The sequence below is a fragment of the Polyodon spathula genome, chromosome 28 (genome assembly GCF_017654505.1).
Source record: "Polyodon spathula isolate WHYD16114869_AA chromosome 28, ASM1765450v1, whole genome shotgun sequence".
In the NCBI taxonomy this organism is placed as follows: Eukaryota; Metazoa; Chordata; class Actinopteri; order Acipenseriformes; family Polyodontidae; genus Polyodon; species Polyodon spathula.
In genome coordinates this window covers 6,255,266-6,322,152 of record NC_054561.1, presented here as the reverse complement: position 1 = coordinate 6,322,152, position 66,887 = coordinate 6,255,266, and the positions used below count along the sequence as shown (strand labels likewise).

Below are 66,887 nucleotides of genomic sequence, written 5' to 3'. Positions count from 1 at the left end.
GCATCCAGGAGGAGAGAGCAGACAGACAGGTAAAGATACAGGAGGGGATGATGGGGTCAGAGGGGTGAAAGAGAGGAAGCTCTGAGCATCGTCAGCATAGAAATGGTATGAGAAACAATAGGATGCAATGAGGGGGCCCAGGGAGCGGGTGTAAAGAGAAAGCAGGAGAGGACCCAAGACTGATCGTTGAGGGACTCCTGTTGAGAGAGGGTGAGGAGGTTGACCCATGCCAGGTTATCTGGTAAGTGCAGTGGGAGAGGTAAGAGGAGAACCAGGCCAGAGCAGTGCCAGAGATGCCCAGGTCAGCGAGAAAGGATAGGAGAGTAAAGTGATCAACAGTGTCAAAGGCAGCAGAGAGATCGAGGACAGAGAAGAGAGACAGACAGCCAGCACGGGCAGAGTTTAGCGAGGTAGTGACAGACAGGAGAGCAGTTTCAGCACATGTACAACAAAATGTCCTCTGCCATGCCCAACCATTCATTATATAGAGTTCAATGTGCAGTGGTGAAAAAAATACAGTTATTGTCATTTTAAAACATGATATCTGGTACTATACTACGTTAAATACATCTCTGTTTGCATGCCATGATTTTAGACTTGCACTTCTCAGGTCATTTCACCTGGAGGGTGTAAAAACAGCACATTTGAAATCTACCATATGTAGCTAATGGAAGTGTAAAATGGGTACGATTTAGGGAATTATTATGTTAGCTACAGTTACTTTAAATTATAACTGAAAATCTGTCACTAACATAGGATTTATTTTTGAAGGCAATGTCTGTCTTTATTTCATCAATCACAAATGTGTGTGTGGGATAGATTTTTTCCAGTAGTAATCTTCTCATGTGTGGGGGTGGGGAGAGTGAGTCACAGCTTTGCCAGCTTTGATCTTCTCTAATCTTAGAAAAAGTTTAGTCCTCTCAGTCCCTCTGGATTGCAACCTTTCCTCTGCCCGTAACTTCAGACTCTCAAGCATGCATTTTGAAGTGAAACTATAAAGCTAGAGACAAATCCTTCAACGGAAATCTTTCATTTTCAAATTAAATAGTTTCGATCTCTAGCTTAGAAAGAAGGTCAGTTTCCAAAAGTCCTTTGCTTGTGCAAGTTTAATTCTCCATTCAAAACCTGGCAATAGCCCCTTGGCCCAGTCAGTTTGAGGTTAGATTTACTGTAACATGCACAGATAAGGACGTTAGTTATGAACAAGAGGAAACCATTTGGCCCATTGATTCTTGACCACTTACTTATTGAACATTAGACTGTGATGCCAGATAACTGACCACAATGAGGAGTCCCAAGCCAAAGGCTCTGAAAGTGTTTGAAACAAAGTAATTACATTAATCATACCTGTTATGAACTTCCATACAATGTATAGGTCTCAAATGTGCAGTTTTGAGAGCAAAGCATGTTATAGTAATTATTTTTATTTTATTTTAAAACATTATATATGGTACTACACTTGGTTGAAGAAATCTCTGTTTGCAAGCCATGCTTTCAGTTAGTGTTGCACATAGGCTTCTTTCCTGCTCTGTTCCAACCAGCTGCTTCCTCTATCGACTGGAACACTGTTATCTGCTCTTGAACTGCCCCGCTTTCAAATCATACTGTGTTTTGTATTTGCTTTTATTAGGACTGAAGTCATTGTATTTTGTATCTTGCTCTTAACTCTACTGTAATTCTTGATATGCATTGCCAGTATACAACTGGAAGTCGCCCTGGGTAAGGGTGCCTGCTAGGAAATAAATAAATAATAACAGACAACCAGAAAATACAGCATAGAAACTGAGAACACATTACTTTAACCTACAGTAATAGCATATCATATTTTAAACAAAAGATACTATTATATCATGTTTCTTTAAAATCTTTGAGACTAATGTGGATAATGGAAGTTCAAAACAGCTAAGATTTCAGCAATTATTTTTTTAAATGTGCTTATATTTGCTGGATTTACCTCTGTGGGATTTTAAGAGGATACTTTGTTAATTCTAATACAGATGTTTGGGCTTCATCCTATTCAATTGATATGATACATTATATCAAATCCCCCATCTTTATCCTTACAACAGTATTGTCTTCTCATTACTTTCAGTTGGGAACTGAGTAAACCGAATAGTGACAATGACCTCCAGCACTGTTTTTAAAGAGCTTATTTCAAGTGAAAATATCAACACAAATACATCTGGGTACACTTGAAAGGGTTAGGTAATGGAATTTCTGAACACTTGAAAAAAAAAAATAGGATGAGATATTCAAAACAGACGCAAGCTTTGCCAGGGTAGTTGCATATGGCAGGCTGTTTTTAACATCCTCAATTTCTGATATCCGCAATTCTATTACTGATATCAGTAATGTTTTTGTTGATAGCAGTAAAACATGTTGATATCAACAATTCTCAATATAGAGTATAGAACAATTGAAATATTCAATAGATTACCCCATATGCCATATACGACATCTAAAATCTATTGCTTCTGACAGATCTCTGGCGTATTAAAATTGTAAACAGCTATAATGTTATTCCTTCCTTTATAAATTCTGCCATCTCTGAGTTTTCCACTCTGTACAATGTTCTGTGGGTTATCAGACTATTCCTGAACTGCATTATTTACACAGCACCTGAAGCCGACTGAACAGTACGTGTGTAATAGTGCTCTTCTGTCACAGAGGACTCGATTTTAGGGATTTTAATGAGGGATATTTAGATAATTAGATCCTCTGTTTAAAGTTTAAATCTGAAAAAAATAAAAGGAGTTTCTGAGCACACAATCTGTGTTATTTTATGCTTCTATATTTCGGTATTGTGCAAATGAATATTTCCTATTTGAAAAGGGATTGCCATTCTCATTTTAAATATAGCTTTTTCAAACATTGACTGTGAATTAATTTCATTCCTAAAGGTTACGCTTCAAACTAAGAAGAGACTATAACAAATAATGGTTTTGACAGAAACTGCTGCAGAAATAAAAGAAATGTTATGAAAATGGGCATGATATTGAGTACACCAAAGTTAAAAATAATAATTTGCACTATACAAAAATAAGAAAATCTATAACTGAGAGGAGGTCATTTGGCCCATCTATGTTAACTTGTTTCTTAGTAGCTGATTGACTTCTGTATCCTATACTTGGTTTCTGCACTGCGCTTAACTTATTGGTTCTAGGATAAATAGATTCAGTATTTGAAGCTCTGCAGATTTGATTTGCATAGCTCATTCTTAAAAGCCCTGTAATTAATCTGGTTCCTCTTCATTGGGCTCCAGGGCTACAGAGTCCTTCAGCACACATCTATTTACAGTAGACTTTGTAGAATTCCTGGCAGCAGATGGTCTGGTTCCTATACTAGTTAATGATATGTGGTGAGATATGAGACAAAATGTAGCACATTGGTCATTCACACAGTTACACAGAGTGAAAGACACTCAATGTAGAGTTTAAAACTGACAGTGATGATTCATTGTACTGAAGAGTTTAACAACCCCAGATAGTAACAGCACAGCACAAGATGTCAATTAGTCTGTAATGAGTTACCGAAACCATTAATCTAATCCCTGTGATTGAAAAACACAGCACCATCGAATACTGACAAGGGCCATGATACAATCAATAGACATAGCACTTAAAAAGCAAGTCTTCTTTTTTTAAACTCTCCTCCAATCATTGTTTGATGATTGCTCTCATTCTGATTGGTTCTTGTGTTTTTAAGATGCTTTGGCCAGTCAGGAGCTGCTCTTCCATTCTAGTTGCATGCTATAGACCTTTTAATGTAGGCTTTATAGAAGAAAGAATCAGCAACATCTACTGATCTGCAACTTTGGACCAGGTTTCTTTTATTATTATTATTATTATTATTATTTATTATTATTATTATTATTATTATTATTATTATTATTATTTGTTGTGCAGCTACTGAACATTTATTGCAATAGAAAACAACTCCCAATGATTGCACAAATCAATGTCTGACCATGCTAGATCCTGGTTGAACACTGTTTAATCAACTGGTACAGCGCGCCAACCCCAGAACGCGAACTTGACATTTTAGATCAGTCAGCCATGAAGAACTGGAAGAGCACAGATGGGCCAAATGACCTCTTGAGTGTAAATGCTCGTTTGCTCTTATGACGTTAGTCTGTATTTGTGAAATAGTCTAGTTTAGAAGTGATCAAATCTGCAGAATCTGCAGCATGATGTCTTCAAGAAGAAAACTTAAGCCATTTTTAGAGAAAATAATTTTTATTTGTATTTCAGTTTTTGGTTGGGAAATATTGTCATGTAAATATCCTTGTACTGTATTGTATTTTAAAACAGCATTACCAACACACGCCATACCATTTACCTCATGGAATTTATTATCATTGTCGTAGAGATTTGAAAGTTTCTATGTTAGCACAGTTTCTTCTAAAAATACATGTAAATACGTAATTGCCAATTTAAAAAAAAAAGCTAACTGTTTTGTAAAATTTCACAAGTTTGAATCTCCCATGGTAACTCAGTAATCTGGTGCTATGGCAACTGTTTCCAAGGCAAGAATACCTACTAACAAATAATTAGTACCTCCTTTGTCTTCGCAGAGCATAGCTGCTGTCACTCCTGGAGCACAGTGGCTATTTTAGTCTGCAGCACCTTTGATGCAGGAGATACAGGTATAGAGCTTAGAAGAATGTGCAGGATACAAGAAAATCAAGACTTTTCCCACTTATTGTTTTTGGCTTTTAGAAATCAAGAGTCAAAGCTGCATGATTCAGCCTTGCAGTGTAGTCTCTGCCAGTCTGCCAGTTTAACAAAATGTTCAAATAGACCAGCGTACATGTACATCCAAAATAAGAGGCTTAAAAACTAATATACAAAATTAATTGACCAATAATCTGGTAGATATCATTTAATTTTGAACCATATCTAAAATGAACAGGAGGTCAAATTCTAGCACTGTGCCAACTGTGGTGCTTGTAATCCAGAAAGCACAATGCCGGCAGATCCAGCCTACGCTTCATATTTCTATGACAAGAAACTAGAAGTGAAGAGCAGCTCATGAACTATTTGTCAAAGTGATAAGTGATATTTAGGACCTAAATTGCATTAATTACATAAGCAAATGTAATTGTTATCGTGGTAAAGCGTATATACTAGTTTACAGTATGTGAAATAACTTTGTGTTCTCATACAGACGGGTGTACACACAGAGAGACAGCTCCTTATAGTCCCATAATCTGATACCTATGCTACATAATGTTAACAACAAGTGGTGTTCCAGCTATATGGACAAATATAAAGTGGGACATATGTATGTATATAAAAGCAAGTACGAACACCTCCACAATATTCTCAGAGTAATAATAAGAGGACAAAAAAAAAAAGCACAGAAAAAGTAATTTGAAAGCTAGCACATGAGACGGCATGCAGTTGTACTGATACAACCCAAACTCTAGGTGGGTTGTGAGGCATCTGATCTACTTTGTGCTAAGCAAGGGTTACAGTATTAGGTACAGTATAGTAAAATAACTCATAATTCACACCATTATAGGAATGCATCAGTATTTTTTTTTTTAAAATACAATTTTCACCTTAGTTAATCTTGGTTTGATATTTAATTGATACAAATACCACAAGTACTTGGTTTATTACTGATGCTATTATTATTATTATTATTATTATTATTATTATTATTATTATTATTATTATTATTATTATTATTATTATTATTTTAAAGTTCTTCTTATTACCTATAAGGCCTTATATGGTTTTGGACCTTCTTATCCTCAAGATCTGCTGACCCTTTATGTCCCTGGTCGTTCCTGGAGATCAGAAAATGCTAGTCTTCTGACAGTCCTTAATTAGTTTGAACTCTGTTGGAGCCAGGGCACTTAGTTTTTGTTTGGGTCTGTTTATTTGCAGCTAACCCTTATATAGACACAGGCCTTTTTCTATTTCTTTTGTAAAGTGCCCTGGAATGCTTGCATGAAGAGTGTTATATAAGTGAAATTTGTATTGTATTGCCATTGTATTATTATTATTATTATTATTATTATTATTATTATTATTATTATTATTATCCAAAAAACAACTTGGCATATAAAAAACTGTTGTCCTACTTCTCAATTAATGTTGATGCCTCTTCTTTATAGTTGTATACTTATTTACTAGTAAATTGTATTAAATTGTTTGAACCAACTGCTAAATCACAATGGAGTCAGTTTATTACTCACCTTAATGCATTTCAAATTATATTTTCTTATCAGTTTCCTTTACTGATGTTTTTCATTGCCGTTTAAAAAAAAATCTTTTATATATATATATATATATATATATATATATATATATATATATATATATATATATATATATAGATATAGATATAGATATAGATATAGACTTAGCTTCATTCATTAAAGTGTATCCTGTCGAAAATGATGGTTTTCATTTGTGTTGTTGACAGAAAGAAGTGTATTTTTAGAAGTGAAAACCTGTTTACCATGCAGGTAATACTTTAGATTAGATGTAACCTACGTTTGTGATACTGAAACTCAATTTGACAGCAGATATGTCAGAAAGATGTTTATTTTTTTTCTTCACTTTTAGTACTTTGCTCCCTAATGCAGTTATATGATTAAGTTCCTATGAAAATGCCGACTGCATTCACTGTGCTGCATGCGCTCAAGTATATTGAAATGGTGTCGCAGGGAATGAATTATGGTATGCTAGACGGTCAAAACAGAGGAGTGCCATTAACATGCTTTACAAAAATGTATCTCCAAAGAAATGAACTGCCTAATTGACAGCCCTAAAACTAGTGGAATGTTTTAATTTACAAATCTGTAAGTTAAGCATGTTGCCCACACATTATTATTCATAAATCTGATACAAAACTAGCTCAATTTCCTTACAGTAAAGTCCCTGGAGTTCTTTGTTTTTCATTAATTGTTTCTTTTTTTTAATTTTTTTTATTTAAATGGATAAACATACAGCATATGACAGCAACCTGTGCTGAACCTTTATATAACTATTCTGTATAACAAATCAGCATTTATATGCAGCTATTCACAGCACCCAGCTCCATGTAACAGCACTGATTCATGGTCACAGGGCATCTTCTCAACTCTAGCTGTGCAATATGTGGGTTTCTTTTCATAGCCTGCCTTCAGTAGCATCGTAATATTCTGTAGAAACAAAAACAAATGTTATTAAATTGATTCAAACTGCAATTATGATGAATGTTATACTGGCAAATAATCCATTGGTGTCTATTTACTGTAAGCATTCTGTGCACGTGGTATTATCTGAAAACGAACTTTGTTCACTAGTTTGCTTACATTTTCCAAAGGTAGCTTTGGCCCAACCTAACTACGAAACTGAGTTATAAAATCTACTTCATCACACTGGCATGTAATGAAAAGGTAAATAAAGAGTACTTTTTCAAATATTATTATTAACATTTTATAAGTCGCAGTGGGGCTGATGTAAGGATAGGCTACAAAATGCAAATTGCCTAGAGGCCAGGCAATTATTTTGCACTGCGACCTATGCAAGCTTAAGAGCAATGCACATTATTCAACACACACATATAATGAGCTGCAATCATGATAATGAGGGTTGCATCGAGTGCCGTCTGTGCATCAGGCTATTAAGTGGTCGCATTTTCAGCCCAGAGATGATGTGAGTTAGGAGTGCAGAGAGCAGTAGGCGCTGTGTGAGATTTGTGGAGCACGAAATCAAACCAAAAAAAAAAATATGTCAGAAGAAGGGCAGCAAAGTCCTCTTGGTGCACAGAAAAGAAAACTTTTCTGAGGAGAAGCTGAGTCCTTACAGCTGAGGTCACTCACCATGAAATTGAGTTATTTGGAAAAGCCTCAGCCAACATCAGTTATGCTACCATAGGCCATATGCTGTCTGTGCTACCAGGAGCACAGTCAACCAGGTGATGAAAAGTTGAAATTCAGCTATTAGTTCTAGGATGACCTGCGCAGTGAGACGATGACGCCTTACCACCGCATCCTCCAGCACCCCAAAAAAAGTGACCCTGGGTTTGAATATGCAGGGTCTTCTCCATCCCACTTTACGGCCGCTAAACATGGTTTGAGAATGCAAAAAGCAGATTTTGACTGTAATATGGGTGTTTTGCGGCCGCAAATCACTTTGCACGTATCCTTAAACCAGCCTCACTATATGCTTAATTAAAAATGAACAATTATTTATTTTATTTTTTTTTGCAAAAGTGCACATTTGAGACCTATGAAGCTAATGGAAGTGCTAAACAGGTGAGATTTCTGCAAAGAGTTTGTTAGCTGCAATTACTTTAAGCGCGGCAGGGGGGGGGTGGGGTGTAAGCTAGAACAGTACCTGCAGCTGGGGGGATATCAGCTCCCACTGTTCTTGTTGCACTTGGAGGGGGTGGAGGAGGAACAGCTCTCCTGTGCAAAACACCATCACACCAAATTAGCATTATAATAATATATCAAGAACAAAAACAACTGTATGTATGTACATATGTCTATCGCATCGCTACCAGGGGTTAATAATTACTTATAATTAGTGTACATTACCTGTGCATTACATACACTCCACTATACAACTCGGTGCTTTGACATGGTCCTTTTAAAATGCGAAACTTTTGAGTTAACGGGAATGAAAAACTGGGGCACAGATAAGAAGCTGGTCAGGAATTTAAAAGTCAACATTAGCTTGTAAATGCCTGGTCAATAATTCAAGGTTTGTTTAGCCTCTGGCTATTCAACTTCTGTTTTCAAGATGATATTGTTTGAGGAGCATGATACAGGCTTCAGGCATCTTCCATGTCCACCACAATCCAATTGAGCACATTTGGGATGACCTTGAATAAGTCATTTGTCATTGCAATCCTCTGCATAACTCTCTGCACCAATTGCAAGATATATTAATAACTGAATAGACTGACATCCCTTCAGACACGTCATGTCAAGGCTGAAGTCAAATGGTATCCCAACCCTATACTGAGTAATGTGCACAGGTAGTGTATTTATAACCTAAAGTATATCCTGTATGTGAGTGTTGCCTCAACTGTCATCCCAGCTGTTGAGAACATGTATAGGGACCAATCTATGACAGACGTGCACAGATTTTGCATTCTGAAAGCACTATGTTCTCTGAAATGGCACTTAAGATGCCATGATAAATACCCACCCCCACTGCAGTGCACTTGTTTCAGCGCATGACTTTGTCAGCTCTGACTCCATTGTGATAAATCCACAATAAAAATAGAAACTAATGGGAACTGTACAAGATTCACTCAGAACACTGACAGCAGGATTTTTTTTTTTAAAGTTGTTTCCAATTATTTTGATTATTTTCTCCCAGTTTAATATGTCCAATTATGTTTTTAGACTCAGCTCACCGCTGCCATCCCTGCGCTGACTCGGGAGCAGTGAAGACTGCCGTGTCAGCCTACCACATTTTTTCACACTGCGGACTCACCGTGCAGCCACCCAGGAGCTAAAGCGTCGGACGACAACGCAGCTCTGGGCAGCTTACAAGCAAGCCCACAGGCACCCGGTCAGACTAAAGGGGTCGCTGGTCGGCAGTGAGCCGAGGACACCCTGGGCTGACCTTAAAATTTTCCAGCATTAGTGCAAGAAACAGGAGTTAAGTGCTTTTACTGATTTTTCCCTGATTCTGGGTCATCAGAAGAAAAGATTCTTGCTCTTTTTGAAGGCTTCAACCAAACATATGTTTTTCCGTTTTTTTGCTCATTAGTAAGACTAAATAAAAAGTACAATCAGCGGTCCAGACAAGCTTGTTTCTGTGCTTATCTTCAAAGTCATATTGTCTGTGGTCGATAAATGCCTACCCCATTACCATTAAAGATTGTACAGTATTTATCGAGATTACTCATGGCTTCAAGGTAATGTGGCATTTTATCTCATGAAAATACGTTTTTCTCTCTCTGTTAAAATTAGAGGGTAAGTTACTCCCAGACCCAAAGCCTTATCTGGAGCTCTACATACAACCCTATAAGCTTAAAATGTCTGTTTCACTTCAAATAATCGCACAAGATTATATGCGAGTCCAAACACCCATGAAGCTGGAATTATGCAAACCAATGGTATGCACAGTGCGTGACGTGCGTACGGCTGTGTTTGCCAGCGGGTGAGTGTATAGAGTAGGTTGTCTAGTTACGCTGCTGATGCAGAATCTTTGGGATCCTTGATGACCTTAGGACTTTAATTTAAAAATCAATCAGCTACTAGGAACCAGACTAGCATTGATGGTCTGAATGGTCTCCTTTCGTTCGTATATATTTTTTGTTCTTATACTTTAGAAAATATGTTTTCAACACATACTGCAGTATTCAATCAAATGTGCATTTTCCACGGTTTCACACACTAAATCACAAGTAAACAGAAAAAAAGTTGATTGTGACCTAAACATATGAAAATATGGCACAATGAATAGAACCACTACACCACATACTATTCCTAAGGAGGTAGGACTAGTGACTGATTTCCAGTGACTCACAAGTCTCTGTCCACAGAGGCACGGTGAACGTGGTTCACGTGCCGGACCACAGCTTCTTGGTTCTGTCTCACTGGCATCTGAGGCTGCTGAAGCCACGCCGGGTAGGTGGGAAAGGGCAGGGGCTCGTAGTGATGATGATACACAGGCTCGGGCTCCTCCTCCTCCACTATTATGGGAACCCTCGAAGGCTGAACACATCACAAGAAACAGTAACAGGAGAGAGAAAAAGCTCAATAAGTGGAATTCACTCTTGTAGGAAAATGTGTCTGGGATTTCTAGGCTGATTAGTTAGAGCAGTTGGTCATTTACAGCAGTTTCGGTGACTTTAAATACAGGTTTTAATTAGTTGCCCAGGTGTAATTTGATTAGTTTTTTCTTCACAGTCTGGAGTTGCTTTGTGTCCAATTGTGCGGCACACAGTCCACTGATAACAGATTACTTGCACGGGAATTCTGCTACAATGTTAATCAGTGTTACAAACATTATAATTGTCATCATTTACAGCACGTCAGTCCAAAACCACAGCCAGGACCTGGTGTTGGCCCTTAGCTGTTCTACATTTGGAGTTCCACTTCATCTTCCACTTCATCTTCCAGTGCCGGGAGGGAGTTGTTCTGAAGGAACTAGGCTCTCAAAGGTCATCCACATTTTGTTAGTTTGTAGCCTTCCACAGTGGTAACATGGGGTTAGGGGGGCAGTTAAGGCAAAGCTCTTTGGACTTCAGTCTCTTAGGTCAGAGGATGTGTCCATGCAATGGGTGTCCTGGATCATGCACTAGTTGGCGAGACGGTTGCTCTGACCAACTAAGACCACAGTAAAAGTTTATAACAGCATACCATATATCTTAATTACACCAGGATTAGATTTGTTTAGCACAGAGTTTTAATCAAACAGGGGCTGGTTTTACACCCCCGATTAGCACTAATCTTAGGCTAACTCACCAAAGATAACATTACATAGTTTAAGATTATTTTACTGAATTTTTGGGGGGCTGACTATTAGTACACTTCATATTTTAAGGTATTTATAATCAAGCATTCACATATTGTAATGGGTTAAAAGAAAAGAAGATTGTTGTTTTACAGTAGGTCTGGAACAATAGTGCATAACCTCTTTGCTCAATAAAAGCTTGTTGCTATCACTCTCCAATCAGTTGCTGCAATGCTGTTACTGCCGTTTCTGGTTATCATTAAAGCTAGATAATTTTCTCATTTGTTAAACATTTGATAACATGGTCTTATTTGCAACTGGTAACTGTGATTTATTAGCTTGTCCACAGATAACATATACATTACATGTATGAAATGATGCTAGAGTAAAACCTGTTTATTGCTGTAACGCTTGGGACTGGAAAATTGTGCCAGATTATATAGTGTGCTGGTTTATTATGGACGTCCTGCAAAATCTACAAAAAAAAACAAAAAAAACCAAGGGATCATTTTTTAACATGCACTGCCTACAGCTATGGCCAAAAGTTTTGCATCACTAAAATTTTAGGATTGAGACATAATTAAAAAAATTAAAAAAACAACCTGAACATAACTCAGATATTTTATGTAACATCATGTAAATTAAAGAAACTATAAACATATATCGCAAAAGTCTACCAGAAGCAATAATAGTAGTGCAGTATTTCATTTTGGATTTCGAAATGTCACATTTTTCAATTTTTCTTAGTTTTTCGTTAAGTATATTGAATACTACAGAGCGGTATGTGATTCAATATGTTAACGTGACATTATTCAGCAGGCTTCATTCGACTTTTTTAAGCAAACTTTGTTAATTCTATAGGGTGATGCAAAATGTTTGGCCATAGCTGTACATGTCACAGAGTTTTATAATGACTCAGCTCTTTGAGACGTCCACCTACCTCTGCACTGGGCTGTGGTGTTGGCTGTGAGTATCCGAAAGCACTCATAGCAGACATGGTCATGTTGTTCATTATCACCTGGTTCATCTGGGCATTCTGAATCATCATCAGTTCCACTAAATCTGTCAGGAGAAAGCGACGGGTAGATCTCAACTGATTTCTCACTTTCACTGCATATCCAAATGCTCTGCACCCAGGAGTCATTACCAAGGATTTTGAATAAGTGTAGCGAAAGAGCCGGCTCTTTTGTACAGCGGTATCTGCGCTATGCTTTAGTGCGAGAGGTCCCAGGTTAGCGCCCGCCCTCCGCCTGTGTGTGGATTGCCTCGCCCTGTGTGATGCGTCTGCCTGCGGGAACCGAGATCGCTATATAAGCACAAGCTACCTTATCACTGGTTCCTGTACTGAAGATATTCAGGTTTTATATTAGTGCTTAGGACATGCTATTTGTAGCTGTTAGTATCTGCTCTGACTCATGGTGTTGCCATTAAAATAATCTCTACAAACTTATTTTCAATTTAAATTGTCTTCTAAAGCTGTCTTTGTGGCGACCAACAGCATAGTCAAGGTTACTAAAATTCTGATTCTGATTGTGATTACAGAGACCACCTCTTCAAGTGGTCTCAGTTCAGCTAATTTACCAAGTGAACTTTAGTTTAGTTTAGTTGATTCACTTTGTGCCCGTAGGGCCAGCACAGGTACATCTCAACAGTAGTGCAGCACTAATACAAAGAGAGACCTAAGTAAACCATTCTCAATAAACTATCAATACAACAATAAAATAATTCCAAACAATTACTATACATCCAGAACCATACTGACTTTGGAAACAACCCGGCATACTAACTCAGCATGAACACATGGCTGACCGGACTTCCCTCCAGTTTCACAAGTGGACTCTGATATTTCACCAACTGTTTAATTGCGAGTATGCTTTTAAACAGGGTACTGAAACTTGCAGAGCTGCACGGGGCTCTAAAAGAGTTTCATTTAGTTTAGCACCCCTCTCTGGAATTCAGCCGCTGGGGCAGTCCCTACTGGGGGGCGTACCGCAAAAGCATTATTCAGTAGGATTCTGAGAGGAAGAAGCAAGTGGCTGTTATTCACAGCAGTCAACCAGGACTCATCAGGGCTATGTTCACAGAAACTACAGAACAGGATACATTTGTTCTGAATTGCTGATATGTAGTTTAATTAAAAAGATTGACTACATGTTGCTTGGGAAGAATGTTCAGGTCCTGGACAGATGCTTTCAGCCTTATCTTAAAGGCAGCACAATGCTTCATGCCTGTAATAGAAAATTGAAATGGAAACTGTCCTGAATAGTTTCTAATAGTGCATGGTCTTTCAGCCCATGTCTTTCAGTCAGAGTTTCAGACGCTCCTACCTTCTTTAATATGTCCTGGTCTGAAAGGGAGAGCGGCCGAAGGCATCGCGGATGGAAGCTGCTGTATAATCATCGTTGGTTGCTGTGGTATCTATGGGACAGCAGAAGAGTTAACCCCTTTACCACTGGAATCCAATACCTTGAGCGTTAGGAGTCATCGGTATATACTTTATAATGTATACTAGGCGAGATACAGGGACGACATTTTAATGCTACGTGTGTACTGACAAACATAACTTCACAACACCCAAACAGTGACAGCACTAACTCCGACCAAGGTGAAGGAAAACCTGAGTGACTACCTATGCCTTTACAGGACCAAACTTTATGGGAAATCTAGGGTATTGCCACATCTATCCCAGTTGTTTCAGCGCCAATCAAATATTGTTTTCTGTACAGCTCTAAACACTCTCACATCACATACAAAATAATATTTCAGTCAGTCAAAAAGAGAAACATATTCTTCTTCTCCTTGTTGGAATTAATAGTTAATTGTAGAGACTGAGATGAACTAGGGAATGCAATTTGTTTGAAACCTGTAGCACTTGCATTTTTTTTTGTAGTTCAAATTTAAACTACCTCCTATGACCACTAGGGGTTGTCAAGCAACATGATTCAAATCTGTGGCTAGTAGTATAATCCTATAGATTAAAATTAAAGCATTTCTGGAAGTAATTAAGTACCAGGAAGTTTAAACTGTATACACATGGGGTAAAATATCCTGAATGAATGCATTTTTTAAATATTGGTTATCAATCCAAGTGCCTACTGTAAATTTTGTAGACTGAAAATGTGTCTTTACCAACACAAGATAGAATCTGACTCCAAATCACTCTGAGGAACTGATTCTGTAGCACTAGTCAGCATATCTATATATATATATAATATATATATATAATATCTCTATAATAATATATATATATAACTGTATATACTATAACATACGATACTTAATGCCCCTATGTAATCAGTATGGGTCAGGACGTTTCAAGGATTTCTATTAATTAATTAATGTATGTGTAGTTGTTTTATGTTATTAGGGCTAACAACAAATAAACAAACAAAGATTGTAAAAGATTCTCAAGAAAAGCGCTATAAAACAACACTGTTTATTGTCTCAGCTAAAACATGCTTTCTTTATCAAACGAATGGAGAAAATGTAAATAGAGTATTGCATGTTCTCGGGGCATAAGTGTAACTTCCTGGCAACACCTGAATTCAGTGGGGATCAAACATAAATAACTCACGGGCTGCTGGATTATGTACGCTCTTTGAGAATCCTGATTCCAGGTTTGTGCTGGATAGTAGTTATTTCCATTGGTCCAAGACATTCTGCATTCAAAGTGTGTGTTTCTGTCCGTGAGAGGCGCATAGACTCGGTGAAAGTGAAAAGCTAAAGGCGTTGCTATGGCTGCAGGTACAGTAAACTGGGCACGGCAAGATAAACTGTGCGGAAGACAAGCTTCATTTGCTTATTGAAGAATACAAAGAGAGATTTGCTTATCCATGGTTTGTATTTACTTACATTGTGTATAGGCCAACACACCGGTAATGCTTTGTAATAAAGTTTTGTGGATGCAAATATTGTTACCGTTAATGTTTTTAACAATTCTTTACTGTATGTTTATATATTGTATTCATTATTTTTATTTATGTAACTTAAAGTCTAATTTTAAAAAGGTGCCGATGTTATGTACTTATTTTATTCACATAGCATAGAACACATGTCGTGCCCACATAAAGAATTGGGTCCTTGTAAAAAACACAAACAAACAAAAAAAAACATGTACTTATACGACTTAATTTACAAAACTTAACAGATATCCAGATTCTTATTATTTGTATTAGGATTAGGTAGTACTTTAAAGCCTTTGAATGATTTATAGTTATGATTCTTGGAAATTATAAAGGAAATTATATGTTTTTAGTAGAATTCTGGCGGCAGTGTTTTGAACTAGCTGTAAAGGAGACACCACACATCTCTAATCTACTGTGGATGAAACAAAGACATGCATTAGCTTTTCGAAGTCAGGTACAGAATAGGTCTAAGTTTAGCTATATTCCTCAAATGTTAAAAATATAAATCAATTATTAAGCGTGGGTCAGCTTTCAATGGCTTGACAGCTGCTGGTGTTTCAATATTAGCCTACATGCCTAGGTCACCCAGTTACCAGTGTGTTTTATCAGATGATTGATTTAGCACAAGCCTAAACTAATCCTGATAAGAAACACAGATGAAGAGAAACAACACCACATTTCTTAAGTAGTTTACGTGGCACTTAAGAGTTAGTATATTTTACTGTACAGTGTAAAGCTTAATGACTAGTGGTTGTTACCGGGATTGCAGCCATCCCCCAGCTTCTCATTGTAGTGGTATCCGATACTCCCACCACCAACAAAACTGGAGATCTTAATACAGTCTGACCTAAGGAGCCAAGGAAAAAAAAAAAAAGTTCAGTTTCAACCTATGGAAATTGGAACTGTTTGGAAGGAGTGAGTCTACCTTGTATGCCTACATCTGTCACCTCTGAAAAGGTAGAATAATCCTTCAGCACTAGACCTTTAAAAACGGACTCCCCCCGCTGTAAATAATGGTTCAATGAACTGTAGATTTGGGTTAAAATAACTTCCAACCTGCCCTTTGATAATGTTTAAATAAATATATAATATGGTTGTCATGGCATCAAGAAAGCTGTGATAATACAGTCTTTCTAAACTTATTCCATCCTAAAGTTTATTTCAATTCAGCAACAGTAGGTATGCTCTTGTAGTGTCAAAGCAGTTTAATTCTTTCTTATGGGGATCATGAGCAGGTATATATTAACTGAACCAAACAATATACGAGTTCATTGATTTAAGACTGAGAACTAAATCTCCACTATCCACAAGAGGGCACTGTTTCCTTTTGTCTAGTATTGCGAGTTCTGCATTGAATTTTTATTTATTTATTTATTTATTTTTTTTACAAACATAATGATCTCAATACTTGCCACTGTTGTCACCTGAAAGATGTTCTTTGTTCTGTTTAAGGGTTTGATAAAAGCTTGGCACTCTCTCAGCAAAGTATATCTGAAATGAATATTAACTTATTTTTTATGCTCAGTGTAAAAGCAAATGCATTAATATATAAATATTATATATATATATATATATATATATATATATATATATATATATATATATAGTATTACTTGGAATAGTAGTTGTGGTGCTGTCCCTTTTTAGTTTTAGAATAAGCACGTGTTTCAGTACATTTAAGTTAATAAAAGACTACAGATCACAATTAGTTCAAGTGGATATGACCGCATATGAAGATATGAAGTCAGACACCTAGAAAGCATAATGTAAACTCCATTGGAAGCAAGGTTACCAAAGTAAATTTACACAGTAATATTAGTTTTCCCATATTTTTCAAGCCCTGTGTCCTTTAAAAATAGTCAAGTTATGTTTTCTGTTTAGAGTATAATAGACAGTCCTGGAGTAAGAAATATAAATGATGAAATGTACAATCTCTTCCTGTAAAGTGTCATTTTCTATTATTAATTTATTTTTTTATCAGGTGTTTGATAAGAAGTGATACAACCATATACTGGTAACCAGTTCACCATACCATTACTTACTGATTTATATTCAGTGCACGGTACCATTACTTACTGATTTTATTTAGCCTATAACAAAGAAGATTTAGGGGAGTCTTGATTAAAATCGTGCAAGTCTTAAAAGTAGCTAACAAACATTAACCCTAACCAATACTTTAAATGCATAAAAAACAGGACCTGACAGCTTTTTACACTTATAACTTTAAAGTTTGTTTCAAAGCTCTATGCAAAATGTCCGCTCTAGTGCACCGATAGTGTAAAGATTATTGCCCACATTTTCAAATAAGTAACACAGCAATAACAATCCATGATGTAGTATGGAACAGAAAAGACAGAGCACTTGTTATTTAGCTTGATATATATATAATATATATATATATATATATATATATATATATATATATATATATATATATATATATATATATTTTAAGAGGATATGTCTCAAACCCCAATGCACTACAGCAGGCATTTTGAAAAAAGCTTTGAAACAGACTTTAAAGTTATAAGTGTAAAAAGTTGTCAGGATTTTAAGAATGAAAATAAAAATTGCAGGTATGTTATTTAAACAGTTGTAGCAACACGTGGGGATGTATAAAGCTATATTTTTTAACTAACTCTTTAAGACAGAGTGACTGAGACACTTATTCACACAGAGAGTGGTCAGGGTGTGGGATGGGCTACTTAGTCAAGTTGTTGTTGATGAATCAATGGGATCTCTCAAGACCCCACTTGATAAAGTTCTGAGATCAATCAACTACTAGGAACTGGATGAGCATAGATGGGCCTCTAGTTTGTAAATGTTCTTATGATAGAGTGTGTAAACCTTTTGTATAGGGTAACACAGAGAAATATAAGAAACAGTAAGAAAGGGGCTTTTAGTCTTGATGTCCAGCTGTAATTCAGAAACATAAAAAAAACACAACTGTTCTGCACCGCAGTGAGTGATACTAGAAGACAACAACACAAAACCGATAAGATCAAAGCACTTTCATTGACATGCTATGCAGCCTAAAGCCATTAACTCATCCATTTACTTAAGCCTCTGTTTGTAACGCTGCTATGAAATCTATGAGATACAGACCATTTATTTTCTGCAGGCATAATGCATAATTAGTCTGGTTTTCAAAAGTGGTTTTGGGTACATTTACTCGCCTTTTCATTTTCAATGCTCCATTAGGTCATTTAACTTAGGTTATTGAAGTAAACATACAAACATTGTTTAAAACAAAAATCAGGATTATACTGAATGAAAGCTAATCTTTAAAAACCAATAAAGCATATGGTTGAAATATCCGATCCGTTTATGTCTGGTTTCCGTCATTTTATTGGGTGTGTTTTTCCTTTCTGAAGAAATTATGTAACAATAGTAGTTAATTTATAGTATCATAGACAGTCCTGGAGGGTGACACAGACGTATCATCCATGCTCATATACAGTGCCTATAGAACGTCTACACCCCCTTTCAATTTTTTCACCTTTTGTTGCCTTATAGCCTGGAATTAAAATGCATTAAAATAGTTTTTTTTTTTCATTTACACATCCTAGCCCACAACTTCCAAGTGAAAAAAATATTCTAGAAATTTGTGGAAAATTAATTAAAAATTAAAACTGAAATAGCTTGGTTGGATAAGTGTCCACCCCCCTTGTAATACCAATACTAAATTAGCTCAGGTGTAACCAATCGCCTTCAAAATCACACACCAAGTTAAGTGGCATCCACCTGTGTTAAATTATAGTGATTCACATGATTACAGGATAAATTCAGCAGATCCTGTAAGTTCACTCTGCTGGGTAGTGCATTTCAAAGCAAAGACTCAACTTTGAGCACCAAGGCTCTTTCAAAAGAACTCTGGGACAAAGTTGTGAAAGGAACAGATCAGAGGATGAGTTTAAAAAATATCAAAGGTCTTAAATATCCCTTGGAGCATGGTCAAGATGATTATTAAGAAGTGGAAGGTGTATGGCACCACCAAGACCATGCCTAGATCATACTGTCCATCCAAACTGCTACCAAGCCAATGGCAACTTTGCAAGAGCTACAGGCTTTTATGGCCAAGACTGGTCAAGATGTTCATGTGACAACAATATCCCAAACATTCCACAAATCTGGCCTTTATGGTAGGGTGGCAAGAAGGAAGCCATTACTCAAGAAAGCCCACCTTGAATTCTGTTTGAAGTATGCAAAAAAACACTCAAGAGATTCTGTAGCCATGTGGCAAAAAGTTTTGTTGTCTGACGAAACTAAAATGGAACATTTTGTCCTAAATGCAAAGCGTTATGTTTGGCACAAACCCACCATAGCGCATCACCCAAAGAACACCATCTGTACTGTGAAGCTTGGTGGAGGCAGCATCATGTTATGGGGATGTTTCTTATTGGCAGGGACTGGGACACTTGTCAGGATAGAAGGGAAAATGAATGGAGCAAAGTACAGAGGAGTCCCTGAGAAAAACCTGCTGCCCTCTGCAAGAAAGATGAAACTGGGACGGAAGTTCACCTTTCAGCATGACAACAACCCAAAGCACACAGCCAAAGCTACACTGCAGTGGCTAAGGAACAAAAAGGTAAATGTCTTTGAGTGGCCCAGTCATAGCCCTGACCTACATCCAATTGAAAATTTGTGGCATGACTTGAAGATTGCTGTCCATCAACGCTCTCCAAGGAATTTGACAGAGCTTGAACAGTTTTGTAAAGAACAGTCAAATATTGCCAAATCTAGGTGTGCAAACTTGATAGAGACCTATCCCAACAGACTCACAGCTGTAATTGCTGCCAAAGGTGCTTCCACCAAGTATTAACTCAGGGGGGTGGAGACTTATCCAATTATGAGGTTTCAGTTTTGTATTTTTAATATATAATATTTTTCTCAATAAAAACTTTTTCCCCTTAACAGTGTTGAGTATGGTGTGTACATAAGTGGAAAAAAATCCTTATTTAAATGCATGAAACTCTGAGGCACAGACACAACAAAATGTGAAAAAAGTTCAATGGGGGTGTAGACTTTCTATAGGCACTGTACCATGATGCATACCAATCTTTTTTTTCAGAATCTTTTTAAAACGTGGACATAAAAATTACAAATATTCTACAATTTAGCATTTTATGCTTTTCAGGTAAACATTTAAATATTTAGGAACATTTGCTGCACAATAACTCTAGAGAAAACAATCCATTTTGAATGTGTAAAAGTCCATAATGTCAAAGTGAAAAATAAAATCTACAAATTGTTCTAAATTAATTACAAATACAAACCAGAAAATAATTGATTGCATAAGTATTCACCCCCTTGAGTCAATATTTGGTTGAGGCACCTTTGGCAGAAATTACAGATATGAATCTATTTGGATAAGTCTCTACCAGCTTTGCACATCTGGACACTGCAATTTTTGTCCATTCTTCTTTGCAAAATTGCTCAGGCTCTGTCAAGTTGGATGGGGACCTTTGGTGAACAGCAATTTTCAACTCTTTCCACATATTCTCAATTGGACTGAGGTCCGGGCTTTGACCGGGCCACTCCAGGACATTGACCTTTTTGTTTTTAAGCCACACCAGTGTGGCTTTGGCTGTATGTTTGGGGTTATTGTCCTGCTGGAAGGTGAATCTTCAGGTCTCTTAAAGACTTCAGCAGGTTTTCCTCCAGGATTTCTCTATACTTTGCTGCATCGATTTTGCCCTCTATCTTCACAAACTTTCCAGGCCCTGACGCAGAGAAGCATCCCCATAGCATGATGCTGCCACCACCATGCTTCATGGTAGGGATGGTGTTCTCAGGATGATCTGCGGTGTTAGGCTTACGCCAAACATAGCGCTTAGCGTTGAGGCCAAAAAGCTCTATTTTGGTCTCATCAGACCATAGAATCTTCTTCCACGGTCTCAGTCTCCCATATGCCTTCTGGCAATCTCTAGCCAAGATTTGATGTGCGTTTTTTTCAACAATGGCTTTCTTTTTGCCACTCTCCCATAAAGGCCAGTTTTGTGAAGCACCCGGGCTATTGTTGCTGTATGCACAGTGTCTCCCAGCTCAACCGTGGAAGACTGTAACTCCTTTAGAGTTGCCATAGGCCTCTTGGTGGCCTCCCTGACTAGTTCCCTTCTTCAGGACGGCCTGTTCTAGACAAATTCACAGTTGGGCCATATTCTCTCCATTTCTTAATAGTGGACTTTATTGTGCTCTGGGGGATATTCAATGCCTTGGAAATGTTCTTATATCCTACTCCTGATTGGTGCTTTTGAAGAACCTTATTCCGGATTTGCTTTGAGTGTTCCTTCATCTTCATGATGTAGTTTTTGTTAGGAAATGTACTAACCAACTGTGGGACCTCCCAGAGACAGGTGTATTTAACCTGAAATCATGTGAAACACCTTAATTGCACACAGGTGGACTCCATTTAACTAATTATGTGACTTCTATAGACAATTGGTTGCACCAGAGCTTATTTAGGTGTGTCATAGCAAAGGAGGTGAATACTTATGCAATCAAATATTTTCTGTTTTATATTTGTAATTAAATTAGAACAATTTGTAGATTTTATTTTTCACTTTGACATTATGGACTTTTTTGTGTTGATCAGTGGCAAAAACTCCTAATTAAATCCATTTTGATTCCATGTAGTAACACAATAAAATGTGGAAAAGTCCAAAGGGGGTGAATACTTTTGAGAGCCACTGTACCAGCAAGGTGTTCCAGATATTTAATTTAGCTTTATTTCATCTTGATTTAAAAACTGGAAATTATTGTAAGGTTTTATCTTTTAATTTCCATGAGGATATAGGGAACAGTGGGAGAGTACAATAGTGCACCCAACAATGGAAGTTAAATCTGGATTGTTTTCACACCATCTGTCTAAGAGGTATAATATAACTGCATTATATTTCACACAAGCCAAAATAGACTGTTGATCAGATCACACCTACAGTCTTCCTCCTAGGCAGGCCTGTGTGATGTATGCGGTACAGTGCTAAAATAAGTTAGTTCAAGAGGACAAATGACAGTGCCCCTACAGAAGCATCAGCACTCCTTTCTCAGTCTAAGAGACTGAATTTAACTTAATTTGGGAGGTTTCTACTAAAGTCAGCAAATGCTTTGTTTCAAGCACAGTCTGCTGATCTGTGATCTGCCAGTGAGGTGATGCATTCACCTGGATGTACTCAAGGCCCTGAGGCGAGATGAACATTTCTGGTGTGAACATTTCCCTGCAGCCTAAGATTCCCCTGCTTCTACTAACAAGAGCTACCACCTTTCCACGAGGTGTCTGGGTATGCTTTAGTAATTGGTACGTCAGCAGCTTAATGTGAGAATTCATTTTAGAATCTGACTCAAGTATGTAGCCCCTTTCGAAGATCTATGCTTCATGAAAGAAAGAAAGACTTGGTTTCCATTGTGTGCAGTGAAAAGGAAACGCATGCTAACATAAAAGGATCCTTTTTCTCAACCAAGTAAATTATCATGAACTGTGTCAAAATGACATCTCTGGTGGGTATAACACTTTTGCAGCAAGGCGTGTTAATATTTCAAGCTGTATAAAAATATTATCGTTTTGTTGACTAAAACCCCCCTCTGCCTCCCCACCCCCTTGTCACACTTTGTACGCTTTCAGAAAACGTCGATAATATTGAATGGCCCCTAATTAAAATGTCTTCACGGTCATGTTTTTGTGTAAAATGACTTCTTTCCTGTCATTAACCAAACATGTCATGTTTTTGTTGCTTCCTGATCTAATACCTCATTCCCTCCAGTTTACAGAAGCTGTAGCCAGGCCTGGGTGATATCCTACAACCACACACATGCTGCATTTACTACTTATTTCAAACATATTTCTGCTGCATCAGAAAAGGATCCGGTGTGCAAGTATACCTTTAAAATATGGTTTTCTATGAACAGTTTGCTGGCAAATATTTATACAGTACGAACCCATATACTGAACAAACTGGTTCTCTTGTGTCCATTCAAGTGCTGGGCAGGGGAAATCACATGCAATTTATTTTTTATTAAACATCTGTGATCTGTATTTATCTTGCATTTGAAGTTTCCCCTTATATCGTCCTAATGTAAAAACTACCCGACAAGCTGTCCAACTGAGTGTGTAATGAAAAACAAGATTTCTGAAAGCAAATTTCATCGTGGAATCTGACATTTTGATTGTCCGCATAAGCCAAGTTGCATTAAGTTCTGTTGAAATTAAATTTAGATCTGCAAGTGTACATCTATGGCCAAAAGTTTAGCATCACCTAGACATTTAGGATTGAGACTTAAAGAAAAAACTATATGAATAGAATTTAGATATTTTATTTATCATGTAAAATCAAAGAAACTACAAAATTATATCGCAAAAGTCTATAGTAATACAGTATTTCAAGTTAGATTTTGTATTGTCACCTTTTTCAATTTGTGAGTTTTCATTTAGTATATAGAAAACTACAAATATATATTACTACAATAATATTTTCTAACGTCATAATTTTACTGTTCTACGAAGTTGAAATTTGTTGTTGATGTGTATTTTACAGATAACCTTAATCATTCAATCCAGTTACATATACAAAAAAAAAAATGTATTTATGGCATGCATTGGTCTCTACTGATTTCAATGTAGTTTACATCATGAAAATAAGAAAAACTAAAAGAAACGTAATAAATTTAGACTAGAAGTTAAAATGGTAGTATCAGGCTGGGTGTGAGCCGACAACCTCGCACTCCACAAGTGAGCATCTTAACCTCTATGCAAAAGAGCCTCTGTATTCGTGGTTATAGAACTTTTAATCTCATCTCACCAACAGGTCACAGAAACCGCAATACAGCACTGTCCGTTACACCTGGACGACTGGTTTCACAGACCAGGATTGACACTAGCCTTGCCTATGGTACTTCTTGAGGTGCCAATTTCACGCTACTTTTACATCACCTTCAAATATTGCTATACTGTCATCTGTAGCTTTAAGACACGCAATAGTGGCAAATTTTGAAATATTAAAAGGAACTTTGCAAAATTCAATATAGATATGAAGGGCACAGCTGACATTAGGTACTGCTGGGTACGGAAACAGGGGAGGACAATAAAAAAGTTAAATTGGAAATTGTATAAGGAAGAGAATAGAATGTAAATTAATTGTAGCAAACAAAATAATTCTATAATGATATCTGTTTTCCATTAGCTACATTGTCTCAAGTGTAGAGTTTTGAAAGAAACATTATAGTAAACTATTAGTTTCATATTTGAACATGAAATCTGGTGCTTAGTTTGGTTAAAGAAAGTTTTCAGTTTATATGCATTATTGCAACAGCTACACCTAAACTTCCTCAGCAGTGTCTTCATGTCATGTTATTGTCTGAAGCAGCTGGTTTGTTAATGACAGAAAGAAGCCATTGTACACAAAAACATGACCATGAAGACATTTTAATTAAGGGCCATTCAATATTATCGACATTTTCTGAAAGCGAACAAAGTGTGACCTGGGAGTGGGGAGGCAGAGGGGGTTGAGGTCGATGTATGCTTTTTAATCAACAAAATTATATTTTTATACAGCTTGAAATATTAACATGCCTTCCTGCAAAAGTGTTATACCCACTAGAGATGTCATTTTGTCACAGTTCATGATAGTTTACTTGGTTTAGAAAAAGGATCCTTTTATGTTAGCACACATTTCCTTTCTAGTGCACATGATGGCGACCAAATCTTTTTCTTTCATGAAGTATGGATCTTCAAAAGGGGCTACATACTCAAGTCAGATTCGAAAATGAATTCTCACATGAAGCTGCTGACGTACTAGTTCAGAAAGAAGACATCCACTTAGTAGTAAAAACAACAGTTTATCTGTTGCAAAAGATGTGCCTGATGGCACATGAACAATTGTTACATAATACATTCATATTACAGTTTGGCCCATGGCCTTATCCATTTAAACTTTATAGCTGCCCCATGCTGGCCGAGCTGAGATGAATGTAATACAGTGATTAAGAATACCTCAGCCAGCAGACAGGACAAGTGGCACTTGGAGCCACCTTCCCCCTAGACAAGGCATGGTGCAGGGTGGAGGCAGGGAGGAGGATCAAACAAAGAAATGACAGGGGTTTGTGGGCAGAGAGACCTATTTAACTGGTCAAACTGGTAATCAATAAGATTGATGGGTGGAGTCTCCTTTCGGAAAGACAAGAAGTTTCCAATTACTAAAGCAGACCCAGACATCTCATGTAAAGCGAGCTGGTGGTTTATGGGGCTGAACCTCTTGGTGGTAGCTCTTGGTAGAAGCAGGGGAATCTTAAGCTGCAGGGAGATGTTCACACCAGAAATGTACATCTCGCCTCAGGGTGTTGAATGCATCCAATTGAATGCATCACCTCACTGGCAGATCACAGATCAGCAGGCTGTGCTTGAAACAAAGCAGATTGTGATGAAGGGCACCAACAGAACCTACGTGTTCCACTGCATAGCTGTTCATACCCAGCTAGGGCCTAACCTCTGTCTCCATGGTTGTGGAAGGAGGTTGTCCCTTGGGGTTCGAGGAGGTGTGATGGTTGCCCTTCCTGGTCTGCTTTCACTGTTGTAAATGGCCAGTGGCTTTTGCTGAAAAAGCTTTATTATAGTCATAGAATATAGAAATTCCAAAAGGAATGCAAAAGGTCAAATATAATTGATATGTAGTTATCTAGCTTGCAGTGCCACTCCAGGTAAACCTCACAAATTAAGTCTCAATAATGACTGAAATCGAGAATAAATTCAGAAATCATGAGCAATTTGAAAGTGCGAGGGTTGGAGGACTTGAGTGTAACAGAGTTTTCCACAATCAACTATTCTGCTGCTAACACTACCTAGGGAGTTAATAAGCAAAGAGACTAAATTAATATCCGCATCTGAGAATTTTATAGTGTAGAGAAATCCCTTGGATTAAAAGATAAACATATTATCAGGGGAAGGCAGAGGAACAGCAGAGCTGAGAGTAAAGCCAGTGGAAACAGTAGGAGGGAGAACAGCGTGACTGGAAAGAGACCGGTGAACTACGGGGGCTGACTGGACACCTGCAGTGGACATAAGAGATGAGGGAAGGTTGGAATAGGAGCAGTATATGCTGCGGGGACCTGCTAGATGCCCGCAGGTAGATTACAGTGTGATTGAGATTCAACTTGGGTTCTTCAGACCCACGACACATGTGACAGGACTCCTGAGTGCCTGGGGGCCCTCGACAGGGCTATACCGAGATCTGTAAGAGTTGAAAATTGTGCTGCAGGGGCTTGCTGGATGCCTTCAGGTAGATAATGGCTTGACCGAGCTTGAGTTTGGGCAGCAGGATGCCTGCAGTTGATGGATCAGTTTTCTAGACACCTGAGACACCCAGCAGGGAGATGATATTAGCCTAATGGAGTCCACAGGGATCTGCTGGACACATGCAGGAATCACATATTGATATGCTCCAGTTTGTTGTAAGATTTGCAATAAAATTGCTAAATTAGACAAGGCAATTGAAACATTAGCAGCACTGAATCAGATTGTTAGAGAAAATCGGGGACAGGAAAAGAAGCTGTAGCAGTTGCAGTAGCAGTAGTGGTATGAATGACTCATGTGTCTTCATGTGGCTGGAGGATTCAGAACAGCAGTGTTGTGTACTCCAAGATGGTGGCACCCACTACGATTCTCATCTGGGGAGGTTGTATGTTGTCTAGTTGCAGGCGTACAGCGATTTGACATGACATCATTTCTACAGTGACTGGCACTTGGATAGCCTTGTATTGCAAAGATATAGACGAAAAACAATTCCTCTTTGCGAGCTGATGAATTGAATGAAATGCTCTTTTGTGGATAAATTGTTGTCGCTTTCGAATCGGCCCGTTCTTAATGTCAGGATCTGACGCTTCACGATTTGAAAGACGAGAGCTGCGATGAACTGGAATAGGAAGGGATGCCTGATGAGCTGACCGAGAGGTACAGACCTGTGAAGAGCCGGGGCATTGAGATGAATTCTCATCTGAAGGCATAGATGCAGAAATTATGAGGTAGTGATTACAGCAGAGTGTAGCGGAGGGGGTGGAAAGTTGCAAGAATGATGAGATAGTGATCACAGCAGAGTGTAGCTGAGGGGGTGGAGAAAGCGGAGAAGGACGGTACGGCTCTGGTGCTGGAGCAAACAGATCATCCTCCGAAGAGCAGTCAAGAATTATTTGCATGATGGAGAGTGAATGTGAATGAATCGAAACGCAAGAGAGGCGTGAGTTACATGGGTATTTTTTTGATAGGTTACATTGAGATGACGTAATGTGTCGGGATTTCCGTACACCCAATTCTTTTTCATTAATTGTGCAACAGGTTGGCAGTAAAGGCAGAGACTTTGCTGCTTTCTGTAGTAATATGCAATATATTTGCAGTTTCTGACCAGCTGAAAACACAGTCTGACAAGTGACAAGCTGGGTGTCGATCATATCTAACTTGCCTTGCTGGACTTAGTGAATCAAAAAGACAATAGGAAGCCCTGTAGGTCCCCATTGGACTCTTTCACAAGGTTTAGTACCAATGGTGTCCTTTTAAAATGAAAATATGTCTGTATTAATATATTTTCTTTTAAAACTGCACATTTAACAGCTTTATAGTGAGTGGAAGTGCACTTATTTTTAGCTCTTCAAGTGAAGAACGTGTTTTAACACAAACAAATACTCCAAAGGTAAGTGATTTATAAGTGTTTTGTGAATTTTAGCATTGGTTTAAATAGATCACTAAAAACGCATTTGGAGAAGTGACTCAGTGTTGATAGGGCATGACAGGCATAGCTTTAATTCCATTAAACTAATCTACGTACAATTGTATTGCTAGTAAAAGAGTAACTTGTGCCCCAATTTTAAACAATGAACTCTGTTTATATAGACTGGGTAATCTGCTCTGAGGAAGCTCTGTAGAGGCTAGTGCTTCTCTAGGAGTGTTTAAACTGACAGTGAGCAGTTTCTCAATTCATTGCCCCAAACCTGCTTTTAAAAACCAAAGTGGAATAGGGTTTCTGGGCATGAACCCAGATTCACCCTGAGGTGATTACCTGTGGTTGCCCCCAAACTCACAACAACCTGCTGTTTAGCAGAAACTGAAAGCTGTTTGTCATGCTCAGTGAATGTTTTAAGGCCGCAAAGCCCTAATGAAATCTAACAAAAGCATTAAATATTTAAGGTGACTTGAGATGACTGGGAAAACATATTTCACATGGATACCCACATGTGGTGAAGGTATGTGGAGGACCCAGGAACTGGAGCCTTGCAGCAAGAACTTAAAGATGTGTGGGGCAACCATGCAACAGAGTATGCCTGCAGCCCTAGAACACAGCCGCCAAGACACAGCCATGTGCAGTAGTATTTAGAAGCACAGCTCACACTGCCATGTGCAGTATCATTTAGAGGCACAGCTCACACTGCCATGTGCAGTAGCATTTAGAGGCACAGCTCACACTGCCATGTGCAGTATCATTTAGAGGCACAGCTCACACTGCCATGTGCAGTATCATTTATAGGCACAGCTCACACTGCCATGTGCAGTATCATTTAGAGGCACAGCTCACACTGCCATGTGCAGTATCATTTATAGGCACAGCTCACATTGCCATGTGCAGTATCATTTAGAGGGACAGCTTATACTGCCATGTGCAGTATCATTTAGAGGCACAGCTCAAAATGGCCCTGTGCAGTAGATCTTTGTTTTTTTTTACTTTTAATTCCTGGTGTGTAGTAGAAGCATGATGGCAGAAGTAAGATTCTAGTTTATGAGAATGTTAAGCTTCCGAATGCTAAGCTGGTAGGTATAAAAGCAGGTGCGTCCTCGGACTTGCTCACCAGGCTACAGGCTTCCAAGAGCATGCCGGGGTACCTGCGTCCACTTCTGACACCAACGTGGCGAACCTCGGTTTCCGCAAGCAGGGGTTTCTCACAGGCAGAGGTGGGATATGAACCTGGGACCACCTGCTTTGAAGCATAGCGCCAAGTCCCGCTGTACAAAAGGGCCAGGCTCCTTTGCAAAAGTTAACTTGCAATTTCAAAAATAAGAAATGTTGTCCCAACCTGTTCTGATACTTCCCCTTTGCCTCATTTTGGCTTATGGCTCATTGTGTGACACTGCAGTCTTATTACCCTTTACTGGGGAATGAAATCCCCTGTAAAGGGGATATAGTGGAGTTTGTCACAATTCACACATTTAATATCTGGAAACTAGCTTATCCAATTGCCATGAAACTTCATATTGACATTTAGTTATTGAGAATATCACATTCTGGATATGTAGAGGGGTGTCTGTCCACACATCCGTCCATCTGTATGTCACACTTAGATTTTTTCATATATCTGGAGAAATGCTAATCAAATTCTGATAAAACATTTCGTAATTCTTATTCAATATTATTTTGAAATAATTTTTGCAACTTCTTCTTCATATTGATAGCTCCAATTTGAATTTCAAACCCTGGATGGATGTTACTACCTTTCTTGTTTTACTTAATTTAGGATAACACTCTAAAATCCTGTGTGTGGGGTGTGTGTGTGTGTGTGTGTGTGTGTGTGTGTGTGTGTGTGTGTGTGTGTGTGTGTGTGTGTGTGAAAGGATTATTCTATCCATGAAGCACCTTCTTATTAGATAACCCAATGTTGGTTGTCAACACACATACAGTAGGGTGCACAAGCAGGGCATTCATAAGGAACAATTGACAAAAGCAATTATTCAGAAGTGATCCCCTGAACAGTCTCTTTAAAGATGTTATCAGGAGTACAGGGCCATTTTATCTGAAGGTATCTTAGCCCTGTATCTGCTAAGAACCAAATTTACATTGATCAGCTTCACCTTGCAAAAGTTTACAATCAAATTTGGGAAGCACGTAACGGTAATGAGGACAGAATAGTCCTGGAGACTGAGCAGTGGCTGGAGAGAGTATACAATTGTTTTCTGTTTCAAGATGCCTTGATGTCTTATAATCCTAATTGAATGCAGGGGAGAGAGCTAAGAAACAGATGTTAGAGGACTGGACTGAGGAGGGGAAGCCCATGCTTTGAATGGACATCTTCCCTTCTATTTATAGACTCGAGTCCAGCTTTTATTGGGGCAAACTACCCATGTTATGTTATTATTAGGGGTTGTACAGTGTACAGTAGATCATATAGTTATAAAGATATATTAAGCGATGGGAACTCACTTTAACCTTGGATCAAATCATGTGAATATCAAGCACGTTTTAGGCTCTTGCAGCACAAGACTAAATCATCAGTTGAACAGCTAGTTTCTTATTGGTCCCTTGATAAACAATACGTCCAATGATCAGCAAGGAAGAGATTTATATCTTAACCCACTACGTCCCCGCTGTGCGCCAGATAAGTGTGTTTTATAGTTGGTATGAATACCTAAAAATCATTTGAGGTTTATTATGCATCACACAAGTAGCCTATGGGGACCATCACATTGTATGGTATAGAATCTTGCATATCGAAATACGGATCGTATTGTGACATGCGTGTATTGTCATATCTCTAGTTATTACTCCTTGTTTGGTGTCACACTGGTGTAAACATTTTGAAAATCCTATACAAAGCCCCTCTGCAGGGCAAAGTAAAGGTTACAATCGTCGCTTTTCACAGATATGGATGCTGTTTTTGCATTAGCACTCAGAAGAGAGCTATATGCTTTAAAACAGGATTTATGTTGACAAATGACAATGAACTTCTAACATGAATGTGATTTCTTAATACTTTTGCAATATGCACCAAAATAAATATTTGTATCATTATTATTCATTTAGAACTGTTTATACAACACCTGATTGCTTTAAATATTCCATTAGACACAAAAATTAGAAAAGAGAGTATAACTTTCACGCCCAAATAAAAACTTCACACGTGTTTATTAATAAGATGGTGGAAAGGCAAGTATGTGGGGTCATCATACGAAACAGTGTCATCACAGAAAATAGAGAGTGTAGACACTGCCCCAGCTCAAAATGGTGGACCAAGAAAAAGTCATGAATCTCCCTCTCCCTCTCCCTCCTTATCAATGGGTCAGTCTGCAGATACAGTGGAGGTTGAAGAGGTGGAGAATGTACCTGGGCTTGCACTAGAGAGTGATAGGTGTGTTTCCTTGAGATTTAAATAAGTTATATCATCCATAACTACAGTGCTCCCCTTTATAACATTAGTTGGGAGCCATAGTTACAAGACCATATTATTTGTGTTTTACCTAATAACGAGAATGAAAGCACTAGAGGAATGGCGTTATAGAGCAAATGGGAGGCATGACTATGCTGTCATCTAGCTGGTTCCACAATATAAGGATGGCCTTATATAGGGGGAGTACTGTAAACACTCATAGTGCTAAAATATTAGGAGAAATCTAAGTTCAATGACAAACTTTTTCAACATTTTCAATGTCTGCATTAGACTTCTACTTGACAAGTCTGGCATGGCATTTATTTATTACTTCTAATTAAAATACAGTTAGGAAGGACAAATTGACAGGAGAACTAAGGAAAGTACCCTTTAAATTATTGGGGTTTTTTCCCAGTTTACATAGAAGCTGCTGGTAGACTAGTTGAGTGAATTTTTTAATTAGGAACCACAATTTTTTGGCTGCCAGGGTAATACAGACAAGTCTAGAAGCTGACAGCCTCAACATTGTATGTAATTAGGGAGTCTTTATATAAAGGAACTGCAAAGCCGGTAAAAACGAGCTATTCCCTGACAGATGTAATTAAAGCTAGCAACCATTAATTATATATCGAACAATAGATTTTCTGAGGTAATAATGCAATTACATTTCCAAGGGTATTCTAGTAATATGATTTTAAGAAAGTCTGGAAAGGTAAAAAAAACAACAAAATAAAACATGTTATATACAATGCCAATTATAATGAATGTTGATTTTAGTCTTTTTTTTTTTGGAATGTGTTAATATTTGTCTTAACAGCATCTATCCAAAGGTACAGGGAGGTTACTTCCAGGCTTTCCAGAGATGCTTGACAAATCATTACAGACAGAAGATATCCAGCTGATTGGTGGGTTGGAAATGTGGTAGCGATATTTAAGAAGGTAGAGAACCAATTCTCATTATTTCCTTTACAACACTAACCTAGATTTACTTTGTATAATGATCCGATGGAAACCCATTCGCTGAGCAAAGTTTCTGGAAAGCAGTCATGACAATTTTCATAAATGATCACACAGATAATGAGAAAAACATTATTAAACAAATAACTTGTCAAAGTTGCTTATAGTTGATCTGGACATTGCCAGATATCTGAATGGAGCAACATTACTGAATTGTCCTGTTTCGGTTTGTTGGTGAAAGATGCTGAGCTCCAGTCGAGTTGACAGGCTGTAATTGGCTGATGGGGCAGTGGCTGACAGGACTGATTTCTTTCAAAATGCCTTTTTCCCTTCCAACTTTTATGCTCAGTAGAAACTTATGCGAATAAGAAAATATATCTGACAAACACAGTCTGTCGACTTTTAAGACGTTTTTACTTGCATGACAACCTTGCTCGCTAGAGGTGGTTTTATTTTTTACTCACTGCGACATTTTATTCGACATGGAAATCCCTAACGACCGTTTTTCTGGTCCTAGCTCCCTTCGCTATTCCAGTGACGTCAAATTGTTCAATGCTCATGTTCTGATGATAAAAACAAGTTGGCAGACATGGAGCAAAGAAGAAACCATTATTTTTTTTTTTACCATTATTGAATGAATCTTTTCTTTGCACTTGATTTGGTTATATTTTAAGTTAAAAGGTTTCTACCCATTCATTAATTTAAAACAAGTCTATTAAAATGCTATTTTGTTTAAGAAAATACTGGCAAAAAAAACAAACTAAGAACATAAAGAGGAAGACATTTTTTAGCATGATAACAAAAACATAGTCAACATAAAAAAAAAAACAAGTTAGAAAAACGCAACAACCATTTAAAGTGGCTTCTACTTGGCTTGGCTTCTACACTACACATTATCCACACAAGTTTAAATTAGATTAATATATTAATACATTAAAAAAGCTAAACAAAAAAATTATATTATCTATATATAAATAATCACATGACCTGCTTTTTCTTTACAAATTCTTAACACACAAAACATTGTTATGGTGACTTTTGACCCCTAAACAAATACTATAACACATATTGCAAAACTGGAATAGTTATAATTTCTTAACAGACAAATAAAAATGCTTTTAAACATGCTATAATATGTTATGTTTCGATACATTATAAACAAAACCTGTACATCTAAAAATGACCCCTCTCCATTTTATTGCACGGACACAGCGTCTGCAGGTGCAATGCTTTCCGGACACTCCTGACAGAGTGTTTTTAGGGGCAGGCTGTTGCATTAAAACAAAAACTAACTTTCAATTTAAAAACTCAGCCAAGCTTGGAGTGAACTTTTTCTTTGAAAAGTTTAAATATTTTGTTTATTTATTTATTTAAACCAAAAATAAGAAGCCCTAAATATGTCTGTATATAAACACATTTAAAAGGGGCCTAAAAGGGGCCGGAGAATCGCAATCTACTCCTTCGCTTGGTTTGCACTTGAACTTCAAGGACCGTGAGAGACGCAGTAACCACTGATAATGGAGATATTCATGAGTGTTTTGCTTGTTTTTGCTTGTTAGTAATTGTCTTTGTTTGTGATGGCTAACACGTTTCTGTAGCTGTTGCCTTGGGCCAACACAAAACTGGAACAGCACTTCACTACAGTCACTAATAAATTGTTATCACCCACCACGAGCACTGCTGCATGCACCCGGACTAGTGACCATGACCAGTATAATTTTGGGACGGATAGCGTGTATTTATTATTTGGGCTGCAATCTCCTGTCTTTTCTCCCTGTGCATTACACATTACACATTGGTGTGTATTGCTGGAGATTTATTGTTTGGTCACCAGAGCGGGAGTATAAATAAAAGACCCCCTTTTCCAAATGGATTACAGTCTCCTGTCTGTGTTTGTTCTTGCACTGCATCACCTCTGCACCTGTTCACAATCAAGCAGCCACTTTGCCACATAGTGTTACCCCCAAACCACATGATACGAACAACCTTTATACATCCAGCCACGATTTGTATTCTCCTACAGTGCCATTTTCAAATTGCAATAAATAATTATAACATCACTTTTGTGTGAGATTTATTCATGTATTTTTAATCTGGAATCAGCAATACAGACCACTCAAGATCTAAGAGAACATTTTTAAAATCCAAAAAAAAAAAAAAAAAACGGGAACAAAACTGGAATTAGCTAAAAATACACTTTTGGCTATTGCTGAATTACAACACATTTTTAGGAGATTTAACATGGTGATAATTATTTCTGTCTGAGAAGCACGCCTGTTGTTAATTGGGCTGGTTGTGGAGAGTCCTAACGAGGCTCTGTGGGCCACCTCAGAAGATTTGTTGCAACAAAATCTTGTGTTTGTTCTGTAGAACTGGCAGATGGCTCTAATTAACTGGAAGCAGTTAGAGAGCTACCAGTTAAGCTGGTAAAGGCTGTGTGGGGTGTTAATGTTTAAACACCATCCTTGTGCTCAAATTTTAAATTAAAGCTATAGTAACACTTACAAAACACATAGCATGTACTGATTACAGTAGGTGTTGCGTCGGCTACAAACACTTTCTCTTTATCTTCAAGAACTTACTGTCGAGACATGCATGGCTATGCACTTGTCCATTTTCACACTTCTAAGTATAAAAAAACACACACACACACATGCAGAGGATCTACGTTTTTGAACGATGACCCTAAAAAATAAATGTAAAAAATAATTAAATATATATTATAATATATATTACACTTATTTTAGTGCTGCTTAATTGTACTTACCATCTACACTATTTTAACTGCTGCACTTCCTTCCTGTAGGCCCTTGTCGTGCATATTTATGTTGTATATCATAGTCACAACTATGTCTTTGCCAATTACCATTAAAGAAAATACCCATTATAGCTCATAATGTAATTATTAACCATAATAAACACAATACATCAATAAGAACTAGCGATTCTGGCTTAATTATTCCTAGATTCATGATGAAAAGAGATTAACAATTAATATTATGTATGTTTAAGTATTTCAAATCAATCATAAATGCGTATTTGTTATAAGACAAAAAGAAACCTAACAATCCAAATTATTATTACATTTATTCATATTTTCAAAGGAAGAAGAATAAAGGTTAGGGTTCATAGTTAAAAACATATGTATAAAGAAGAAACAAAATAAAACATTCAAGAAAAGTAATGCATTGTTAAATGTTCATAATAAATCCTTGATTTGCTCTCTGGTCACGCATTATGGATACATGCACCAGCTTCCAAGTGGCTAAGTATGCATGTACTTATGCTTGTTCCAGCATCTAGTTGAATAGATGCACATTACATATTGTGACAATATCAATAGCATGGCTTCAGTTCAGTTACTTGTAAACACACAATATAAGTTTGATACTTATTCTGTTGGTGCGATGTTTAAAAAAAAGTCTTCTTAACACAGCCATCCTCTATGGAAATTAGTTGTGCAGCAGCGCAGCGCAGCATCTCCGTGAAGGCTGTAGGCATAAGCTTTTGTCATTCCGGAGGGAGCCCGTCTTCACCAGCTTTGAAGATTAAATCATTGCATCTTCGTTGAAGAACTTTGGAGTTGATGAGTTGAGAGCAAAGAGATTGAAGAGAGAAAAAGCAAATCCAGAGAAAACCAAAAATCCTTATTTTGAGTTTAAATAACACAATGTATAGGCGTTCCCCTGTACTGTTATCAAATTTTTGTTGGTCTTTCCATTGGTTCACGGTATGTCACACAAAAAGGATGTCTTAGAAATGGAATGTATCCGCCTATTTCGTTATCAAAGGATTTTACATTTATCATTTAAACCTCCTATTCAATATAACTTTAGTTACATTCATTAGAGAAGCATATCAATTTCAGTTTCATTCTCTCTACAAAATAATGATTACAAGCATATAAAATACATCATAATACAATCAAAGGATAATATTCAAAAATAGTTATTAGTTTATAATATTCATTTAAAACACAATAGACCCTTCAGGTTTATTGGGAAACTTACTTAAAAAAAAAACTATAAACTTGTGTCTACAAGTTAGGTAATTAAAAATGATAGACCAGACCAGACCTTAGCCAGACAATCGGATAGCATTTTGGAAGGTGAGCTTCAAAGAGTTAACACTACGTTTGGTCTGTGCCTTGGTCTAATCATCAAGCTTTGAAGTACATCTGTTTAAGAATATTCTGGAATTGGTGTTAAGAACAGCATGTCACACAGACAATAGTCTGAAATAAATATCTGGGAAATGCTTATATTAAAATTAATTTAACCATGAATTTCCTTGATACCCTGTTGCCAGGCATTGTATATCTTATGACTGAGTGTTTAAAAATGAACAACCTCCTATGGTTTCACAAGTTCATAAGAATAATCCTAGCAATCTCTCTCCCTAGTAGCTTTCTTCTCATATGATTGAATATCTTTGATTGATACACGAAATCACTAACCACCCAATGCCCTTTAAATATCAAAATCCATGTTTGCTATGACATGTGAATCTTTGAAAAAATTGGAATGAGAACCCTGTACTTAGCCAATAGAAATCCAGGCAAGATAAGAGAATCATTTAATCAGCTTTGCATTCGTTTTTCATTTTTGTAGTGGCAATGTGTTTTTCTATTAAAAATCAAGTCTTACGTTGCGTCTCTGTGGCCAATTATTATTCAGAACTTAGACTTGGTCAAATAAGTTCCCGTTTGTGATTAATTATTGACAGTTAAGGGGTATATAAGAATATTTCATGAACAAAAAAAGTAGAGGACTGACAATGGTTCTAAACGGGTAACACAAAAATAAGAACATAAGAAAATGTGCAAACAAGGAAGCCATTCAGCGTACCAAAGCTCATCCGTTTCACAGTAGCTGATATCAGAACTTTGTCAAGTCAGGTCTTAAAGGGTCCAATGATTCTGCCTCAACAACATGACTAGGTAACCCATACATACCCTCATTACTTTCTGTGAAGACTGAGAGTGAGGGAAGACATCCAAAGTCCATGTCTTTACTCACAAATCTATTATTTTTGAGTAATCAATGAATAATCATTGTTTTCTGTTTTGCTCACTTGTAATTAATCGTTTACTTCTAGATTTAAATTAAGCCATCTAAACATTGGCATTGTTTGTTTATAGATTTTTCCAATTAAGAACCCTCCTTGAAAAAAAATTATAAAATCCTTTAACCTTTAAATGTCAGAGATTGACAACTGAATAGCATATTTTCTATGGCAGAAGAGCGCAGCACACAAGACAGGTCACCACTGAGGCTGTTCAAATAACAGAGGTAATGTATTTATATTCAGAGTCATCGTCAAGGTCATTTGCCTGATCCTCACTGGAATCCCTTTTAAAAGTAGTAAAATATGAAGGTAATATCGGATTCAAACTAATATTTGCCTTTCTGTGTTGACTGTGATCATTACGACACACTGCATCACCAAACATCAAACATCCCAATGTTGATCTAGATGGTTAGATGCTAGGGAAGCTGTGGGATGGAGTTTCAAATTAAACCTTCTAGCTCCTTAGTTGATTATGAGCAGTCAACAGGCACCAGTATGTGATTGGCAGATTTGACCAGGAAGGGAAATGCAGTCACCATTCGATAATTTTATTCTGCACAGAGAAAGATGCCCTTGGCAAAAAATAATTATATTTGTAATTTTTGTAATAATTTTAATGTGTTTTGGTACAAGCCGCAGCAAGAATACTTACACGCGCTACATCTGTGTACCATAATTCCCCAGTTTTAAGGTCACTACATTGGCTTCCTGTGAAGCAGCCTATTGATTTTAAAACACGGCTTCTCACTTACAAGGCTATTCATGGTTCTGGCCCTGCTTGTTTGTGTGAGTCACTTACTCCCAATGGTGGTCTCTTGGCAATTCCAAGAATTTGATTTAAAACCTATAGTGCGAGGGCCCTGGGGCACTTGTACATGAAGGACAGTATATAAATTACAGTGGTATAATATAAAATGTAATATATATATATATATATATAATGGTGAGGCAATACCAAGTGTCCGAGAAACCAGTGAAGTGTCAAGGGAGATGGTACGACAGGGATCTAAAGGACACAGTTCGTGTGGGAGAAGTTAGACAGCAAGCAGTGGAAGGGTTGAAGAGCATAGACAGCAGAGCTTCACCAGGCAAACTGAAGCTCTGGTGCTTTCAGTTTGGTCTACTGCCAAGACTGCTGTGGCCACTGACTGTGTACGAGGTTTCCTTTACAACAGTTAAGAAGCTGGAAACTTTAATCAGTTCATACATCAGGAAATGGTTGGGAGTTCCACGCTGCCTCAGCAGAGTGGGACTATATGGTAATGGAATACTGCAGCTACCAATCTCTGCTCTAACCGAGGAGTTTAAGTGCGCCAAAGTCCGACTGGAAATTACATTAGTAGATTTACGCGACAAATGCATAAGGGAGGCAGCACCTGTGTTGAAAACTGGAAGAAAATGGACAGCAAAGAAAGCTGTGGAAGATGCTAAGGCTGCCCTTCAAATCAGAGATATTATGGGGCAAGTTCAGCATGGAAGAGGAGGTTTTGGTTCAGCTCCTCCTACATGGCATAAGGCAACCCCAGCTCAACAGAGGAAGCTGGTAGTCAATGAGGTGCAAAAGCAGAAGGAGAGGATCAGATGTGTAAAGGCCATTTCCCAGGCCAAGCAGGGAGAATGGATGAGATGGGAAAGTGTGGAACAATGCAAGATGGGCTGGCAAGACCTATGGACAATGGAACAGAGCAGGATCAGTTTCCTTATCAGATTAGCATATGATGTTCTCCCATCACCACAGAACCTAAACCTCTGGGTGAGTAAGGATCCCTCATGTTCTTTGTGTTCATCACCTGCAACATTAAGGCACATTTTGACAGGATGGAAGGTGGGTCTTAACCAAAGATGGTTTACTTGGCGCCATGACCAGGTGCTGCGATGTTTGGCCTTGGCATTGGAAGACAAACGTAACCTGACCAATAAGTTGTCATCAGTTCCATCAAAGCATTACACACAAAAGACAATATTCCTCCATCCAGGAGAGCAACTACAAAGGTGTTAAAACCAAGCCTCGCCCAGGATAACTGGAAGCTGCTAAAGGCTGGAAGATGCTGGCAGATGTTGGTCAATGGCTTATTTTTCCACCTGAGATTGCCACCACTGACCTTTGACCAGACATTGTCTTGTGGTCTGGATCAGCACACCTTCTTCATCTGGTAGCGTTAACAGTGTCATGGGAAGATGCTGTGGAAAGATTCTGGATGGGGACCTCAAGCACAATTGAAAGAAAGCAACGCTGATGTACAGGTAAGTAAGCTGGGCTGAGCTGAGTGGGGGATGGAGGGGGGTGATGCTGGGACGCCAGAATCTCTGTTGAGCCCTCTTGAGGTGTCGTGGGCTAGTCAACGAAACACAGAGGATGGAAGGTGCCCACTTGAAGACCCCAGAGATGTACCCTACTTAGCTCAATCCAGAAGGTTGTCATGCTGATGCACTGGGGAGACCGCACTGGGTTGATCCCCGGAGCCAGCATCACAGCCATTGTGTGATGCGCTGGGGAGGCAAAATAAGCTGATCCCTGGAGCCAGCATTACACTTCAGCAATCAACACCAGACAGAAGGATATCTACATCATCAAATGAAAAACAACGCAAATGGATGGAGATGCAGATGGATCACATTAGTTTACTGCAAAGCTACGTCTTAGTTGGTGCTTATCTTGGCGAGAGCTGAGTTCAAATCAGCATGAAGTTCAACATCTAACTCTCATGTAATATATATATATATATATATATATATATATATATATATATATATATATATATATATATATATATATATATATATATAAAAATACTGTGCTGTTACCAAAAAAAAATCAGTAATTTTTATATGTCAATATTAAGTAATTGTAAATTGACAGTTTGGATATGTAAATAGCAGGACCATTGCTACGGTGATGAAATTTCACACTTGGCTTTGCCAGTTTGTTTTTCTGTGCACTTAGGTTGTCAATTCACTCAGATAAAATGTTTGTAGTGAGCAAGCTTGACATTAATTTCAACACTCAATGTGTCCCCTATCAGTAGAATGCATAACTGAACATAAGAGTGTCATTTTATCGAGGAGTTCTGGCGACATTTATAAAGTACAAGAGAAAAGCTGGGAGGTTACAGGTTATTTTATATAATAAGAATACAATTGATAAGAGAGATATTCAGTGCTGACCGCTTAAAAGATACAAGTTTCCTACGGGATCCTGACCAGGAAGAAAGTCCTGCAGTCAAATGTAATGTTGAAATTTATCCAGTAGGTGGCGCCAAAGCGCAATCAGTGTTTTTTTTTACATTGCAAAGCTCAAACTGCATCACCTGTCTGTGGCTGCATTGATTGCTCTGATCACTAATCTAAAATGCTTAGCAATGACACTTTTTAAATGGGATGGCAAAGTAATGCTAAAATAATTTAGTCTTGTTTCCCAAAAATCTCAGCGAATATTTTAACTTCTGCATAAATATTTAAACATGTAGACTTGCATTACTTCCATTAATGTAGTACGGTGGAGAATATCAAATAAGATGATGGAGAATACTTCTCTCAATAAGCTTAATACATAATTACTTCCTTTGAATCGAATCAGATACTTTGTGAACTCTCCTGTTCAGCACCATGACCTCAAGATCAAGTTCACCATATGCTTCTTTTTTGTTAAATTATAAATTGGGCCCTGTGAAAGGGTTGGCCGAGTGGTGACGTCAAGCCAGAATGCAGGAAGAAAACAGACAAGTACTGCTGTGAAAGGCGCTGTAGCATCGTTTATTTAAATAACAAAAATAAAATAAAAGGTTTGAACAAAAAACACCGACGAAACAAAAGTTTTAACAAAACAAAATCACAAATACAAAATAATACAATCAGGCCAGGCCGTAGCCTTCACTGACCCTACTTATTGTCTTCTCTTTTATTTTTTTACCCTCCTCTCTTGCTCTCGTTCACTACTCCAGACACCTACCCGGAGTGCAGAGAGCTGCAGGCTTTTATGCAGGTGACCATCTCCAGGCAACAAATTAATCACTTATACCTTCTGCACAAGTTTATTAATGTGGATGGGGTTTCCCATCCACGCTGCAACACCATAGAAAAACAATAACATGTTACAGGCCCCAATATAGAATATATAGTCACTGTGACAAGGGCTTTTAGTGTAACCATGGTAATAGAAAACTTTCTTGCCAGAAATAAATCCTTCTTCATGGTCTAATCAAACAGCAGCCATTATGTACAGTGCTATATTAAATTACACTTGAAATAAATATATGGAAATGAAACCAAGAAGTGATGGGAACTATGAAACAAGAATCATACAGACCAAATATTTCAAAGAAACTTAAAAGTTTGTGGTTTTGGTCTTTAAAATGCATTGTGATTGCTGCCCAAAAGCTCACGGCATATATTATTGTGTGATAATATATTCTGATCCACAAAATATCTCTATAGAGACATAGTTGTGAGGGGAACCTGCCTGCTGAACAACATAACTAGTTCTTCTGCCATGTTCACTCCTCTCTCGTGTATGGCTGCAAACCACAGTTGAACCAATCTATTTTAATGAGGGGAGGACTTAATTAGAAAGAAGAGAGTTGCATGTTTATAGATGTAATCAATATCACTGATTTCAAGTTTCTATTTAGCAGTAACATATTGCTTTTTGTTTTGCAAAAAGTACGTCAGCCCTTAGGAAATTGTTTGTGTCTTTTTCTTCCCTGATGCTACCTGTCAAAGGCTTATCCTGATGCAGTGTGTGATGCCTTTCCATTTTTTATTTTAAATATCCCACACACTGACGTTCTCTCCCTCCCAAGAAAAAATACAAAAATAAAATACTTTTCAATTCTGAGATGTTGAATTGATTTGTTCGATGCTGTAGACATTGTCTTCAAAGAGAGTCAACGACGGAGGCCATGAAATAGATCAGGAGACGCAATGGCTTGTTTGACAAATGTAAGCTGCCATTGCCATGACTAATGTACAGAAAGAAAATGCAATTAGGACAGTTGGTGCAGGGGAGTGTGTTAAGCGGAGCGTGAACATATTGCAGAAACTCTGTGTTAATTAGAGAGAGAGAAAAAACAGCTCCTTGACACTGGCTGTATATTGTACACATTGACTGTACGAAAATAGGGAAGTTTAATGCCACCATTTCATTTAATTGAAGTAAAGCTGGAAACCACATTGAGAATGCAACGACATTCTCTTTAATTGTCTCAAATGTAGGTGTTAAAAGAACCGGTATACCAGCTTTGGAATAACACCAAAGGAAATACACCATTTAATGTTGCTAATTTTAAGAAACAATCAAATTTGCTGGATATAGAAATGGGTGTAGACAGACAAATAGCTTTACATAGAAATAAAAAGACAAATATATAAAATAAGTAAATCGACAACTGGCAAAGGAGAGGAGGTCATTCGGCCGATCGATACTGGTCATTATTGTATCTGCCATCACTAACACCATTGTCACTTTGTACAGAGCTGCGCTGTTACTGAGGTGACACTGCATTACAAGTAAACATTATTTGGGGCTAGTTCTAACCCAGGCAGGACAGTGGACTAATGGCTCTAATAACCTGCCTTAGCAGCCAGACAATAAGCCAGTGACTGGGGGTGTCTAAAAAGTGTACTTTGGCTTATATTGAAATATGAAATCTATTGAGGCTCTATCATTTGAAATATATATATATATATATATATATATATATATATATATATATATATATATTATATATATATATATATTACACACACACACACACACACATACTTTTCATGATGTGAAACATTAATGATAATGTGCAATGAAACATTAGTGTGCTTGTGTGGTGATAAAACATATAATTAACATCTATTATAAAATACTGCCAGTGAAGCATAGATTTTTAATAAGGTTTTAAAAAAATATTGACTCAGGTTTTGTAAATACTATAAGTAACTTGATTGTTTTTTTGTTTTTTTTTAAGATAACTGAACTGTTTAACAATAACCTTCTCTTTACTTAGCTTTTTAAAAAAATAACATCAACTCTCTTTAAAAAAAGCTAAGAGATATAGCAACTGGAAAGCTGTAAGGACCAAAACGCAGACAGCAGTTGTCATTTCATAATTTAGCGTTTTGGAATCACTCAATGCTCCCATGAAACATTTGGTAAATGGAAACTTTTCTAACCTGTGCAGCAGGAACTACCTGTCCACCTAGTCACATGATCAGGGTGGGCCAATCAAAATTAAAATTTTAAATAAAACATTTTCAGCATACATTTAACATTTTAAAAAGTGGTTATAGTTATATTTGACATATAAACTAGACAATACATATCTTTTAAGTAAAAAAATAATTTATTTTAAACCATATATTTCAGTAAAAATAGAGGTTTGAAATAATTAATCTAAACTAGTGGTGGGCAACGATATGAAAATTGTATATATCGATATCGATAAGATGGAAGTCTTCCAAAACACAGATAAACATAATAGCACAATTGCAATATCAAAGATATTGCGAGAGGGAATGGCGTTGCGGTGACATCAGGCCAGAAGGTGGAACAAAAACAGACGGGTACTGCAGTTCAAAGACGCGTAGCACGTGCCGTTTATTAAATAACACAAAAATAAATAACAAAATTATACACTGCTCACAGAGCGAAATAAAAGGTTTTAAATAAAATAAATCAACAACACAAAATACAAATATAGGCCAGGCTGGGCGATTGCCTTCACTGTTACTATACCTTGCTGTTTTAAATTAATCATTAATCTCTCCTCTCGCTCTCCCGTTCTCCACTTCTGAACACCCATCCGAACTGCAGAGAGCTGCAGGCATTTATACAGATGACCATCTCCCGATTAGCAACATTTTAATCACTTAATTAATTCGGGAGATGGCCACCTTTTGCACTGGTTTTTGGATGGGGCTTCCCATCCACGCTGCAAAACATATATAAAAACGATAACAAAACAAAACGCACGGCCACGCCGTCATTTACATATATAAATAAATCATAAAACATAAATCCAAAATACAGTACAGGGGCGGAGGGGCAATAACTTAGTGGTGCTTATTTCACAATATCCAGTTGTCAGGATGTTAACAATGAAAAGAAAAAATGACAGGTAAACATTTGTAGCAGCATGTGGGGATGCGTAATGCTATTTCTTTTTGGAACCCCGCTACGTACTCTTGTAATTGCTCTGCTGGTGGATGTAACCAACAGACAGTAAAAATTAGGTATTTAAAAAAAAAATACATGCTTTTGGGATATTAATTTGTTAAGTGTGTTCATAGATTATATTTCGATTATGAGTTGCATTGAATGCATTTATACTGTGGGCTATTTTTTTTTTATAGAAGTGTTTTTATTAGGGCTTTCATTTTAGGCTACACATTTTCACAGAACAACCTTTCTTTTGGGCCACTGTGAGTCACATACCTGAAGACAGCTGAGCTGCATTTCCATCGTCTGTTGTTTAATCAACCATTACAGCTACATACTTGATTTCCTTCTGTACTTCTGCATCTAGCTGAACCTGAGGCACCAAAGAGATTAAGCCATTCGGAATCTTATTAGAGATACCGAAGAATACTGGTGCTATTGACAAGCGACTGCTTAACATGCTGTTGTAGTCAGAAATCAGAGAAAGCAATTCCACATAATTACCTCTATTTGAGGAATCAGTGCCTTGATCGTGCCTTCTGAATGCCAGTTCTTGTTTATGTAGCCCACTGTGTAGGACCAAGGCTAAGAATTCTACTTTATCAGTGTTGCTGCAGAGAATACAGTATGTGCTGTGGTCTACACTGGTCACAGCGAGTTGGGAATGTCTATCTTAACTAAGGACCCTCCTCTCATTATAAATTCCTGTCAATGAACAGGCTGAATGTTCTATAATGTACATCTCTAATATTGTGCACATGTTAGTGGGAGTGTTAAAACCTGACTAAGAGAAGAAGGTATAATTAATTAAGTGGAGGAGTTTGATCAAGACATGGGGAAGCGACGTGGCTTGTAAGGAGTCGGGACGTGAGAGAGTAGTGCAATGGAGGTCTAAAGCTTTGCTGCCCGCAAGTTAAGAAGACCAAGAGGATCGAGATTAAATAAATAATTAAAATTAAAGTTACAATTAGTAAACTTAATATTCGCCAACCTATGAATCAGCCCGTCATCGAATCAACAGTACGGTGCTGTAATCCCTCTTCCTGTCCGGATGGGATCCATTGCCTGAGTGTAGCCCGCAGTCTTACTCTAGTGCAGGGACGGAGTCGTGAGAAACTGCTGATACAGTGAAAATACAACAAAATAAATTGTAAATCGCCACACTGAATCACTATTTTATGGTAAGAATCAAGACTGTATAACTGTGTTGTTGAAAACACTGCAGTATTTTTCTTATTGTTTTGGAGAGATACTTTTCCTTTTAGTTTAAATAAGTTTGAAGAAAGGAGCACTAAACCCTTAAAAGTAATAATTTTAGGGATTTATAATGACCTCCTTACTGAGGTAGCAAAGTTTGTTTTACCGATTGGAAATTGTTTTATCAATATCGTTCAAAATTCAACTGTTACACCCTTAACCCTGGACCAGGTCAGACATTACAATTTTCCCTTTCCAGTCTGATGTCCGACCCTGTCGGACATCATCAAAAAGACGTAAAGCACAGGTCTCTAGTCATTTTTTCTCTGGAAAGTGCTTAGAAAACCTTTCAATGGCCGAGTGTGGCTGATAGGAGCTGAATGAAGCTTAAAAAAAAGGGTGTATCTGATAGCCCCATGCACCACAGAGATAACAGGAACACAAACAAAGGAGATAGCTGCTTCTGCATCCAGCGCTCAAAGAATATTATGGACATTTGCAGAGCTTTATGAGATGTTATAGTATTAAAATAATGACTTGGATGGCATTATTGAGGAGTTTGGTGATAAAACGAGTTAGTAGGAGAGGATTCACATCTATAAAGAGGTATGTGAAAAATACAGCGAACAAGGGGTGGGGCTTGGCTGGAGATGCAGTACTGAGTGTCCTTTTTCGATTCAGTACCTTTTAAACCTGTTTTACTCTGAAAAAAAATATTTTAAACAGTACGTGATGAACAAAACACATTTTTGGCTGATTCAAATTTTGCTGCTGATGTATTTATTTCAGTTGTGTTGGAGTTGCTTATTTTTATTTACAGTATTTATTTATTTATTTATTTTTATTTGTATTTATTTTTTTTTTTGGGGGGGGGGGGTCTACTTCACAGTCTTACATCAGGACCCAGTAAATTCTAATGCTGGCCCAGGTGTCAGTAATCTTGTTTGATATCTTGCAAGTAGTTTGAATGAGTCTGATTGAAATAGGCACTCAAAAAACGACCTAGTACCCAGCAGACTTAGTCACCACTCATCCCTTTATCTTACCCTTAAAAATAGAAAAAATAAATACATTTGTCAAAAAATAGATAAAATAAAGGTAGGCCCTGTAATCAACAACAACAACACAGACCTACAACAAAAGGCTGGCACCTCCTGAAGAGCTGTACCAGTGATCCAGAGCTTTCCCATTCACTCTCACTGCATTCAAACTGAAGAGCTGTACCAGTGATCCAGAGCTTTCCCATTCACTCTCACTGCATTCAAACTGAAGAGCTGTACCAGTGATCCAGAGCTTTCCCATTCACTCTCACTGCATTCAAACTGAAGAGCTGTACCAGTGATCCAGAGCTTCATTTTCATTTTATTGTATTATTTTGCAGCAGTTTCTGTATCCACTTCATTCCAATCTGCTGTAATTATACATGCTATACTAAATACCACAGCACTATACTTCTCTAGGGAGATGACAATCTTTTTAGGTTCAGAGTTAAATATATCATGTTGAAATATTACAGACAAGTAGTGGGAACAGTCTGGCTCATGGCTTGCGAGACCAAACCAACAAATGTCAATTTGTACACCTGCCATTTGATTTTAAATCCACTGTCAGGTTTCCATAGCAACGCCTTGTATTATTGATAGTCAGTTTTATTGTCCCTGAGACACTGAAAGTAGAGGCAACTTTGCTTGAACTTGCCTAGAGAAAATGACGGGCAGGACTGAAGCATAGCAAATTCCAAAAAGTATTGAAATATTTTAGAATTGAAATATTTTATCTTGTCCTCACTCCACCCCTCAATAAGTTCTGTTAAAATACCCTTTTATAAAAAAGTACTGGTTCTATACCCAGCTTACCTGCTGTAAGGCACAAGCTCAGTACTACCTTGTACATAGAAATAGATTACTGTACAAAACTTTAAATCTTACTGATATTTATAGATAACACAAACATTCATGGCAATAACAATATATATCATGAAAAAACACGATGTAGGGAAATAAAACTCAAACAATATTATTCAATTTAAATATATGTTTATTTGTATAGCTCAGAAAAGAATAACTTTAAGTGGACAGAGTTGTGAGCTCTGGGCTACTGCAAGATCAGACTGAGCAACAAGCAATACAATCCTTGCAGTTTTTTTAAATGCCTGCTCACACAGCCTTGTAGTGACGTATTTTTTGTAACTGTTATGACTCTTTGTCCGTCTCAAGTCGACGTGGCACTGTATTTTCTACCCAGTAACAGCGTTTAATAAAGTAGAGACATCCCTGTGAATTCCTTATCAGTGCATTTACCCAGAGAGCCCCTCTCCCAATGAGAGGCCTTTTTTTACATTCCTGAACTTAAGTAACGTTCTCAGATTTGCAGATTGTCTGTTGTATGACAATAAACTTTAAATAATAATTAGTCCTAATATATAAACTACTACAAAATGCCTACAATGACACAAGGTATAAATGTCATGGGCAGTAAGCAGGACAACAAGCTCAACCAAAGGCTCATTTATATCACCACAAAGTAGGTATATTTACATATTCTCGAAAGTTTTTTACCTTACTTTTTACAGCACAGGGGAAAAGAAGAACCAGTATACCACTTGTGCTGCTGGATAACTTGAGTGCTAACTATCTAATAAATGAGAATCATATCATAAGCACTGTCCTAGTTCATACATTCCTGTATCATTCTCCTATGATGTTATGATCATATGATTCTCCCCACTGCTGCAGTCTTCCACGGAGTCATTAGTCTCAAAGGATATCTTCCTGTTCAAATATATTTGTTCCAGGCATCACCAAGAGCGTGTATGACAGCATCATTTATTTAAGTAGATTTAGATTTGACTTACAACAAATCATTTTCAGACAGAGTCCAGAAAACCTCAAACTCCCTGTATCTACTCAACAAGAACTGAGGAACAAAACAAGTATGTAAATGTTCTGTGCATACTAATGAAGATCTTCATCCTTCCAGTGGTTTAGCAAGGAGTTGTCAAAAATCTAGTACATCTCACCCTGTGTACACATGTCATCCTGTACATTGAACGTACAGCAGAATTCTAAATGCTATGTTAAATAGTAGTTTTGGAGAATAGTGGGTTTTTTTTGTGATTTCTGTAAGTTAATATATTGGGTGTACGGTGTATTTTATTATAAGAGATATCATTTCATTTTGAATCCCACCATGTCCTCGCCCACACTGCACGAGTTTCAAACAGACTGTTTTATTTTCTCTTCCTTCACTTTGTGTTTTTGCAAAACCCTCTGAGTTGTTTATTTAGTTTTGAAATTATTTTACTCCTTATTTTCTTGTAATAGAGTGATCCATTACATTGCACTCACTACAGCAATTCCCCATCAAGCTCAAAATAACTGAAGGTCTGGGGACGTCCTCTGATCCCAAGACCAAGACACCTGTATCTTTACACTAGCAGAGCCATAGTGCGATTTCGCACAGCCGGGACGGGAATCTGCACTCCCTGAACCCAGAGCTTAAGCTAATATTAATATTTGTTGAAATTCATATTTTTTTTTTATAAATAACTGTGTTCTTATAAGAGTTGAATTCCACTTCCATGTGGGGTCTTTTTAAATTGATTTTTGACCCTTTGAATTAAGGCTGTCACTTTTTGAGTAATTTTGGTATACCACCTCACACTAAACTCAACTGACAGGACCCCAACCCAATATCACCCAGCGCTTCACAAAACATCATATTTAGCCTTAGTGACAGCAAAACAAGCCCAAAAATATGACATAAAGCCAGGGGATAATTTTGCAGGGGAACCCATCACAATCATTATTATCACACTTGCATGTTCGTATATAGGCAGTTCACACGATGGCTTGTATGGTGATGTCAGGCCAGGAAGAAACACACAGTACTGTGCGTAAATGAAGCATTGTTGCACAAGTTTATTGTAAATAAAAAATTTAAACAAAATAGGACACCTATACAATACAAAATGGCACGTGGGCCAAAATAGTCAGACAAACAGACACGGAACATACAAGTATCACGCTGGTGTGAAACCAGCACGAATAGAAATTGTAATGAGCTTTTTAGTTTCTCATTCACTCACGTCTCATTCCGCCTTTGAACACACTAACCTCTTTCTCACCCGTGATCACTCTATTTATAAACCTGTGGCCTTAATTAATGATTTAATCATTTATTCAATTCACTACTCCAGCCATATCCTCCACACGTTTTTACAGGGAGGATTTTAACTGCCTCCCTGTCACCACTATTCTCCACACACACACACACACACACGCACACACACACACACACACACACACACACACACACACACACACACACACACACACACACACACACACACACACACACCAGTGTCATTTTACAAAGAAAGTGACATTACCATCTTAACTTTTTTTGTAAATACTCCTGATTCTCAATGTATTTTCTTGTTATAAAAGTGTAGGTCATCTTGGTCTGTCTTTTGAGCATGGCTCTTTTGAAAATATAAGTGTTGAGCAAGTTTTCGTACCAAAAGTGATACAGCCAAACCGCTTCAATGGAGTGAGATCATATGCCAAACTGTTATTTAAAAGCTTTTCAAGTCATGCTGTTGAAGATCCCTTATAAAGGCCATGTGACTGAGCAGGGGCAATAGGGATAAGAAGATTACTGTAACACACACCTCTGCGATGACTAAATGCCAACAAGTAGTGGCAGTGGTATGATACCTAACCTTTGTGGTCCTATCTCGGACCAGGTCCGGCATTACAATTTTCCCTTTCCAGTCTGATTCTGTACCCATTCCGACATTATCAAAAAGACGTAAAGCACAGGTCTCTAGTTGTTTTTTTCTCCAGAATACTGCTACTATTTCACGTATGATGTTACTATCATGTATTATGCACTTATATCATGTGTTACTGTATATCATGCGTTATGCATTTCTCTGTATTTAAAGGATTATGGATTTTCTTGTTGTTACTGCATCTTGTAAAACGCTTTGTGATGGTGGTCCACTATGAAAGGCGCTATATAAAAATGATTGATTGATTGATTGAAAACCAGAACAGTGTTAACCCAAACCTTTAGGAAAAATGCTGAAATTTGGAATGGGGCACTGGTGTTGATGAAATCTTTCACCTTGTTTAATCTCGGGTTAGTAAAGTGGGATATGGATATTTATATTGGAATATTATTTAGATCCCAGTAGAAACATTACTGTCCATTTAGTGCATTTAGTGGAGACTGGTATATACATATATATATGGTATATATGCTGGCATGTGCTAAAAAAAAAAAATTAGCAAAGTTTGTCATTATTGGGCAAGGTTCTCCAGATGTAGTAAATACTTTAAAGTTTATAGTGCATATAGTTCCTTGGAAAGCGCCTGCATTTCACTTCAGTGTTTAGGTGAATGAGTGCTGGAGTGATGTGTGCGGAGTTAAGGCTTGCTTTTTAAAAGCGTTATATTGTGCTTCGCAAAACTGGTTTTGTGCTTGGTGCATAATTGTGCATGGCAGGATCTCGCAAATTGTCGACCACTCCCATCAAATTGTGCTATGCATACATTATATTTGTGCACAGCGCAAAACGGAATTTGGCATGCAAAAATAAGTTTCAAATATGGCATAACAGCCATTTGAGAGGCGCATAACCCTCTGTGCAGTGTGCAAACCTTTCGAATATCTAGGCCAACATGCACTAATATATGAAAATGTTAGACCACTTTGTGTTTTATTAGACATCAAAAGAACTTCTAAAAAGTCTCATTCATTTTATCATTCGTGGCTATGTGTTCCTTTTCTCCTAATATTTTTAGGCCTATTAAAGTCATCAATTAAATTAAACTATCACTAAATCTATTACTATCATTATTTTGACCAGATTTTCAGATACAGTGACTTGATTTCTTATGCACAACAAATCAAAACAACTAAAGCAGTGAAGTGTTGTAATAATGTTGTATTCACTGTACAGCTGCGGTAGGTGGATGAATGTTATCGTAATTTTGTAGAAAATATCCTACTCCAATCCAGAATGCTGTCTAACACAGACACTCTGTTGCAATTGTTGAACTGTTTCTGTAGGCTTGAACATTTCTGCAAAGGCAGACATCCAAGATACAGCCAGAAGGGAGCATCTCAACACCCACTCTCAATATGCTCGTCCTATTTACACTGCTGCCAAAAAATGCTGTGTGGTAATATCAGCATTCAGTACGACTGGTAACAGATGGTCAGCAGTATGCAACCTGGACTGTGAACCTCATGTCTTAAAGCTTGCTGATACATTTAAATGATATACTGTAGGCTTGTGCAGATTTTGTGCTTGACCTGATCCTGATTCAAACCCAGGCCCCATTGTTAGTTAGTACACTACAATCATTTTCTAAATGTCTTAAATGCTACCTGAATCTAAAGAATTATCATTTGCAAGGTCACTGTCAAAGCTGAGTTTGAAAATGTTTAATAATTATTATTTGAATGGTGTGTTATTTAGGGCTGTGCCGAGCAACAAGTACAAATTAACATTTGTAATAAGTATTTTTTCCTAGTACATGCATTTAATCAGCTCCAGACTGGTTTTATAAACATTTAAACTTTAGGCATTGACAGTTTAAATTTTTACTAAAGGGTAGTATAAATTATGTTGAAGTGTTTTCATTCTGTAGTTTACAAGAGGCTAGGCAACTTGAAAATACTGTCCTGGAAAGAAAGTGTTTGTATGATTGAAACATCAAAAGCTTGCATGATTTTATCATGCAATACGAGATGCAATAATTTCAAATTTAATATTAAACTTTGTAGTACAGGATAGGTTCCCTTTCAAGTGTGAAATGTAACAATTACCTAATGGGTGTTTACCTCCTAAAGATCCAGAAACCTGAATATTATATAACAAAGCTGCACCTTCCCAGGGATCAAGCAACATAAGTTGGCTGACTTGTGCTCTCCTCACAGGCTGCTTAGCTCCAGCTGGAGTTAAATTAAAATTTTAGTTGTCACTTCCTTTCCATGGACACAATGAAGGTGAAGCCTCCACAAACAATGATGTTTTCAAATAGTGCATTTTCTAGCAGAAAGTGGTGATGTTCTGAAAGAACACCCAGATACAGTTGCAAAGAATGCCACATAGCTTAGCCATCAGATCCAAAAGTAGATGAGAAGTATAGTTGGAAAAAAGATCAAGGCAGAAATTTTAGAACAAGTTAAGGAAGCCCATTTTTTGTCTTATTATGAAAAAATAACAGGTTGCAATATATGTTCATCATGTGTCACATAAAGAGGATGTGGAATGGCCAGTCATCAAAGAATGATTATTGTCCCTTAATGTCACTGGAGGGTGACCTACTCATTCATACTTTGGAGGAGCATGGGATTGATGTAGCTGGTCAAGGGTATGATGGTGGCAGTAACATGAAGGGGAAGGTACAGGGTGTCCAAGAAAGAATACGTTCTCACAATGCCAATGCTATTCACACTGCTTTGCTCACTGCCTGAACATAGTTATTGTGAATGTTGTTTCAGGCATGAAACGAAGGCAACACTGCCTGTTTTCTGAAACGTGTTTATTTTTGATGCTACTAAAACGAAGAGTAAAATACAGATAGAAAAAAAGTCAAACATAAAACATAATTTTGAAATTGTGATCAGGTTTGTTCTCACATGTATATGTTGTGATATACAGTATATTAAGAGTGGGCTGTTGGTTTTTCAAAAATAAGCTTTGTAAACTGTGTTTTTAAAGGGAAAAAGACTGATGACAGGAATTCTCATGACAGCAAACTGTAACATTAAACGGTTATCACAATCTCCTCTCTCAATATTGCGTTTCTGTGAGCGGCAGTCCCTTTGGAACTTGAAAAGATGTAAAAAAAAATAAAAATAACTTTCCTTCATTAGGAGATTGTCTTACAAGACACGTTCACAGTCTCCCATTGTGACAGTAATACAATGTAAATGTATTAACTCAAAGCACAGTACAAAAAGTTTTGATGGTGACAGTTAATCTAAACTAAGCCCAGAGTTTTTAATTTTCATTTTGCATCAACTTGCTTTATCATACATTGGGATGGACAAATATTAGAACATTTCTTTGGTATACCATCTATAAAAGTATGTTAAATTCTGTGATCATTTTTCTGCACTTGAAAATGTTGCCTCAAATGAGCAAAAATCTGTTTTAAGGAATTTATTGGTAATAAGTAATAACAATGTATTTACACTTTTCCCTCAATAAAACTACAATTTAATTTACAGATTTTTAACCAATCACTGAAATGCTTGGGCGCCTTTTAAGGCACCTTTTAAGTGTTGTTCTGATTTCAATTTTTCAAATAGCCTTAAAAGAGGTGTGATTCCAGGAACACCCTACCATCCTACTGAATCGTCTTGAAAGCACAGTGGGATTGTCTGGTCTTGTCCTATCCTGGTTTAGATCTTATCTTTCTGATAGGTTTCATTTTATCTCTATTGGGGAGGTAAAATCAGCATTATCGGAAGTTGTCTGTAGTGTCCCACAGGGCTCCATTCCAGGTCCTTTGTTGTTTTTGTTATATATGCTACCATTAGGTGGCACTATCCACAGACACGGAGTGAACTTCCATTGCAATGCTGATGAAACCCAGCTATATTTGTCCCTAAAGCCAGGAATTCCTTCTCCTTGGGTGTTATTAGCTACTTGTTTTACAGACATCAAGCAAGATGTCACAGGATTTTCTAACGTTGAATTTAGATAAAACAGAATACAGCTGTTAGAATTCTGACAAAAACCACGTAAAGTGAACATATTACCCCTGTTCTGGATTCTTTACACTGGCTCCCTGTGCAGTATAGACTTGATTTTCAGATTTTGCTGTTAACTTACATGAATGGATTAGCACCTTGTTATTTGCAAACGTTACTGACCACGTATTTTACAAACCGCATTCTCGGCTCACAGGATGCAGGGCTGCTGGTTATTCCTAGAGTCAACAAAAGCAATACGGGAGGTAGGGCTTTTTCTTGTAAAGCTTCCAAATTATGGAATGCATTATCTGAGTTTGTCAGGGAAGCTGGGACTGTTACAGTTTTTACGTCAAGACTAAAAACAAACTTTCATAAAATGGCTTTCTTATCTTAGTGGGTTTTAATGTAACTTTAAAATTGCTGCTTTTGTATTATTATGTGTATACTGTTATTTAATTCTATTATTTAATATAATAATATAATAATATCATTATTTTTATATAGCACCTTTCATATTGGACCACCATCACAATGCGCTTTGCAGAGGTATGCTGTGAACTGTACATTACATACAGAGTCACTTACAATAGGACAATGGTCTGACTGTGGCAGTTGTATGTGTGACATGCTATACAAATGTATTGTGGTTTGTTCTTTTTTTCTGCCATGTACTGTACAGTGCTTTTGTGATACTTTTGTGTAAAAATCGCTATATAAATGCAATAAATAAATAAATAAAACGATGCAGACTCAGAGAGACCTGGTGGGGCTTGATGGCACCAGCTAGATTTGGATTCTTTAAATGCCTGCTGGTCTCCAGAGATTTTGCAGAGCTCTTTAATGAGTTTTGAATGTGACACAGGGACAATATGTCTTTTTCCCTCCGGAACTGTGTCAACTAAGCAATATTCCACCTGACATAACCTTATCTATAGTACTCCTGCTCACCCTGTCAGTCTGTTTCCAAAATAATGTCCTTCCTTTTAAGAGAGCTGTGATTATGAAATCCTACTATGCTGGTAATTTCACCAACCTTTTCAGCTGTTCTTTTAATTAAAGTGGATTGGAACTCCTTTCCTGGGGAAATATGGCTTTTTTAAAGACAATCTCAGTCTGTCAGTGTGATAGGGTTATGTGGGTGTAAACGTTTAAAGAAGGGAAGACAAGAACCGACCTTGATACATCACACAAACAGCCAGGATTTACTTTGGCAGCACACAATAATGACCCACGTGACTACCAGCAATGATAGCGTACAGGCAGACAATATTAAACATATTTAACATTCAGATTCATCCTCCACACCCACAAAGTGTCTATGTGTGCCAGATACTGCCTCATATACTGTTTCATATTAGAGGAACCAACAGAGTTCAACATGTGCCTGGTCACCACACTACTACTGTCCATGCCCAAGGACTGGCATCCTGGCTCAGGCAGCAAGTTCAGGAGTTATAAATGTGTCAGTGTAACCAGAGCACAAACCAAGTGTAAGGGATGCCATGCAACCTGTTAAAAAAATAGTAAATTCAGTGTGTTCACATTAAGAACTAACTTTGACAAAGGGGAAGTCTGTTCCAACTGCGTAACGTCTGGTTGATTGATAGTTCCACTGGCCAATTAATTTACTGAAAGCTGCAACCTCTAGCCAATCAGAATGTCATGTGACTAAGAAAGGGGACTGTTTAGCAGAGAGACAAGATGGAGGATTGAGTGTTATTAAAACATGCGCTACTTAATAAATTACAAATTCGGTTTCTTTTTAACAAAGGAAAACCTGTTGCTGTTTCAGAAACTTGTTTTAAGTGTTTTGTACACTAAACTTTGCTTAATAAGTTGTGTGTTACTTGATATCCCTTGTAGGTTGCTGTAACAATGGATCCTTTTGTGATCACTGCAGTGTACGGTTTGTTGTTTAAGGGTGTAGAAAGTTTGTTGTCTTGATGTTGTTGAAGGAGAACTGTATTAACCTGGTTTGGTCAAAGATTGCTTGGCATGAAAACGAGAATCAGCATAGGTTTTCATGTTGCTTTTTGCATGCTAGCCAGATTGGCAAAATGATTATTGAGATGTACGTATTGTCATTTCTGGTAGTTAAGTGTGATTTTGTTTGCCAAAGAGTAGCTCGGCTGGTGACTTGGTTGATGTGGTGTGTTGTGTAGCGCGATAATTTCTCAGAAACTTGTATGGTTCTTGTTTCCAATAGCTGTGGTGGCTGTAATGTTTTTCTTCAAAGTTCTCATGAAGCGTTCTGCACTTTAGGCCAACAGGGGGTGATTTTCCGATTTTGAAAACCTAGATAGTCACTGAACTGTTTCAAGTTGTCACTCGTGAATGGCGGTCGGTTGTCAAATGACGAGAATATTTTATCGAGAACAGGTATGACTGTCCTAGCTGATGTGGAAGTTACCAATTCCATTACTGGGTAATATGGAATATTCATCGATTTCCACTAGAAGATTCTCCTGACAAGAATGGTCCACAAAAGTCTATGGAAATGTGTAACCATGACCCTGGAGATAGTGGTGTTATCTGTAATGGTTTCATTGTGTTCTGGGGTAGTGAAGCTTGGCATCAATTTAAGTCTCCAATTAATTTCATGAGTCTTCCTGCCTTGTGACTTTTTCTAGTGCATTGCTGCCACACGTTAACACCTTGTTGGCTAAAATCAAAACCGCTTCAGCAAGTAGAGATTTATTTGCTTTGTGTCATTATGCAATGCGTGCATATATGATAACAGTGTGACATTAATGCTTTGTTTTTATTTGTTTTGTATATTTTTGTTTGTGATGTGCAGTACAAAATAAAACAAACAGTAATTCTAAGTGCCTATGCAGCTAAAGTATGCGCAGTTAGACAGTAAAAATGGGGAGCCAACCCCAGGACCATGAAATATCCGAATCTGTAGTATAGTGAGGGGCGATATAACAAGGAGTGGGTGTACAACTATTCAGAGAAACTTAAAGAGTTTGCCTGCATGGATTACTATTTACCAAACTTTATTATTTATTTATTTATTTATTTATTTCTTAGCAGACGCCCTTATCCAGGGCTACTTATATTTGTTACAAATCTGGGCAGCATCTAAACAAAACTCAGAAAAGCTGATTAGTGGGCTTCATTTATTGCACACATTTCATCATCTTTAATAGCAATAGTTTAATAGTAGAAATTGACTGAAAATAATTCCTAGTATCTATTAATCACACTAATTATCCAAGCAGAAACTGCAATAGAAAAAAAATATACAGAACAAATACCATGTCATATTAAATAGTAAGAAATCAAATATTTTGAAAAAAAAAAAATAGATTCTATGAAGTAACCACTTAATAAATAGAAATATTGAGATAAGTAATGTTTTCATACAGAGAGAGTCTGGTTTGCAGATTGGACACTGCAGGACAGCATAGAGATGGAGATAGAGATAGAAATGGAAAAAGGAAATCAGAGAGAGAAGATGCAGTTTCTTAGGCAGAAAAGAGACAAGATTTGCAGCAGCAATCGGCAATAAAATAGAATATCGGAATTTTATATTATTGAATTGCTACTGTGTAATATAATAACTATACTTGTTGTATAGAAATGACATTACAATGACAATAAGATCATTTATTCATAAAAAATATATATGAAAGTAAAATATTCCACTAATTCTGAATATCAACATAAGTCTCTGCATTCACTTTCAATATGATCTAGATCAAACATTGCCAAAGTGAGAATAAAAACCCAAGATCTACCCTGTAGCTTGGCAGTTGGAAGTTATTCACAATATTTCCTTATGGACTTAAAAATCTGGTTACCTTATTTATGTATTTATTTTTCAGCGAGTAGTGCAGGGAAAGAATGTTGCCCTCCCAAAAAATAGAAGAAAGCCATCAGGGTATGAAACCAGGATCACCCTTCTGCAGCAGTGTTCCAGTTAGTCATCATGGGTCAAGATGTTAGATGAGGAAAAATTGCTGTAAAATGTTGTACACTGTTTAAAAAAAACTATATCATAAACAAAAGAAAAAAACACATTTTCCTTCTGCAGCATTTGATGGAGCCTATTGTAAATAGTGCGTGCATTTTGGCAGAAAAACAGTAACAAATGCAGAGAAACTTGACATATTATAAACAAGACCTTGAAAAAATCTGGGGTTCAGCAGTTAAAGCTGAAAGAACGTCAAGAAAAATCTGAATTCCACAAAGCATCAGTAATAGTTGGCAAAGAATTTGTATCTGTGAAGCAACAAACTAAAACACCACTACATCAGGAGTTGGATTCAGCATATAGAGAGTCAAAAAAATAAAAAAACAGGCAGAATCTATTTTTAGATTTAAATATTGCTTATTATAGTACTGTTGTTACTTATGTTCCTTAAATTTACAAGCAAATGTGTTCTAAGCTGCACTGAAAGGAACTTTTCCTTAAAGTATGTTATAAATTTGCTGTGGCGAGGTGGGGTCACAGGGAGCCTTGAGTGTATCTTGAAGAATTTAGTAAACCAGTCTTTTTAAAAAATTGCACACCCCTGTTTTTAGTATAATTTAAAGGGGGGTTAAGAATAATAAAGGTACCAGTATGACTCACCAAGCACCTGGTCTGAAGGACCCACTGGGTCCCTCCTGATATTACCCCCATAGGGACACCAGAACCAGTGCTCCCTGTAGAATCCCCATCAAAGACAAGCAACTTTACATAGGCAGAAACCTGTGCACCCCTAACTATATATGACTCACCTTGCACACCACACAGAAAACTCTTTTCTGATGGAACTAATAAAACCTTATAAAACCAATACTGAACTTAATAGAAAATATCAACTTTTATTATTTAACCTTTAATGACAGTAATAAAGTACCAAGGAGTATAGAACTACACTTTTTACATTACACACACGAATGATAGTAGAATTAAATATTGCCCAGAGGGGACTCATGATAGCTATGACTATATTTTATATTAGTATGACTCATAGTTAACACATTTCTTAAATCCAACCAGCATCAATTTGATAAAGCACAAAACTGTCCTTAAAAAAAAAAAAAAAAAGTGAAAAGATTGAAATGTTCCCTCTGTTTGGCAACTTCAGTGGCTGTGAAAAATCTTTCCAAAGGGTGCTGCTGTGTTAAAGAATTGAAGATCGAGTGGGAGTTAAAACAGAATGCTTCAATCTGGGGTGATGCATTTCAGAGTCTGTCTTTCTAATCCACAATGACAATTTCTTTTCCTTAAAAAAAAAATTGCAAAGCACATGTATACATGTGCTGTCCCTGTTTCAGCTTCAAGAAAGCAGTTGATGTGTGTCATAAAAGTTGACATATCTCATGTAAAGTGGTTGGCTAACAATTATATACCAGACAGCCGTGGAACACTGTAAATTACAACACGCAATGGTGCTGTTATCGGGATGAGCAGCTGGCAGATTTTGAGGGGTTATGTTTTCTTGTCCATTTCAAAACGGATCGGGCTGGCATTTTCATATCCTCCTTGCTCATGTGGAGTTTCATGAAAATCCATGCGGTAGTTTTTAAATTTAAAAATTGGTTTTGCCAAATTCGCTAAAAGAACTCAAAAATGGCTGCGTGTTTAAATACCATATCTGGCAGGCGGACAGTATTCACTGGCTGTGAGCGCCTTTTTTTGGAACCAAAAAAATTGATAAAATATTTAGCGAGTTATTTCAATTTTTCTTTGCGCATGCGTGGTTGGGCTCCACCCCCAAGAGTAAGTTAATGGGTATTTGTCAGTTTAATAACACTGTGTAACAAAAAAAAAATAAAAAATTTTATACAGTATAGTTGGGAATACACTCAGGTAGCTGCATTTGAACCAAAAAAAATAATAATAATTTGTATGTGATTTGCCCTAGCGTTTTGTTTACATGTCCTAGTTAACTGAGTTACATGTATCCGGGAGATCCTGTTGTTCATAATTTTTAGGCTATTATCTTGTTTATATTAAGCGACGAAACGGTTGAATTGATTGTATGGAAATGTGCCGTTATTCTCCTAATGACGCCATTTGAATCAATGTACTTTTTTAAACAAGGTATAAATATAAATGCATTTATGAATATATTCATGTTGTTATTAATAATCAATCAGATAGCTAGCCTAATATAAACATAACTAAAGTATTCATGTTTTTAAAAATTTTAACAATGTAATAGCCTGTTAATAATTGCTTATTACATAGAAGTCTATTTATATGTGTATGAGGTATGTAAAATTTGGTCCTACCTATGAATGTTTGTTATAATAGTGGAGAATTTTTCTTATACAAAACTAAGAGTTGCACCACAAATAAAAAATTAACAGCAAAACTAAAACGACTATATAATTGGAGGGATCTACTTTCCATTGCATATAGATATCATGTTTTAAAATCAGCCTTCCGTGAAAAATAATGGATATTAAACACAAAAAGTGTTACTTCAGGGTAAAAGCTGCCCATGTTCTGACAAGGCTTCCCAGCACACACTGCTTAACTGGTACAGAAGGTGTGTTCACTTCAGACAACATGTGTGGTCACCAATGGATTGCTGAGGATTCAAAAGTTCTATGAAACAGACTAATAGATATCCTTTAGAAGTTTAGAAGACTCACTGTCATAAATGGATAAAAAAGATCTATAAAGTTGATTGGTTGGAAAATGTTTGTGTAACATATTATTTGTCTCCTTTCAATGATCTCATTGCTACGGGGGAAAAAAGAAACATAGTGTAAATTAAAAAGGGAAGCTACTATCTCGTGCACACGACTTACTCTGTCATGAGCATGAGATATTATGTCCTGCACACGAGATAGTAAGTCGTGCACACGTCATAGTAGCCTCCCGCTTAAATTGTTACACCATGTACCTAGGAGTTCATTACAATGCCACACATTTGCCACACAACAAAAACAAAATCCCCAAAAAATAAATAAAAAAGCTGAAATGGTTCTAATAGTTGTAAATATGTGTATACTTGGAAAAGTACCCAATACATAACTTGTCTCACTCCAGATGTGGTGCTATTCCTACTATTCTAATTAGCTTTTCCAATTCAAATATCATTCTATGACAACATGAAAACAACCATGGTTGTTCTGGTTTTAGACCTGACCTCACCTGCCCAGTCGTGACTAGGCCGTGTTTGTGTGACCCATTCTTTTCTCTATGTACATATTACCGCTGGGTGAGATAATCCATAAACATGGTGTTAACTGTCACTGCTATACCGATAACACACAGCTCAACATCTCTGTAAAACCTGATGACACCCTGGCTGTATTAACCTTAGCTGAATGCTTTACTGATGTGAAGAGGTGGATATTGCAGCATTTTTTACAGTTAAACAGAGTATCACTTATTAGGTTCTCAGCAGCGACTAGAAGCAACAAAATCTCTAAAAATGGATCTGGGCAATTTGACCACAAGCATAAAAACGGAAGTGAAAAAGGTCTTATTTGACTGATTTTGAGTCGCATAATCGCAATGTCACCAAAGCGTCCTTTAACGGAACATAAAATTCAGCTAAAATTTGGTCATTTCTGTCTTGGTCTAATGCTGAGAAACTAATTAACGCTTTTTGTGTCTTCCTGACTTGACTATTGCAATGCTCTATTCGCTGGGCTTCTGGGTCACACAATAAATCTCCTGCAGCTGATCCAGAATGCAGCAGAATGATAAAAAAGAGACCATATAACTCCAGTGCTGGCTTCACTGCACTGGCTCTCAATGAAGTTTAGAGTTCATTTTAAAATTTTACTTCTGACTTATAAAGCCTGTAAATGTATGGCACCGGAATATATAAATAAGCTTCTAGTCACATATGTACCTTCTCGTGATTTCAGCTGATGCAGGCCTGCTGTGCCTCCCACAAGTGAGCACAAAAAGGAAGGGAGAGAGCTTTTAGTCACTGTGCTCCCACATTGTGGAATACACTGCCACCTCATCTCAGGACTTTAACTCAAAATTGAAAACTTTCTTTTTTAGGTTAGCTTTTATAAACTGAATTTTAAACTGCATTTTAAATGCTATACAAATCTATTATATTTAGATTGTCTTCTGTTTTTTATACCAGTTTTTTAAACTGAATTCTAAACTCTGTTTTTCTTTTAATTTCAATACAAATGAATTGTTTTTTGATTTTCTTCTGTTTTGTCCAGTACAGCGCTTTGATATACAGTAATTTTTGTATGAAAGGTGCTATATACAGTAAATAAAGTAGCGGTGGGCATCGATATGAAAATTATACATCAATATCGTACACGTATTTCAATATCGATAATATCGAAGTCTTCAAAAACACAGAAAAATATAATAACACAAATGCAATATGAAACTTATATACATAGAGACGTTAACAGATATTTACATAAAAAAAGCAATAACTTATTTTAACTTAGTAGGTACTTTGCTTCACAATATCCATGGAGAAAAACAAGGTCTTGTTATATTGTTTTACTATTTCATACCATCATCAGCCACCTCAAAACCAAAATATTTCTATACTTCACTGCACAGGCCAGACAATCCAGAATTAATTTAGTCTTCTCTGCGTATAAATACATGACACATCTAAAAGTGTATGGTGCCATGCTGAATGTTGCATTATTTTGAGATGTGTTTTGATGTTTTAAAAGTACATGTACATATACATCTCATGTATAATACCAAAAGTTCACATTTAAGAAAAATACATGAATAACAGTGTAAGTAATCGCATGGAAAAAATGCAATGAACCTCATTGACGCATGCACATCTCACAATAATCCCAGTACTGCTTAATGCAGCCTGCAAATAGCATTCAATACCTCCCGAGTACGTTCTGAATGGAAGAAAAAAAAGAAATGCACATATATCACGTTATTTCATTTTCCTGTCTATTATGTTTTTTTTGTCTTAAGTTTGTTTTTAGGTGTGTAATCATTTAAAAAAGACGGTCCTGTTTTTAATTAGTTGATGGGCACACTTATTGAAAACAGGATATAGTTTCCGGTAAGGAATTGGCTGGTGAGAGGAAACAGGTAAAGAAACGAGAGTAGAGGGTACACAGGTTGTGGATTTGTTGTCTTTCTTGATTTTGTAGCTATTGAATGTTTGAAATACATTTGTTAATCGGGTTCTTAGAAAATGAAAAACGGCAATCAATGGAATACAATGGTTAAATGATACTTTAGTGTGTGGTGTATGCCTATGAGACTCACAATGATTGGTATGTATAGGGTTTGTTGTATCATAACATAAAATAGACTTGATTATACTGTGTTTGTATTTTTAGCAGTATTAGCAATAAAAGGTATATCTCTGCGAGAATACATGAATTTTTTTGTCCCACGATATCACGAAATTGAAATTATTATCGATATCGAACCCCTAAAATATTCATTCATTGATTGATTGATAGGAACCAGATGAGCACTGATTGGCTGAATGGCCGTCTCTCATTTGTAAATGTTGTAATGTTCTTATGAAACAGTACAGAGAGAAGATAAACTTTGGGACAATTCAAGCATGTAACAGATAGGGATTGGCTGGAATCCGATTTGAAATTAGGAGTAAGCAGATTGCTTTTTAAAATCAAATATTTTTTAAAACATTTAAGGATTCATTTCAGATTGACAATTTTCATTTAATGGACTGTTTTTTTTTTTTTTTTATTAGTTCCACTCCTTCATCATTTTTTATTTCAGAATGTAATTCCATGTGCTCTGCAGCTGCTTTCTGTAATACTTCAAGGGACACTTTTTCAAATAAAATGTTTCATCACATTTGTTTTTTTGGTTTTCATGTTCAATATTCAGAATCAATATAAACGAGATCAAATGGGATTTTACTAAAGAAAAAGCATTCTGTTTGTTCTGCAAAGTCTTTTTAGGAATTTCACCCCTGCAGGTTTTATACACGGTGTAGTATAATCATGTATTTCTTGTCTGAAAGCAATTATTACTAAGCTTTGTCAGTTCTCATTTCTTCTAAACTACCAGCATTAAAGAGAGAGGTGGATATTGTAACTGGTAATTTAGCTTTCCACTCATTGAAGATAGGGAGAGCAGGCTTTCTAAATCTGGCACCACACACATTTCTAATTAGATAGATGTATGTATTATAATGAGCCATGGTTTTTGTGGAGATGTGCTGCTGAACTATGTTAATAAGAAAAAAATATGTTTTAAGAGAATTTGCCAGCTTTCATTTTTAATTAGTTTGTAGTACATATTCTGCATGTTCTTTATGCATTAATGACAGTGAGTGTGTAAAGAATGGTTTGATATGTAAAGAATAGTTTACTTCACATGATTTATATATATAGTATATTTTAGAGGAAATACATAATACAAGTGAGAAACCTGAAAAGAGCCTTGTATTGGGAAACACATGTCATTTTAGGGTAAAAATTGCTACCATGGTTTATTTGAAAATACTGATTACTAAAAACCTATCAATATTGATTTTTATATATTCATTTTTGTGAATTTAGGCTGCCCAAGTATTTTACATACATTGTCCCCTTAATTTAGAGTAAAAATTACTGCATGTCAAATTACCGCAACAGCTCAGGAAAACTAAAGGTCAGTGGATCTGACAACCAAGCATAATTAGCCAGGAGCTCGAGATTAGATGTTGACACACTCCCAGCCCCTGGAGGACAAAGACCAGCCCTGCTTGACCTCACCAGGCATCTGGCCAGTAGGGCCCGCTGTAGTGATGAGAAACAGTCCCTGGCGATTTTTGCCTCAAGCCCTCAGGAGGAATGCTCCCTGCAGATTCCCCAGAGAAGGCCAGCAACTTTGCACAGCCAGGATATGAACCTGCGCTCCCCTGACTGCATGTCTCATCCTGCATACCACACAAACATGCCTTTACCAGATGAGACCCTCAGGGATCCCCGAGTTATTGCATTTTGCTATTCAAATAGTGTAATAATTACAGCATGGCAGACAGTCAATATATGAGAAACTATTGCATCTTCTAGATTGAAACAGACAAAGCAGGGTAAGTCAATGCCAGAAATATTAATTGATTTATATGACTAACAGGTAATGGTTAAGACTTTGTGTGGGGCATAATAGCTGATTTAACAGCAGGGAAGTGATTATTACAGGTAATAGTCTTAATGAACATCTATGAAAGTAAAGAACAACTCATCCATCAGAGTATGCAGATAATTAAGCAGGATGAATATTCAATACTATATGAATATTACATATTGTGACAGAGAGCGAATGAATCCTAGTCAACAATCTCCCTCCCGACCTGTGAGGGCGCTGTATAACAGGAAAAGTTTGTCCCGCACTGGATGGTCTGGCAGTTCATTGCAGGGTCAGTTGGAAGCCAGCCATCAAGGAAGGGGGCGGAGACACAATGCCAGAAGTCATCGTCCTAATGTGGTACGTCATGTGTCGGGAGGATACATGATTGAACTAGCTATCGCAGGGGGCGTGACTAAAGGTATTTCAGGGGATATGAAGATGCAACTGTGAAAAAGTACAGAGCACTGTGAAAGGACTGTGCCTGTACATTGCCTTTGTGTATTATTATTTCGGGACTGAAACCAGCTATTATTTCCCTGAGCAAACTGCACATTGGTGTGTGGTTGCCAACGCTATTATTGAACGGTGCCAAAACATATAATAAAAGAACTGTTTCTGAATTCTGTCTGTGTGTTATCATTAGAGCACTGCATCACCTCTACACCTGCGCACTACTAACCACTTTACCACACATATAAATCAAACAACATGGTAATTTGCATTTGGATATAACTGGGCAAACAGGATCAACTTTTTATACTGCTTATGATGGATGGAATTTCTTTCTTATGCCAGCTGTCCAAATGGCTGGTGGCCGAAATTGGACAAGCTTTTGTTTTTTGGACAAAAATTTTCATTTTTAAACATGACAGCTGGTACTGCACTAGGTTAAACAAAGTCCTTGTCTTTAGTGTTTGGCCTTCCAAGAAGTTATTTCCTTCCTTAGTTATTTCACCTTAGCAGTGTCCTCTGGGTCAAAGCATGCTGCAAGCTGAAAGTCAGGGGAAGCAGCTGATTGGTGCCAGTGAGGGGATGGAAACAATGTCACCCTCCAGGTAAAATGCCCCAGGAAGTGTAAGACAGTATAAAAGGATGGCTTTCAGGTTTGTTTAATCTAGTGCAATAGCACATATTGAGGCCATATTTTCAAAGTGTTCACTCTTTAATTAACTCCTATGTGATGGGTTGACGGGGGTCCGATCTGCAATTCGGACTCCCGACATGAGGAGGCGCTGAACCAGCAGTGAGTTCTCCTTTACCGGGATCTGCAGGACCGTGATGCCTGTCACTTTTAGAGGCTGCCATCTGGGTGAAGGAAGACAGTATAAGTGCTCAGGACTCTGCAACTCTAGTCA

General features: G+C 37.2%; 1 protein-coding gene across 1 annotated transcript; it reads right to left on the bottom strand.

Moving 5' to 3' along the window:
* Window positions 1–6,589: 6,589 nt before the first annotated feature.
* LOC121302026 (proline-rich protein 29-like) lies at window positions 6,590–15,141 on the bottom strand. The gene is made up of 6 exons (XM_041231815.1): window positions 14,992–15,141; window positions 13,745–13,835; window positions 12,358–12,479; window positions 10,488–10,675; window positions 8,337–8,407; window positions 6,590–7,156 (listed from the first exon to the last, which is right to left on the bottom strand). The coding sequence occupies exons 1-6, from the start codon at window positions 15,073–15,075 to the stop codon at window positions 7,125–7,127; spliced, it is 588 nt and encodes a 195-aa protein (XP_041087749.1). The 5' UTR covers window positions 15,076–15,141; the 3' UTR covers window positions 6,590–7,124.
* Window positions 15,142–66,887: the final 51,746 nt, after the last annotated feature.

Bases quoted from the DNA above. Each gene is read 5' to 3' on its own strand.
- LOC121302026 (XM_041231815.1), bottom strand. From the start codon at position 15,075: ATGTCTTGGACCAATGGAAATAACTACTATCCAGCACAAACCTGGAAT. The intron at 13,836-14,991 runs GTGAGTTATTTA...GCTGTCCCATAG, and splicing joins CGTACATAATCCAGCAGCCC to ATACCACAGCAACCAACGAT. The intron at 7,157-8,336 runs GTACTGTTCTAG...TTGTTTCTACAG, and splicing joins TGATATCCCCCCAGCTGCAG to AATATTACGATGCTACTGAA.